Below are 72,089 nucleotides of genomic sequence, written 5' to 3'. Positions count from 1 at the left end.
AGTTCCAATGTGTCAACCTCCTACAACGTCAAGCCTGTTCTCAACATATTTTCTCACTGATCTTGCCAAGTTAGATTGAGGCTTGTGTCTTGGATTTGGGAGTACAACCCTTGCTTAATCGCCTTGCAAGCTATTTCTTGTTTTCTTTTAAGCGCCTCAATTGCCTCCTCCTCTTCAAAGAGTGTGATATCTAAGATTGTGTTGAGGAAGGCATGTTGTTGGGCTTTTAGACTCTGGCATGAGTGGTGCCTGCCCTGCTTTCTACTAGTATTCTGCTTCCTTTTGCAATGGCCAAGTGACTCGCTAGGTCCTTCACTTCCTTCTCACTCTTGGCCTCCCATTTCTTTGCCTTCTTTTTCATCTCTCCCAAGCCCTCACTTTTCCTTTGTGATAGGGTCACTATCATTGGCTCTTGCCCCTTCCATTTCTATGCGATTTCTTCTTTTTCTTCTATCAGGTGCTTGATCTCTCTCTCTAATCTTGCTTGTTCCTCTCTTTCCCTTTGCACTCTATACTCCGCTTCTTCCCTCTCTCTTTATCATTCCTCTTATTCTTGCGTTCTTTTTGTCTCTAGTGCAGTGAACTCTTCCATGTCCTCTTGGAGTTTTCTCGTCTGCATTTTGAGCTTCGCCTACTATAGAACAAGGAGTTTGTACTCTCTTCGCATTCCGACGAGCTCCTAGTTCTCTTCTTCTAGTCTCTTTCACCATTGTTCCTCCTCATCTTCCTTGGCCCTTAGCTCCACTTTTAGTGTCTAGATTTCTTTTTGTAGCATGGCCACTTGGCATGTTTTTTCTACTTGGAAGGCATCTAACATTTCTCTTTTGGTTTCCAGCTTTGTCATCACAACTCTCTTCTCCTCTTTTACTCTTTCCAATTGATCATAAAGCTCCTTGACATGCTCGTTCCCTAATTAGCAAGCTACTGTAGCCCCATGGTAGTAGTAACCTTGATTCTTGGTCACTTGGACCCCTATTGAGATTCGGCATTCGCACACTGATCTTTTCATTCCTGTCACTGGAGTCCCTGCACTAGAGTTAGGTGTTGCGGAATGTGCTTTATTGACCAAGAACTGCACCCACGCCATGAGGTTACTGGTGTCAACCCTTATTGGGGTGCTTGGCATTGTTGCAATGGTTGGGATGGCCAGAAAGATGGTGGGTGGGATCACATGGAGTGTGGCCTTTCCTTTTCCCTCTAGAATAGGTGGAGGTAGGTCTTCTGGTGCTTGGCCATTTGTTCACGACATGTCTTGCCTTGGTGGGCTCATTGCTGCCAACACCTCATACCTACACTACTGCTCAATGGACATGTGCACAGCTTGTGCCAAGTCCTCTTCTTCTTTTTTTCTCAACTCTTCGTCCTCTTCTTCCCCCTTCTTTTGCCGTTCTTCCTATGCCCTTTTTGATTCTTATGTTAGTTTCTGCAATTCAGCCTTCTCTTTGTTTCTTCTCTCTTCTTTGGCTTTATTGGATTTTCTTTGTGCCTTTATTAGCTCTTCCTTCTCCTTTTTTGTCATTCTCTCTTCCTGCCTCTCTTGTGTTGTCTCTTTCTTGGATGTTTTTGGTTTTCTTTTTCTAGCCTGCTAGCCTTCTGGTGCTCCCTCCTCATCACTAAATGTTCTTTCACTTGATTGTTCTCGTTCTTGTCAGGGAGGTGACCTTCCAGGCGTTTCATCAGCTCCTTCTTTCTCATTCTGTATCTCCTTCACCTGCTTTGTGAATGAGGGTAATCAAGATTCCCCCATATTCGATGAACGAGGCTTTGGAAGATGGTTTCTTCCTCTTCGCTACCTTTGAAGCCGAGGACCACCACCTGCACTGGCTTGATACCCAGGGCTAGAGCCTTAATGGATTGATCAATAGTCTTTCGCACATAGCCATTCCAGTCTATTTCATCCAATGCATGAGCTGCCAAGCTCTCTAGCATGGGCACACTGATTCTGTGCATAAGGGAGTTGTACCGTTGGCTGGAGAAGAGGGAATGGATGACCTTTACCTGCATTTGGATTTCTTGATTGCGGATGTGTTGAATGCTTATGCAGTCATTTGTCAGGACTTGCTCCCTCCTCATGTTTAGCATGCCATATACATCCCTCTTTTGTCTCCTTTCCACCTTGGGTTCCAAACCCAGTGCCTTCTCCACCAAGGTCTTACTGAGTTGAATTTGAATTTGCTTCACTCCTCCCCTCCCCACAATCACCGTCCTACATTCCCTACCAGGATTATAGGTCCTCAAGAAGTCCACACACTTGGCATGGTTGGGTTCTTATTCAAACTTTTTGATGTATTTAGCTAGATTGCATTGCTTCACGACCCTTTTGGCAGCCTCCTCCTTAGCCACCACCTCTGTGATGTTATGGATGCTTCGAAACTTCAGTTGGTTGTAAGCACGGTTTTCGAGAAAGATGCCATGCTTTGCTCTTTCCTCGTCCGTGAATGGAATACGGTGGGAACAATCCTATTAAGCTACCATCTTCAACTCATGTCATACAACCATGGTTCACCATTAGCGATTTTAAGACACTTCCTTGTTGGAAGATAAACAGGAGTTGATCATGCTTTTATGGAAAGAAGACATACTTAAGCATAAAAAGATATTTGTATGAGCAGTTCTTAATAATTTCCCAAATTTTTATGACATTCTTCCTTAATGAAGAGTTGATTTTAATCTATTTTGGCATTGATTGAGGTTTTAGTTTTTCCTTGCGTGTTTCATTTCCTCTTACATGTTTGACTTCACCTCTTCATCCCTCTTGTTGATTTTGCTTTACTTCACCTTACTTCTATTTCACCTTTCCCCCTCCCTGCTAGGGAATGAGAAGAATCCTTCCTAGGATCTAGAGGTTGAAAGGTCAAGGGCCTTCAGTGCTTGTGTTTGGGGACTTTTACTTTTGCATGAGCCAAGTATAGAACTTGGGATTGTATTCTAATTGAGCAAAGTGGTCCATGTCGAAAGGACAAATACCAACTTGAGTGATGTATGTGAGAACATATGTGAGGAAGTCATCAGATTTACACGACTGGTGATGTGTAGCTCCTCCTCGGTCAAAATTTGATCTAGATATGGGTGGGTCAAGAGGTGTTCTTCTAGAGGTTGATTGCAAATGGTGGTCAACACCCTATAGGAGGTTGGAGCTACGTAAGTGGGGTCATACTCCGAGGTTTTGATAGCACATCTCTGCTTAGCATTAGTCATGATTTGACAGCCCTCAAATTCCCATTTTAAGGCAGAGAGCATACCATTTCCTCAAGAAAGAGAGTCAATTGTCAACAAGCTACTTTAATTCTTCGATCTCTTTGTCGGTGTGGCGTATGCAGTGCACTTGTCGTATGATGTGATAAGGCATCATTTTTGTGCTTGCTCACAAGAAATCTCGGTGGCGATTAACTCCTTGGCTATGTCAATAGCCTTAACAAATACGAATTTGGATTCTTTCCATGAGCAAGGTAGTGTATGCACCTCCTTTGCTAAAGGATCTTCCAAAAGGTCTAAGTCCAAGTGGTCATAGCTTTTAGCAAGCGATCCAAAAGTGGCATCTAAGAATCTAAGGCAAGCAACGAAGTCATCCCCCGTGTCTTCAACGAAGTCCATGGCTAAGGTTAGAATTGATCTCCGCTCATAAGAGGGTCTAAGGCCTGCACAGGTGGCTGGGGCTTCAGCCATGGCCTAGGTCCTTTTTCCCATTGTCCTCCTATCTTCCTAGCTTCCTTTCTACTGCCCATCTATCTTTACAATTTGCACAGCTAATGCTCTTAAAATAAATCGTGGTACACCTTGTGCTCTTTTACGAAAGTATTGACTCGTGCTTTTTCTTGTGCGCCTCTCTCCTTGATTTAGGACTTTTGTGTGTTTCTTGTGTTTTCGATTTTTTCTTGGCACACCTTCGTTTTTCATTTCACTTTTTCCTTGGCCTTGTCTTCTGCTTTATATTTTCTAGATTTTTTACCTTGTTCGTATAAGGGTTAACATTAACCCCCCTCTAGACGAGTGCTAGTCCCATGGCACTCACCGTCGTAGGTTGTAGGCTTTGGCATGCACCGAAGATGTGAGTGGAAGGGATTGATGTGGTTTGCCTTGGAGGAGTTTTGGTGGTGGTGCTGATGAAGGTGGTTGGTGGCACTTTGTGGCCTGATTGGTTGGTGATAGGGTTCTTGAAGTTGGTGATAGGGCTTGTTTTTGTTGGGAGTTGTAGTCATGGGTTGGCATATATATTGATGTTTTGGGGATTTTGCGGGCTTCCAGGATGATAAAGGATAAGAAGTCAGAGTTGAATGTTGATGAAGATGTCACAACTCTATAGAAACAGAATTTGTATCCTTTTTCATTAATTTGTCTATATAATGATTTATTAAATTTATTTCCTTTGCACTAATTAGATATAAAGAAAAGTGCATTGGAGCTGGCCACTGATGAGTGGTCACAGGTTATGGTGGACCCATGCGGTGGGTAAGAGAAAAGATAGTTCACACTTTCACCTATATGGCCCGATTGGGCGCCTGTGACTAGAACTCACACATATCAGGGTTAGACTCGCACACAGAAAGGATTGATGCCTTGAAGTGTGGGCTAGATCCACCAGAACAAACAGTTACAATCAACAAGATGGCATGATCATGAAATGCTTGTATAATGTGCATGTGTGGGCTAAAAGCTTGAAATGCACATTTCTTTGCATAGGAAAGTCACATGAAGATTCGGATACCATTTTTGCGATGTACACGGAAAAAACTTTCATATGACACCCATATTGGGGGGATCCCTAAATTTTAGGAGATCCCTAGATTTTAGGAGGTCCCTAAATTTTGGGAGCCTCGAATTAGCCTAAAAATGATAGTCCTAAAAAATAGGGATGTCATTCTAAAAATAGTAAGTTCCGTACTCTGACTGTGCTTACTCAATTTGGTTGTTTCTATTCTTGACAGTATTCAACCCAAAAAGGAAGGCCATAGAGAAGAGACAAGTGTCAAGACACTTGTCACACAAGTTTCCAAGTATCCCACCACTTGTCACATCAAGATCTTGAACATTTGGAAGAATTGAAGACCAAGCCACCATAGCCATTTTAATTCAAGCTTCTTCTTTCACTTCAAGCTCTTGCTTCTTCTCAATCAACTGAAGCATTTGTTACTCAGATCTATGGCCCAGCATCAAATCAAGGAGGGGAAGAACCTGGAAAGATTGAAGAAGGATCGACGACCCCGAACAAAGAAGATTCAAGCTCAACATCAACACAGACATAGTCTCTGCATAGTGTTTTTTCACACTGTCATTACTTGTGTCTCTTGACACATTGTAATCCGCTCTTCCACTGATAAATCTCAAAATTCTGAAGTTGATTTTCTATTGTTCTCGTAAGTCTAACATGGGCAAAGACTCTCCAACTGCTCGGTTCAAAGGAGTCGGGTTTCACACCTTGCAGACCCGCATCAAACTCATCCTGATGAAGAAGGGCCTCTGGGCCATTACCACTGGAAAAGAAAAGAAGCCTCGTGATTCGGATCTTGCTGTAACTTGGCAAAAGAATGATGATAAGGCCCAGGCCATTATCAAAATGGAGCTAGACGACAGCTATATCCACCATGTGGATAACTGTGAGACCTCACAGGATACATGGAAGAGACTTGACACCTTGTTCGGTGCACAGTCTAAATCATCAAAGTATGGTCTCCTGATTGAGTTTTTCAGGCTTGAAATGAAGTCCAGCACATCACTTGCCACACATCTAAATTACATGGAAGGACTTCTAACCCAACTTGCAGGAATCAACATTAAAATGGAAGAAGATGTTTGCATCGGTGTTCTACTTAAGAGTTTTCCTCCTGAATATAATAATGTATCAACAACTTTAATCAACATGCCAAATCCTGAACTTGTTGATATCTAGGCATCACTGTTAGAAGAGGAAAAGAAGCTAAAAACTAAGGAAGAACCAAGTACCTCTAGAGATGAGCATGCATTATATGTTGGCAACAGGTACAAAGGCAAGAAGGATCGGCTCTTCTGTGACTTCTGCAAAAGGACCGGACACACCGAGAAGTTCTGCCACGCAAGAAAGAGGTCCCAAAAGGCCTATCTAGTTGCAATCCAAGAAGAAGAAGAAGACCGCCAGGAGAAGGACAAACCTCATCAGTCCTTCTATTCAGATAGAATTTTTTAGTTTTGTGCTTCCTAGCCCTAATGTCTCGAACATAAACTTGTAAAACTCCTCAGTTATCCTTGTACTACAGCCTCTATACACTTTGTAAGGCCCATGCTACAGCCTATGGATGTCCATCATGTTTGTGGTACCCACACTTCACCTTTTCTGCAGCCTCTGGTGTTTTGCCATGTTTATGGTGCACTTTGCAGGTGTTGCTTTTACTAAAGCCTCTACACACTTTGTACTTTTGGTTGTGATTGAGGAGGGGTGTTGAGATATTTGCAATCACACCTACTTTAGTCCCTTTGTATAGGACAACTAGGCTAGGAAGATGCAATCCATTCTATGAAGAGAGACAAAATCCCATATGCACAGTGGATGTTAAGTGCTACCAAAGAACTCTATATAACGTTGTACTTGACTATCACTTTCATATGAGATGAATACAATATCATGATGTTTTCCTCTTTCAATTAGTGCCATTGTCATTGTCTGTCTAATACACAAGAATGTCTTTATGAGTTAAAGTCTCAATCTTGAAACCTAATTCACTTGTGTAACAGTTGTCTCTTCTTTGTCTATGTCATCATGAGTTTGGTCTCTACCTTCCAACCTCCATAGCTTTGCCATGCTCTAGATCTGCATCTTTGACAGTAAACTCAATGTGTTCAAGCATCAAATACAAGGAGAAATCCATTACTCAATGATGTGGACATTTTTTTGAGAATAAAAAAGAGATGTCCAACCCTTAGAATAATAAAAATTTGGAAAGTGAGGTTAGACCCTTGAAATCCATCACTACTCTCTCATTGCCTTGGTTATTCTAAAGGATATCACATATGGTGTTGTTGCAAAAAACCTTGAATGAGGCAACTAAGTTCATATGTCATTTGGTATATGAACAAGTAGACATTGAACACATGGAAGGATGCATAGTTGAGACTAAGTGGATTTTGCAATCATAGCTTCATACAACAAGAAGCTTATAAAGAAGAGTCTTCCTTCTATTTACTAACCCTCCTCACCATTCTAGATTTTCCTTGGATCCAATCCTAGCCTTTTAAAAACAAGCATCACCATTTACAAGAAACTCAACACTTGGAAACCCAATGCATCCAACCATGGCCATATTATTGTTCATATTAAATGTCAATGTGGTTAGTCACATTCATTCTACTCTCTGACATTCATCCAATTAAAATAAGCATGAAATTTTGCAATATCTAGAATGGGAAAGAACCACAATTGCACCACTATATAGATGCAAATAAAGATTTGCACTCCAATATATCATCAAGTATCTTGGTAGTAGGATCCAAGGGGAAGAACAAGAACATATTGTTAAGTTGATCACCATTCCAAGGGGAAGAATAAGAACATTCTAGTAAGTAGATCACCATTTCAAGGTGGAAGAAGAATAGAAAGAAGATACTAGAAAGTAGATCACCAATCCAAGGAAGATTACCTCCACCTCGACAATATAAAAGTGTATGAGACTTGCATTTGATCTTGAACAAATTTCACTCACACTTTCTTGTTTGCAAGTCACATGACAAGCCAAAGGAGGGGTGTCAAGCTAAAATGTTTGATCTAAAGATCTCATGCTTTTTTTTGGCCTTTTGAGAAGTATATATTTCTTTAAATGTATTTTATTCAGCTTATTTCTTGCTTAGTTAGTCTACATAAGTTAACTATATTGCTATATACATCACATCCAATGAAAGAATCATTCTACAATTGAATTTGGACTAAAGTCTAGATCTAGAATCTAGATTACAAAGGACTTAACACTTTGTTGTATGATGAATTTAAGTGGTGCAAGCCAAAAATAGATCTTAACTACTACCGCCCTATCATATGCATACATCTACACAATGTCTAATTACCTCACTCTACCATGAAGATATGTATATATGAAAGCTATACATGTAGCATCAAACGAACATAACATAAGTCATGTAGTTACATTTTAGATTGTGATTGTCCAAACAAGTGTATATCCCTTAAAATATTCACTTGTAATCAAAGAACCCAATGTGTAAGGATTTAGCATTTCTCCAATAAGAATGTAAGCGTACATGGTTCACCTTTGATCTAGAAGGGATAGGAAATATTGGGGTTACACCTTCATTTAGATAGTATACTTAGGTGCACTTATAAGTGTTCCTAGTCAAGACTTGCACTTACAGTCACACATTCACTTAAATAATGTAATTAAGGTGTAAGTAGGGTGTGCTTACAAGTATTCCTAGTCAAGACTTGCACCACATTTTTAATAGAATATAAGTAATCATAATGCAAATTTGACTTACTCTAGATCAGTTAAGTATATGTCAACAATGCACCATGTGGTACCAAATAGGCATGACATTTGTCATGTAACTAAAAGCTAGTAAATGAGTTATCCCTAAACACTTTGCAATATTCTTGAGAACTTAAAATTGAGTGAAACCTGTTGAAATCACTCGAGAATAGGAAAGTTCGAACTTAAAGACACACCTTTATTTTTTTTTATTGATCCTAAATAACTACAATGAAATCTTCCTTTTTTTTTCAATATGTAGCTACAATTACTCTATTCCAAGTTCTATTTGGTCTCTCTACAATTCATATTGTGCTTAACACAACTTTATACTTGTCATAAATATGTGAGAGAAGACAATCGGTTTTATTGGGAACACTTTCAACTTTTCTATTCACAACTAAAGTGCCATTTATTGCTATTTCAACTATTTCATGCTATCTTAGTTTGATAAAGATAAAGATGCCTAAAGGAAAAAACCATTGATTGTGTGTCCTATTGACTTTCCAAATTTACCAAAAGCAATTGTTTTGAAAATGTCAAATTTTATCCTCCAAGCATGGATGGAGTTCCCCTTCATCTCAATCATAGCATGATCTAAATTGCATTTGAAGAATTATATTGTCAATTATATATGTGTATTTGAGAGACTTTCTAGACTTATCAATAAAGTTTGATAAAGTTGTGTAAAAGCTAAAAGTATTAATTTTGTTATCCAAAGACTTTCCAAACATACCACGCAATTGTAGTAAAGATGCCTACAAACCATCCTCCAACCATGAATGGAGTTGAATCAAATTTTTTATAGATCTTTGTTGAGTTTATACAAGCAATTTGATGAGTCAAAGGAGTGCGCATATGTTGCTTGTGGTTAATACCATAGGAGAGAATTTGGGAATCTCCCAAGTTCCACTTTCAAAAAATGAACCAAGTGGCTAAATCTTAACCCCATATTTGAGAGCGGGACTTGGAGGGATTGCTTATATAGTATCTAGGTAAATTTTCACCTTCAAGTAAGGGGATAAGATTCGACCATGTGTCAAAATATTAATCACATTAGGAATTCCCAAGCTTTATGAAAATTTTTAACTTCTTGAATATGTCGTTGGTTGCAAAAATTGCAGGACTACGAATTCTTGCAAGTTTTCCTGCAAAAAATTAGACCCTTACAGTCCATCATATAATCCTAGCATTTTTTGCAAACATGAAACTCATTAATTGTTGAAATCTCTTGAAAATACTTTGCAGGCAAAAAACATTAACATTTCTTAATACAAAAATTATAATATACTTCTACTACTAGCACCTAGCTCATCAACATGAATAACATCAACAACCATTCCTATTGTGATATGAATTGCATAAATATCCACTGTAGGTACTTGCATCTCCCATTTGTTCTAACTTCAATGAGTCGTCAAACACTTTAGAAGTATAAGTATAAATCAAAACATCAAAAACCTCATCATTTGATGCATACAAATCCTCGATAATAACATCCTCACTTGGAATATAAGAAAATGCTAACCGAGTATGTAATTAAGCAATTTCATTTTCCTTTTGCAAAACAACTTCCTCAAAGCATTAATAACCTCTAAACAATGAGAAACTTGCAAATCCCTTACATTATTCATTCAAGGAAACTCTTGTTGCATCAAAGTTCTCTCTTCTTAAATTACAACAAAACCACACAACTAACTGAGTTCTATAATTCTTCACACTCAGCTAATTCCTGTAGAGGAAATGTACTGCCAATCATGTAACCCCACAATTCTTACAAAGGAATATTGACTTATTCTTTCGATTGAACAATGCAATGACCTAAAATAGTATCGTGCATCCTGGAAACATGGGTATCGTGAACAAACACATTCAAAACTGGTGCATTCTACACTACAGGCTATGGCCCTTCAAGTGCTTGCAAAGCCTCTTCATTGAAATCCAACTTAGTAGTTGCATTATCTTTCTCAAACGCAATAAGAGAACCATGAAAATCATACATAACATCTTCATTGAGAAAATCATAATCATCAAGCTTGTCATCCATGACAATAGCATCTTCTTGAATGCATAACTTATCCTCTTGATCACCTAATCGATCATCTTCCTTGTTGACAACTTCAATCTTTCTTTCATCTCAAGTAAAGTTGGTTGGAGAATGATTATGACAATTTACAAGTTACCAAAATATGAAAAACACCTTCAAGTTTTCAATGCAAGGCATGTGATGTTCCACTCTCCTGTTGATAAGCTCCTTTATTAGGTTTACAACACTCGAGGATCGTTGGCTTCTTTAGCTCTTGTCCTCTTGCTCCCTTTACCTCAGTCTTCAACAAGACCATGGGTAAAGAGCACCAATCATCATCCTCATCACTTGAACTTGAATCCAAATCTAAATAGCAAATAGTGTGAAAGTTGAGTCCAATCGTCTAATACATGTCACTAAGTCATATCCTGTGTTCATGGCCAAAACATCTTCATATATTTCCTTGATCTTTTAAACTGCTCTAGGCAATCTCCCAAAATTCTCAACACTTGAGCAAGACTTGACTTTCTTGCCTTCACAATTATCATGCCATTCATAAGCATGATGAAGAATATTCTCAAAAGAAATCAACTTTCCCCATGCTTTATCAATCTTGGAACTTGAATCATTATTTGCTTACTAAAGAAAACTTCTTGCAGATACCATTGACCTTCTTGCATAAATCAACCATGCAAAAATACTTACATGATTTCCCTCTTCACAAGGCACATATACATAAGGATGACATTTTGAGGTATGTCCATCCTCAAACAAAACTTTGCACCTTTTTGTCTTCTTGGATTTTCCCATTCTAATTAACTCAAAGGTTACATAAACCTCAATGCTTTCTATGCTTTCAAAAACAAATTTGCTTCCATATGCACTCTTCCAAAACATATTGATGTGTGATTACATTAAAAACCATGCATAGAAGGCATGATTTTGAAGAAAACTAAGGTACAAGCTTCAAATACTTGTAAAGAAGTATGATTCTTATCCTTGTCTCCTTTTCAAGTTGCCCGCTCAGCATTTCTCTTCACACTCCAAGGATCACTAAGTTAGATCTTCGACACTGCGAGGGTGCTTCCTTTTGTCCTTGTAGCAGTAGTATGTTCCTTCTATCACAAAGTGAGCTACGTTATCAACAATTGGGCATCGTCAGCTAGAAAGCACATTATTTTTTTAGCAATAATAGCATCACAAGGCATAGGGTATGCACGCTACTTTTCTACACCTTTCTCTTTCTCTTGTTTCCAGATCTTCCTTCTATATCTTATTCTTCATCTTCATGGTTAGATGCCATTGTCAATCTTCCACCTTTGATCCTCTAAGTTCTTTTATGTAAGCATGAGTCACCACTTATTTTTCTTCTTACTTCAGGAGAGCACACTTCTCATTTTTTCGTGTTGCTTTACTAAGAAAGCACTTGTTGCAATATCAGTAATCTTGTGCATCTCATGGAAAATGATCTGCTACCATAGCAACCCTTATGTGTTGCCTTTCTTATTGGTTCTTAAAATAAGCTATCATTGGCACTTTGAACACTATGGCACGAGGGCTTCTAGTTGAATTTGAACAAGTTTATCGCTACAATTTGTCACAGATATTCTTTTGATCTACCATTCCTTGGGCTTTGAAAAGCAAAGAACTACTGCTATAGGAACAACTCCTAATCGTGCTAGACAAACAAGAATCTTCGTTGTTCAAAATTCTTAAACAAGGAAAGCAAAATGCCCAAGGCAAACATGTTTCTTTAAGCTATCCATCAAACCAATCCAACATTCCATTCCTTCCATTGCACCAATATGGGCTCTCTGTAGAGTATGCAAAAGGTACTACTTCCTTTTCTCCACCACTCCTACAAGGGCACTTACATTTTAAAAAATTTCTATGGATAATCTATCATGTTTCTCATCCAAGGTTATGGCTTCTCCCACTTCTCCTCCTCCATTCAACAGTGATTGCTGTTATTGTTGCCTTGCCCACAATTCTTTCAATTCTGTGGAATCCATGCTTCAAGATTTGCACGAAACTGAAATATTTACCGTGAAACAAGGTCATTTTTGCTTGAATTTTAAACTAGAGGTATAGGGAAGCATAGGCAAGATTGCCAAAGTGTCACAACCGTAAGTGTATATAGAATGCATAATAAGACAGCATTGCTATTGTAGGTATTGCAACAAACTCTCTATTGCATGAGAAAATGAACATAGAAAGCAAGAATAACATTGAAGAACGTGAGAAAGAGACTACTTAATCATTTATGATAACATTAGAGAGACAATGAGCAAAGAATATTGTAAAAACAAGGCAAGAAATAGAGTGCAAACTATCAAAGCTTGATACTATCATGAAAACTTATCATCTCATATAGCAGAATCAACAAGAACAAAAAGGATTTTGCCTTCCAGGTGACGCCTACTACTGTAACTACATCAACCACCACTGATCATGACTTTTAATGTCCATTTACATAACAAGGCCAAATGAACTATAGATGACTAAGGTAAAACATAATTCTAATGACATATATGAACATGATGTCAAATCCTAGGCTAACAATCCCTTACCCCAATTCATTTTAGGGTTATGTATTGTTTTGAATCTTCTCTTTTATTACCTTAAATAGTAGAGTGTAAGCTTCCTCTTACTCCTCTATTGTACCTCATTACTTGCCCTGCTCATCATAATAGTGTGCATTTCTTCGAGAAACTTTCCTAACCAACTAGTACTATGCAATTATCATCCACATGCATCAAAAGGATTTTTAAAACAATCCTTCGTAGACACGGTAGAATTTTAACATCAATTGAACTTGGAATTGATATGTCATAAGAAATAAGAGAACATTCTGGCATCTTTAGATATAAAAACAAGTGGAAAGTGATTAAAGGAGCATCTTGAAATATTAAGATTGTAGGAGGGAGCTAATTACCATGATGAGACACATGGAACCTATCGAAGTGAGTTGAATGAATTGCATTCAAATGACTAATATAAGTGAAGGCTTCTCACATTTGCCAACCATGAGTGTCCCAAATCAACCCTATGTATACTAAGACATTATAGTATGTGTAACTAAACTCCAATGTGAGGTAGATGAAGCATAAGCTTCCCTTAATGTAGTGTATGAAGCCCAAGACATGCTAGATGAACAACTTGAGGTTGACCAACCACAACAAAAGATATCGCTTAATCCTTGTTGGATGATCATTGAAGGGAAATGAGTATGTATCAACTTGGAAGCATCTTTGAAAAGCTATAAAAGGATAGTCAGAGTCTAGCTTCAAAAAGCCATCAGCTAAAACTTGGTGATTGCTTGTTATGAACCTTCATAAAAGGATAGTTGGAGTCTAGCTTCAAAAAGCCATCAGCTAAAACTTGGTGATTAGCAGGAACAACCCTCGTGCTAGTTAACCGAACATCACTTCTGAATTGGCCATTACAAACATCGGTGGTCCACTCAATATGGCAAACCAATTCAATCAATTGCTTGTTATGAACCTTTCTTAAAGAAGAGTTGGAATCTAGCTTCAAAAAGCCATCAGCTAAATGTGGTGATTAGCTGGAACTACCCTCATCAGCAATAGAACTCAGTGGACAGTAGGCGCAGCATCGAACAAATATCAGCAAGCACACTGATTTGGGAAATAGATCCTTAGAAGTCTTATCAACAACCTCAGCAATACAGCAAAGGGCCAAATACAACAAGGCGTTCAACCTTTGCATGCGTATCTGTAAGATTTATTATAATCGAGGTCCACCTTGATAGCTTTTTCAGGCAAGAGAAGCAGCACAAAGATTAGCTTCTTCAAGTGAATGCAAGCTCACTGGCAAGAGCTATATGATCGCTTCCCCACACCTGTTAAAAAGCATCACTTAAACTGTGATCAAAATCATAATGAATGGAGTTCTCAAAGTCAAGTCAAAAAAAGAAAACTAGTATCAACCATTACAGCACTAACCTTTGAGGGGAGGCCCTGTGTCATCAGCAGCATCTCCAAAGGTACTGGATCCAAGACTTTTACTGCCTTCAACCCATCAGACCGCCTAAAACATCACATCACTATACCAAAATCAGACAAGATCACATACTAACCAGAATGAAAGCACACTGTTAAATGATTCTCACACCAACGCATGACCTCTCTAGCAAGCGTAAGCTAGAGATGCAGCAGCAGTTAGAACAGCAGAAAGCTGAAAATCTGGGGAATAATCATGGTCATACCCCTTCGCTTGGATGAACTTAAAAGTGCACAGAACGAAAAGAGAACACTTCATGTGCAGTGAAGGCCAAAAAAAAGAGTATATGGGAAGAAGAAAGAGAGCACTTCATGCGCAGTGAAGGCCAAAACAACATGTATGGGAAGCAGATTCCTGTCTGTATGACACCATCAACAGCATCATTGAAAGCAGGTCTGCAAGACCTTATAAGTGGGTTTGGCGACTTTAGGAGCAGTGAGCACCTACAACCCTACAAGGATGCCTGCAATTTTGGGTCCATTGTCTGCAATAGATTTCAATCTTAACCATAGTTGATAGCATACGTCTCATACTTCCATACGTGCACAGGTATGAAAGTATGATTCAGACCTCTGGGCTGAATCATACATTGCCCTAATTTTCTTAAAAGACTAGAAAAATAAAAGAATGATAAGTTGAACCTTAATATGAATAGTAGACATTTCAAAAAAGCTTACACTTCGAAAAACAAGCATAAATGACATTGAGATTTCACGAGGGGACTGAATTTAGAGATTATAATCAGCCCACAAGGATCACAAAATGTCATGACTCATTGACTCAAAAATTATAATCAGCCCACTAAGATTGCAAAATGTCATGACTCATACTACATAGTACTCTAGACTCTATAGAGGCCACTCAAGAGATTGAAGACACAAGGGTCAAGACTCCAAATTGTAGACTTGCTACAGCATGTGCTACTCAAGTTGACTCATGAGTCATTTTCATCTCCAACATCCTCATCCTCCTCCTACTCGCCCTCACCCTCATCCTCATCCTCATCCTACGATACACTACAGGTACCAGCACTTGATGCACTTACTATCACAAGAGCTGAATTCTCATCATCTTCCTCTCTCATTTCTTGCAAAGCAAGCAGCCTTTCATCATCCTTTTCTTTGTTTAGCATTTTCAAGGTCACTTATATCTTCTCAAATCCTCTTTCTTTCAACTTGCTTATGAGACGCAAATTGGTGTGTATAAAAACAAGCTTCTTTGTATTATTTGGCTTAAGCTTGTTCCTTTTCTTCGTATGAATTGAGAGAAAAAGTGCTCCGATTTCTCTCACATGGTGAGGCACAAGTGCCTTGAGACAATATCCTAAGTGCCAAGAGCTGTAAATTTGGTGTCTCTGCCCCAAAAGTTTCCCACTACTTCACACCTTGATGCATCCTCTTCTCATCCTTTGCAATAGAACGCACAAATGCACCTAACTCAGACTCATACTTATGCAGGTATCACTTTCAGGATTCTTTGCTCTCCAAATAGGATGGAGCACAAAAGCAGCAGCATGCAATGGAGAGTGCATCATGTTCCATCAGTCTACACAAAGTGTGAAATCAGCCTTCCTTCCGTGGCTGAGTGGAAATTCATTGATTACAACTTAGTTACAACAGTAACATTTATTACAAAACTGAGAAATGCAAATTAACTTACAATCTTGGACAATGGACACCCTATTGGCCCCAAAACTGGCACCCCTTTTGGTATTTCTTTAACTTAATTGAAGAAAAAATTTATATACAATGGGATTCTCCCAATCCCTTTCGGTATTCCAACTCCCCTTGCTGTCCAAAATGACCCATAAGTCTTCAATCTGATTTGCCTCTTAATTTGGGCCATCAATTGGCCTTCACCCACTTTGATGGAGATGCAAAATATGTCACTAGGTGGTGATACTTTTGCAATTGCTTTCCTTATTTACTTATATAAATATTTTATTTTTATTTTCATTAGTTATTGCTTTTTACCCCCAAAGTTCTCTTAGATTAAGCTAAGATCTTTGCATGGCCAGAAGAGGCAACCATTGGGACAAATTGGACTAATGGTATATGCAAATCGAGTTTGTGCTATATATGCAAACCGAGTTTATGATGGTTTAAGAAATTCTTTTGAGCTTAACTTTCTATACAAAGCAAGAACTGTATTTTTTCATGTGACAAATGTACCAACCTGCACAACTTCTTCCAAAACAAGCTTCACCCAAGAAAGTTCCCTAATATTCTTGAATAGCAAATCAAGGCAATGGCATGTGCACCAAGTGTAAAAAATAGTTGGCCACTCTTGCTCAACCAAGTGACCAACACGAACACAATTGGCTGCATTAACCAGATTCCATGCACACTTAAACTACATTTTGAGACCCCACTTCAAAAATGGTACTCTTAAGAATTTCAAAGATATGCTCTCCCAACTTATACTCACCTCTTGTATCAACTGATTCCAAAAATGTGGAACCAAACATACATGAAACCATTGTGAAAAAATACCCTAACATAGAAACACAAATAACAATCGTACGACAAAGCACAGACTGATAAAAGAACACAGTTAGGGTTAGGGTAACTCAGAGACAAAGAACACAGAAAATAAATAAAGTGATATAGCTACTGAATATACAATGCTCACACAGCAAACACACTATGCAGTGAATGAATACTGAACCTCGAACTCCTGTATCTCAAGGATCAAGGCAGGGGTAATGAGCTGGAGAGTGTGTTATGAACGGATCTCGAATCGCAGCAAGGCAACCTCCAAATGTCGAACACCAGTAAACACAGTAGTGAGAAGCTGAATCTGATGCAGACGGCAATGAGGAGAGAGAATGTGCAGTAAATGCATGCTGAGGAGAGAGAAAACAGCCAAACGCAAGCAGCAAATGGTGGGCGACTGCTGAGGAGAGAGAAAAACTGCCAAACGCAACTGAGGACAACTGGGCGACAGCCTACAAGAGATGGCGGCAGCTGGAGGAGAGAGAAAGCTGTCAATACGACAGCTGCAACAGCAAATGCAGGTGTTGTGATGACGCGGCAAGCTATACGACAGCAGGTCGGTGCAAAAACAGCAATCGCCCGGCTGGAATCAGCTCCAAACTGCGTGAAGAAGGCTGGAAAAGGCGCCAACTGATGTAAACAGCAATGGACAGCTTCGATTGAGATGTCCTCTACGAACGAGGTGTGGCCAGCAAGCTGGAACACCTAAAATCTACAAAAACGAGATTAAGGGCTGAATGGAGAACAGCATACTTGTTTATAGAAAGTTTGGGCCCTCCCAAGTGGGTTTGTGCTTATAGGACACATACACTCTCTAGGATCGCGTTTCTTGTAAATAAACAAGGTTTCTTCACTAATTAAGCAAGTTTTGGGACTATTTAAGTAAAGCTAATGCATTTTTAGCTCAACACCCCCTCACATGCCCAACAATGGTGCCACAAGAAGGAAGGCCAACCAAGCCCGTTTTCTTTATTCTTTACCCCAAAGCGTCCCACCCCAAAGCAGCCAAAGTATCAGACAAAAGGTGCATGTTGGCTGCCCAATGGCCTACTAAGACTACAAAGGCAATGGTTATCTTACCAAGGGAGCCTAAGTGATCACCCCAGAGAGGATAGGGCATCAAACAAAGGGTGCACGGCCGCTATCCAATGGCCTACCAAGCCCTACAAAGGCAGATGGAATCAGCTATAGACTTCTCTCTCTTTCTCTTTTTTTTAAAGGGCTTTTTAGATTTGATAGATTTAGCATTAAGTGTAGGGTTCAAATCAGTTTTCGTCCTATTGAGTATCCATGCCCCAAACAGAAGAATGATAAATATGGTTAGACCCAAGACCTTCACAAAACAAGCATACTATCCCTACCATTACTAGGTGTCGGTGAAGAAGAATAAAGCTAAGGTGTGGATATAGCAAATATTTGGAGCAAGCAAGACAAGCAAAACAAGCAAGCAAGCTAAGGAAAAAAATTGGCCTTGGAGACTGTCATGGGCAATGCCACAAATATGGTGGATTCAGAGTCGACCACTCCAGAAGACCGAAAAGGAATAAATACACACAGATGCTTGTTTACATGAACAGAATGCCAATGCATGGGATAATGCAAAGGGAGATACAAGAGGTCATGCTCACGCAAAATGCAATGCAACAGTGCCACTTAGACAGTGCCCTCACAAGACAATTGTTCACTTGCCCGAGCGCCCTTTTACAATCATGTCATCCTGACAATGTGGATGAAGTTACAAATGTCCATAATATAATACAGAAGAATAAATGAATAAACGTCTAAAAGATTGTAAGTATCATCACTGTCACTAGCAAGAGTAGAAGCCACCCCCTCTCAAACTCGAAGGGAAAGCAAGAGAAAAGCACCCTCTCCCTATCAAGCTGAATAAGTAGGGGAGGATGTACCCAGACCAATCCGGGGTAACAGGTACAAAAGAACCGGCTGGTTGACCGCTTTGGTCAAATATCTGCAAAATTGTCGGATGAAGGTAGGGACCTTGAAGCTTGGGCCAACATTTCCAATTGCCTTCACCATGTCAAGAAAGTAAGAACTCCTCACCTTTTAATGAGGAATCTCCTCTTCATAAAAGAACTGACGAAGGGCAATTGATACCTCTTTCCTTGCTTGTATGTCCCAACTTTGAAACAAGGGATATTTCCTAGCATTAGCTTTGCACTTTTTAGGCATCATATCATGAGCATCACTAGTCTAAGAGGAACAAGCAACCACATTGACACTAGCACTTCTTGATGCATCTCCCAAATCACAAACCTTTGCATCCAATGCATCATGTGAACTTATCGGAGCACTTGCATACAATCTATGAATTGCATCTTTTACATCTTGGGCCTCACAAGACGAGGTAGCCACTGTAGACTATTTCTTGCTTAGCCATGAAATGTATGAACGACCCAAAAAGAAACATTGTCCCCTAGTAGACTACCTAGTATCTACATCACCAGTCCAATCTGCATCACAATAAGCCTATTAAGTGCAAGTCTCCCTCCTAGAAATAATAAAACATGTGACTGAGTACCTTGCAAATACCTAAAGATCCACTTAACAGCTTGCCAATGTATGATCCATGGGCTGTGCATATATCTGCTTAATTGAGATACTGCATATTGAATATTCGAACGTGTATTGCAAGTGTAAATGAGGCAGCCAACAGCTTGGCTGTAAATTGCAACATCATGCATCTCTTCACCATCATACATAGACAGTTTTAAGCCTAGCTCCATAGGAGTGCACAAAGGTTTACAATCTTCCATATTAAACCTGTGTAACAGCTTACCCACATTCTGTGACTATGACATGATGATACAATGCTAATTTTGGATGAACTGAATCCCCAAATAATAGTGTAAGCAACCCATAACCCGTCAATGGGTGTGGTACATTAGTACCTTAGGGATTATACTTTGATTTATTACTTTCACATAGTGAAGATGACCTTCCAACAACTCTATTTTCTCGTTGTTTATTTGTTCACTACATGTGTGTGTGCGCACGCGTGCATGCACATGCACATGCTGTTGGATCCTAACCTAACAGTAGTATCAAAGCCATACCTCTTTTCAGCCACCACTCAACTCACAAGCCACTACTGCCTCAACTGCCTTTGAGCCTCAGACTTGGCTACTACTACTCAAGATTCATCTAGCTATGCATTTACTCTAGTTCTACCTCTCAGCTCATGTGGCACCTTCAACTCTGCTTGGCTGCATGGAATCTCTTGACTGGCAAGTCACCTTGGCTTGCTCATCAATGGACTATTATCTACTTCATTTTGAATGCCACCTACAGCCACATCACCAATCTATGAAGTTGCCTACATGCTCCCGATTTGGCACTACTTTTGCCTATCATCTGCCTTCCCAACAGCCGCCTACATGCATGTCAACTAGTCTTCTACCTACTACATATGCTCGTATCTATCAAGCACTTGCCCCGACAATTGTCTGCATGTCACCCGGTCTTCTACTTACTATATGCGTCTTTTTCTACTACCCTTATTTGCACATTTGATGCCGATCAATACACTTCAATAAATAATGTTTTATCTTTTTCAGCCTTTAATCATCATTAGCCCATCTTCACACACAATACACACATTTCATAAAACTTCACAAACATCATCAATTTCTCTCCTAATTTGACCTAAAATTTAAGACTCTTTCACCAAATTATCAAAGTTTTTCTAACTTTTTGGAAATTTTCAATTTGGAGCTAAAGATTGTACAATTTAGTCATACACAACAAGCATTGGCAGCCCAAAATGACTTGCTAAATATGTTTTGGGACTTAGACAAGTTGAATGGCACAAATTATCCAATGTGGATGCATATGACGAAGCATGCTTTGGTTGTCAAAAAACTTTGAACTTAACGTATCTGGTTCCAAGATTAGCCTCGCATGCCTTGTTACACAAAATGTTGCAAGCTCATCGAATTCATCCACCATCACAAGTGGATCTTCCCCTCCCGCTCCTATTCCACCACCCTCCGCTAATCAATTGAGAGAAGATGGGAGAGATGCCCAAGCACACGCTTTGATTGCACTCTCATGCAAGAGACAAGTTATTCTACATATTCAGTTGTGCACAACAGCTAAGGATGCATGGAAAAAACGCATTTGATATGTCGGTCTCGTTGTTCTTGCAAGAAGAGTTGTCTCACTGAAGGAGAGAGAGTGTGCAATGAAGTGCGAGATTGAGGCGTGAGCAGCAGAGTTGAGAGTTAGAGAGAGTGAATGCAGAGATAGGTATACCAGATTGTGATGTACACAAAGAACGAAAGAATGTATTTATATGTTAGGGTATAATAAGGGTGTGTTCACACCCGTATGACTATATACACGGAGACGAAGGGACTTTACACCCAACAACCTCCCACTTAAAGGCTTGAAGAGGTACCTTTAAGCTAACCAACTCCCACTAAACGAATGCAATGCTCGTGCTAAGCCTTTGCAAGACACTTAGTGAGAACATCTGCAAGGTTATCTTGGGTTTTGACCTTAGTCAGTGTGACAAGACCATCATCCAAGACCTATCGAATAAAGTGGTACCGAACATCTATGTGTTTGGTACGTGCATGGAACATGGCATTCTTAGCCAGACATACTACACTCTGGCTATCACAACCAAGCACTGGAATACATGAAGAAAGACCAAAATCCTTGACCAAACGGCCAAGCCAAATAGCTTCCTTAGAAGCTTCTATAGCTGAAATATATTCAGCTTTTGTAGTACTCAATGCCACAATTTTCTACAATCTTGAACACCAAGAGATAGCCCCACCAGCCAAAGTAAAAACATATCCACTGGTAGATTTCTTAGTGTCAAGATCTCTTGCCATATCCGAATCACAAAATCCCTGCAACTCTAGTATACCCTTTCCATAGCATATACACTTTTCTTGTATACCTTTCAAGTATCTGAAGATACATTTCACTGCTTCCCAATGTGGCTTGCCAAGGTTAGACATGAATCGACTAACAACTCCCACTGCATGAGCAATGTCAAGGCGAGTTGCAACCATGGCATACATCAAAGATCCACAAGCTGATGCATAAGGTATACCCTTCATGGCACTAGCAGCTGCATCATCATTAGAGCAATCAGCTTTCCTAAACTTTGTATGTGGCAGTAAAGGCACACCAAGGCTTAGCATGAGCCATATTAAACATGTCAAGTACTTTGCTAATGTACTTGTCCGTGAGAGAAGCAACAAACGCTACCCTTTGTCTCTTTTAATGCGAATGCCCAAAATGTGTTCAGCTGCCCCCGAATCTTTCATGGAGAAGGCTGAACTCAGCTGCCTTTTAAGAGCATTCAAAGTACTCTTATGCTGTCCTGCAATCAACATGTCATCCACATATAAAACAAGCACAATAAGGCTTCCATCATCAGCCTTTTTAGTATACAAGTAGTAATCTGCATGACTGCGTTTAAATCCATGGCTGAGCATAAAGGTATCAAATTTTTTATACCATTGCCTAAGGCCTTGTTTCAACCCATATAAGCTGCATTTCAGCTTACAAACCAAATGCTCTTTTCTTGGAATAGCAAATCCTTCTGGCTACTTCATTTACAACTCTTCATCCAAGTCACCATGAAGAAAAACAGTCTTCACATCCATCTGATCCAACTCTAAATCCAAGGATGCAGTGAGAGCAAACAAAACAGGAAGCGTAGTCATCTTCACCACTGGTGAAAAGACCTCCTAGAGGTCTATGCCTTCCTTCTGTGTAAAGCCCTTAGCACCAGTCGTGCCTTGTACTTGGGCTTCCCATCAGTACATTTCACTTTGTAAACCCATTTATTAGGAATAGCTTTCCTATCCTTGGGCAAAGATACAAGCTCCCATATGTTATTTGCATATAGATACTTCATCTCTTCCTACATAGCAAGCTCCCACTTTCTCTTATTTTCACATGACCGTGCCTCTTTAAATGTCAAAGGCTCACCCTCATCAGTCAACAAAATGCAATCCAAAGATGCCTGAAACCTCTGTGGCTGCCTTCTGACACGTGTAGACCTTACCCAATGATCTATATTATCAGGCAGTGGACCTACATCCTGAGAAATGTGCACACCATCACCAAGTGGCTGATTTTCAGCATTTTCTTGCTGCTGTAATCTGTTTTCAGCATGTCCTTCTAGCTGTCCTGTTTCATCCTATGCATCTACTTGCTGTCCATGATCTTATGGCTGTAGCACAATAGGTTGCTGCTCATTTTCAGCATCAAAAGGGACAGAACTTTCAGCTAATGGCTGCCGAATGGCTGGCTGTTCATGTTGAAATTTGACCTTCTTTTTGTCAAGATCACCATGTGTAGCATTTTTCAGCAACTTTGCCTCATTAAATACTATGTCTCGATTGCGTACTATCTTCCTGCCCTGAGGAAGCCAAACTCTATAACCCATCTCTCCCTCATCTCCATATCCCATGAAGATGCCCTTGATGGATTTCATGCCTAGTTTGGTCCTCTGTTCTACAGGTACATGCACAAAGGCATCACAACCAAAGACACGCAGATGATTATATGAAGCAAGTTTGCCAGACCACACCTCTTCAGGAATGCCATTTTCCAATACATGATTGGGAGAGCGATTGCATACATGGACTGCAGTTTTAAGAGCCTCTCCCCAAAACTACTACGGGAGATTAGCTGTGGACAGCACGCATCTGACTCTCTCACAAAAAGTGTGCAATTATATCTTTCAGCCACACCATTTGATGCAGGATTATAAGGGGTTGTCAACTCCCTCTTAATGCCATGTATCTCACAAAACTTGTTAAATTCATTTGAGACATACTCACCCCTATTATCTATTCTTATGGTTTTCAACTTAAGCCCTTTCTGTGTGGTAACAAAAGCATGAAACTTTTTAAAAGCATCCAACAATTCCTTTTTGCTCTTAAGTACATACACCCATGACTTTCTACTGAAATCATCAATGAAAGTAACAAAGTACCATGCACACCCATACGAATTAACAAGCATAGTGCACACATCAGAGTGTATTAAGTCAAGAGCATTAGACTTCTTAACGACACTAGAGTAATAAGGACCTCTTGATTTCAAAGAGGGGCTTAGTGTCACTGCCGCTAGAAGCGTTTGCAACCATTTTTCAGCAATACACCAGAAATTCAATGCTGCAATTTATGATAGCAAAAATGAGCTGAATATTCAGCTGATTTCAACCCAAATTTTCAGCAAATAATAGCAAGATTCAGTCCAAGTACATGTACCGCAGTAGAACGAATGACTTTCAGCAGTATGACTGCAATTTCAGCATACATTAAATGAATACATCACTGCCAGGTAACTCCCACTTCAGCAATATCACCAAAAATACATCTGCAACAATCCCAGATCTGCAAATGATCACTAAGACTGCTGCAACATGAATAATCAGCAATACATCAACTCAATGGGAGCTATCCAACATGTGTACCGCATACATATGTGCTCGTATCAACTTCCGATACACAAAACACCAAGAAATCTCTGCAATTTCTCCAAAATCGTACAAGCAGGAGAGAAAAAATGTTCAAATCACTCTGCTTAAGGCAACAAGATTGCTTCAACAATATTCCCAAAGTGCATTTCACGCATAATCCACAGATTTCAGCAAATGCCCAAAAATTTCACTATAAAATCTGTCCCAATTGCATTAATACATGTTCCCGAGAGTATAAAACGGGAAAATTTAGCAAAATTTCACAAAATTTTGCAAAAGCCCCAAAATTTCCAGGTCCAAGTGTGCACGAATGTCAACCAATCTGACTCAGCTGAACAAAATTTCTCCAATACAGCAAAAGCCCCAAATTTTATGGGTCCAATGTTGAGAGATTTTGCTCAAAGGAGTAAAATTATGTCTAATTTGGCAAAATCTCCAAATTAATTGAGGTCACCACACACGATGTCTGCAATTTCTGACTTGAAAATCACTAACGGGCGTAAACAAGGTCAAATCTAGGAAAAGTCCCAAATTTCGGGCTCGATTATGCACAGAATTTACAACTAAGCTTTCACACGTAAATCCCTGGTAAAAAGAAAGGGTAATTTTGAAATTGAAGGAATTTCTCTTTTATTCCTTACGTAAATGACGAGGGAGCAAGGGTCCGATGACCTCACGTGATTAACGTGACGCCAATCGTTGGTTCCCCACCTGGTCGCATGACTGATGCGACGCATGTCGCTGATTCCCCGCTTGGTCGTTGCATGCCCGTTGCCACACTAGTTCCCCCTGTTGGACCTGTCCCGTTGCAAACGTCGCTTGAACGCTAGTGAGCTGATCAGCTGTTGGTCACGACTTGTCTGCGTGTTGCCTGGACTGAGGGCCCGACTATCCTCTTGTCAACCTACTGTCGCCAAGCTCTTGTCACGTCTTCTGCCTACCATCAGCCAATCTAATCTTAGGAAGTGTGCACAACCTGTGCTCTAATACCAATTTGAAGGGAAGAGAGTGCGAAATGAAGTGCGAGATTGAGGCGCGAGCAACAAAGTTGAGAGTTAGAAAGAGTGAACGCAGAGATAGGTGTACCAGATTGTGGTGGTACACAAAGAATAAATGAATGTATTTATATATTAGGGTACAATAAGAGTGTGTTCATACCCGTATGACTATATACACAGAGACGAAGGAACTTTACACCCAACACACACGAGTGTATCACTCCAACAAGACTATGGAAAATCAAGCACTTGCAACCAATCATAGAAACAAAGGAAAATCATGATAATCATCAAACTCAAATGGTAAAGGCAAATCAATCTCTTCTACAAACTCTAATCATGGCAACAATCAAACTCAAAGAGTAAAGGCATTTATCAAACTTTGCTATGAACTCCCCCAACACAAAGGATAAGGGCGTCAACAAGGATGGATGCAATTATTATTGGAAAAATAGACATACCATTGAGGAAAGTAGAAAGAGGATTGCTAATGAAAAAAGGAAGCAATCGGATATCACTATTGCTGAAAATTCAAGAAGTTTTAATGATGATAAAGCACATTTGGTACTTGAAAAGGTTTTGCATGTGCCTAGCATAAAGAGAAAATTGTTTTTAGTTTCAATTGCATGTGTTGATTTTGTAATTGAATTCCACATGGATCAATGTAGTATCTATGACTATAGTGAGGGGGATACCCTTGTTACCACTCGCACATTGTACGATGTACATGTATCAACTTGATGGATATAAGAGGAGAGCATCGAAGGATGCATTGCATACTGATGCTACTATTATGGATAACAATGAGTCGTGGCATGCTTAGTTTGGTCACCTCAACTATGATAGTTTACTGCCCTTGAGAATTAAATATATGATGCTCGATCTTCCTCCTTTAAAAGCACCTACACAAAATGTAGGTAACAGTTGAATTCTTGGCAAAATGCATTGTTCTTCGTTTCCGAAAAAGAAATGTATGTCATGATCAAAAATTATAACTTGTGCATAGTGATATTTGTGCATCCATACGTGTTAAATTCATCAAATGATACTTGTATTTTGTGACCTTCATTGATGACATGGCATGTCTATGAAGATATACTAGGGTTTGCATTGAGGAAACACAGCATGTACAACCAAAACAAAAACAGAAAGACTCGAATAGAGACGAGAGCAAAAGTCAAACCCTAAACACAAAACACAAAACGCAAAAACTCAAATGTCACGAGGATGTGAAATTTTGAGATACTTTAATCTTATTGATAACATTTGTTGTATTAATCAAATGTGCAAGGTTATTTAGCACATGTGATGCACATGGCAGTTATTTCATAGTAACAAGCCAAGGACCTCAAGGATGCAATGGGTGTCAAAGACAAAAGTTGTGATAAGTTATACCGGCTGGGCTTTGGGGGTCGATTGGTGTCAATTTTAACCTTGGGACAGTTATTTGAACAAAAAGTGTCGGTGTCTAAGGGTCAACAGATGTTGGGAACCACTCCAGGTTGCAAATGGCCTAGCCAATTTAATTATGGATGGACACATTTAATTTTGGGCAAAGTCAAAAGGGCTGAAATTAATTTTCAAGATTATCTAATTTTGAAAATTAATTAAGTGGCTGGATAATGCTGAAAAATGGGTTTAGAAGACTGCCACTTGGCAAAAATACCCATGCAAACTAAGAAAACGTTTTTGGGGGCTGGATCTAAGCCATTCAAGCAATTTACAAATTGGGAGAGAGAGAGAGAGAGAGAGAGAGAGAGAGCTGTTGGTCCATTTTCTAATCAAAGAACAATAATTTGCTGCAAAAGACAACCATCTGGAGGCTGGAGCAGACAGCAGGCTGGAGCAGACAGCAGGTAGAATTTAGGATTTTCTCTTGAAGAAAATCAGATGTCTCTCTCATCTTGACTTTCTCTCACCTTCTCCAATCCATTCTCAAGAGATCTCAACATTTCTCAACCATTTTGAGCATACATCAATCCAATTTGGTGGATAGCAAATAGATCTTTGCTGTGAACCCTAAATTTCTGCAAAAATTAGGGTTTGATAGTCACCTCAGGACCTATGCCAATTAGTGAAGGCATTGTATACTGAATTCGACACCTGAAATTTGTGTAATTGTCAGGAAATTCAGATGCCAACCCATTCATTGTAATTTGGGGTAGCATTTGTCTATTTCAAGGTTCCATTTGTGCAAGTCCTGGGTGAAAAATCAAGAGGCAATTGGCCCGAATTGGTTGCTAATTGTTGCTACAACAAAGAGGCTTTTGGAACAACACAAGAGATTGTAAATCTGAGCTTGTAATCATTCCATTAGCAATCAAGTTAAAGAAATACTCAAAGGGGCACCAGTTTTGGAGCCAACAAGGTGTCCAATGTCTAAGATTATTAAGGTAATTTGTGCATTTTAAGTTACGTTCATTTGCTGATTACTAAAATTAAGTGCTTAATCAGGGAATTACTACCCTTTCAAAGAAGGAAGGCTGGTTTCACAAAACTCAAACACAAAGACAAATACAGAGAGAAGAAACTTTGAAGTGAATTAATGTTATAAATGAATGGAAGAGTGTATAGAATGCCCAAGGGCAGAGCAATGCAGCATCGGAAAGTAACTTCCACTGAAGATGAATCCCAAGTGCAGTTACCACCACTCGAAGATGAGAGAGTGCTGAATAATGAAGGGCAGCAAGTTGGTCACCAAAACACAATAGTTGGATTCTCAAATCTAGACAATAGCGTACCACTAGAGAAAAGCTGAAAATTGATCACCCGAGGCACAGAACTGTCAAGCAATAACAGAAGAGGTGTTTATTGATATAGATGGCCTACTAGACACCAAAAAGACAAGTACTGCAATAGTCGGTCGGTGGGAGAGATGGCAACAGCTTGTCGCCTGGCACCAAATGCTGAAAACATAGGTTGATCAGGTGCTATGATAATGCAATAGATGGAGACCTTCAAACAACAAGGCGATGGCTGAAAACACGCCGTCTAGGGCTAGATAGTGATGGGCTCCAGCTAGTGATGGCTAGACAACAAATGGTAGGTGGCTGATGGTTGAAATTTGCATGGTAGAGTAAGAAACTTGCACAAAAGGATAAGGTTGAATAGTGGGCAGCTAGAGATCATCAAGAGATGATTACGCATCTCTAATATACTCCTCAAGGACTTCAATTTGGTTGTAAGCATGTAGATTTTCAAGAACGGAATCAAAATGCTGATTTGCAGTATATTTATAGATGTGGAAGGGTGTCCCAAATAATTAGGGTTTTTGAAGACCACTGAAACTCTCTCGAACCACACACCAAATTTGTATTTTTCAATAATTAAGCATGTTTTGGGGCTATTTAAAAATGCTAATCAACTATAAAGCGTGTTTTAGCTCAACACCCCCTCTCATGCCCAAAATTGAGCCGAAAAGGGAAGGTTTGCAATGTTTTACCCCAAAGCGTCCCACCCCAAAGCAGCCAAGGCATTATACAAAAGGTGCACATCAACTACCCAGTGGCCTACCAAGACTACAAAGCCGATGGTTACCTTACCAAGGGAGTCCAAGTAGTCATCCCAAAGAGGACAAGGCATCAGACAAAGGGTGCTCATTGGCTACCTAGTGACCTACCAAGCCCTACAAGGGTGGATGAAACCACATTGAACTTTTTTTTTTGTGGAAAGTTAAGTTTAGGAGTAGCAACCAATAAAGAGACAGTGACCTAGAAAAGGGAAGTAGAGATGGTACACTCAACACATCACAAAACAGTACAAGCTAATCCAACCAATCGAGGATGTCGATAACGAGGAAAAGGTGATGAAGTATCATGTGAAGAAGAATGGTAGTGTAATTTGCCGAGGGAAACAGCTTGGCATCCATCCAGTGGTGCTTTACACAATGGGATGTATAGTATGCTACATGCTCAAGAATGCTCATGCAACATGTGCCACTTGGAAAATGACTCTCGTGGAAAAATTGTTCACTTGTCTAAGCACCCTAGTACAAAGATAATGAACATGCAATGCATAGGGAAAGCTACAACAAGGGGAAAGGCCGATATCGAAGACAAGTGAAGAAAACTGTAGAATACCAAGAAGGTTAGGAACCCCCTCTCGACCTGGATGTTCATATCGAAGAAGAAAGAGATGTCAAAAGATGACGTACCAACGAGACAGTAGGGTTTGCGAGGAGGAACACGAAGTGAACTCGGCAAACATGGAGAAGAGAAGAGGAGAGAGAAGAAACTCTAATGAATGGAATAATGAAGTTCCGAATCATGGAGTGAATGTGATATAAGGGACCAAGGGTGCCGAACAAAAGGAAGATGATGAAGACAGCCACGAACCACAAACCGCAATGTCCTCCTGAAGGGGTATGAGGGTAGTGGAGAGGCTGGAGAGAAGAGGTGATGAACTGAATGAATCAGCCGGGGGGAATGAATGAGAGAGTAGCCTATAAATAGGCACAGTCAATCTAGAATGGCGCCCCCTTTTTAGGGCTGCAGACCCTAAACGCAAACGCAGAAAAGAAAAAACGCAAACTGCGGGTGAAGGGTCAAGGGTTTCTCAACAAGAGGAGCTAGAGGATATCAGCCTTCATGGGGTGTCAAGAACCATATAGATGAAGAGGATGAAGCATCCCTATTGGAAGAGCAAGGATGGAAATCACCACCATGATAGCATTAAGAAAGATGTTGCACGATTCGCCATGGCAGGGAAAGCTACAACAAGGGGAAAGGCCGATATCGAAGACAAGTGAAGAAAACTGTAGAATACCAAGAAGGTTAGGAACCCCCTCTCGACCTGGATGTTCATATTGAAGAAGAAAGAGATGTCAAAAGATGACGTACCAACGAGACAGTAGGGTTTGCGAGGAGGAACACGAAGTGAACTCGGCAAACATGGAGAAGAGAAGAGGAGAGAGAAGAAACTCTAATGAATGGAATAATGAAGTTCCGAATCATGGAGTGAATGTGATATAAGGGACCAAGGGTGCCGAACAAAAGGAAGATGATGAAGACAGCCACGAACCACAAACCGCAATGTCCTCCTGAAGGGGTATGAGGGTAGTGGAGAGGCTGGAGAGAAGAGGTGATGAACTGAATGAATCAGCCGGGGGGAATGAATGAGAGAGTAGCCTATAAATAGGCACAGTCAATCTAGAATGGCGCCCCCTTTTTGGGGCTGCAGACCCTAAACGCAAACGCAGAAAAGAAAAAACGCAAACTACGGGTGAAGGGTCAAGGGTTTCTCAACAAGAGGAGCTAGAGGATATCAGCCTTCATGGGGTGTCAAGAACCATATAGATGAAGAGGATGAAGCATCCCTATTGGAAGAGCAAGGATGGAAATCACCACCATGATAGCATTAAGAAAGATGTTGCACGATTCGCCATGGCAGGGAAAGCCTCCATGCTGATAGAAGAGTGAAACTCCAAGTAGATGAAACAATGAAAGGAACAATGTGCATTTCCTTTCTCTAGCTCAAAAAGGAATGGTGCAAGCCTGCATTTTAGCCCTACACGGACATACAAAACCCCGTAAAAGAGAGAAAATTTTGCAAGCACAAAAGTGAGTAGTGAGATACTCCTAAAACAAAACTGAAAATAAAAGAAAGCAAAGCTAAGTATGTGGAGGAATTCTTGTGGGCTTGATCATGCAACCTCACATAACACAAGAACTGACATTTAAACTCGTAGAAGGTCAACAATCTAGGTAAGGAGATAATGTGTTGGATAAAATGAAAGTATTTATTGGACAACTTGTTCAAGAAGAATATAACCTAATCACCGTTTGACTTGTGGAGCCAACAGCAAAAAACTCGACGAGTAACCGGTCCATATTCGGCCAACTTGACTTTCAGATCATCCCCATTCCTAGTGAAAAACTCGTGAAGCTCAAAATCAAGATTGATACGTCGAGTGCGATCTCGTGCTACATAGCATTCAATGAGATGACTCCAACGCTTAGATGCGAAAGAGGAAAATGCTATAATTGAGAGTGGAACTCAGAAAGCAACCCCTACATTGACTCGGCATTGGCTGTGGCATTGCGGACTCTTCATTGACAGATATGATCAGGGTGAGCCGATCGTTATCAACAATGAGGTTCCAAAGTCCTTGAGATTCATGCACTTGTTACTTGAAGTTCGACGAAGTAGTGAAATTCAAACCATTAAAACGAGTCTTATCCGTGAAGGTATTGTTGGTCATTGCAATAAGAGTGATAGTGTTAGGAGATGGAGAAGGTGTATAATGGGGATAGAGTGAACAAAGTGGATAGAAAGGTAGAGTATACACTGGGAGGTAATCACAAAGTGCCCACCATGCATACGAGAAATGTGCAAAATAGATCCAAATGTGGAAATGGGTGAACTCGAGAGGAGCATAGTAACCCGCCTAAGAGCCCATGGTGGAGGAATAGGGACACGAGAAGCAAAGGATGAAAAATCCTTGCCTAGGAGTGACCGAAATGATGTGGGAAGAAGAAGTCTTATCCATGAAGGCATTGTTGGTCATTGCAATAAGAGTGATAGTGCTAGAAGATGGAGAAGGTGTATAATGGGGATAGAGTGAACGGAGTGGATAGAAAGGTAGAGCATACGCTTAGGAAGTAATCCCGAAGTGCCCACCATGCATACAAGAAATGTACACAATAGATCCAAATGTGGAAATGGGTGAACTTGGGAGGAGCATAGTAACCCGCCTAAGAAGCCCATGGTGGGGGGTAGAGACACGAGAAGCAGAGGATGAAAAACCCCTACGCAGGAGTGACCGAAATAATGTGAAAAGAAGATCCATAAGCACTAGATGGATATCCCTGCGTCTGAAAGGTCATGCGGAGGGTTTGTGAGAATCCAAGGATAGTGAGAGGGATTCCAATCACAATCGTCCCAAAGCATAATGATGCAGTAAAGTAGGGGTATGTGAAAGGTACAATGTTAAAGGATGGCATTCCCCCTAACGATGCACCAAGAGGTGGAGTGAATGGAGGGTAGATAGATGGTGGAATGGAAAAAGAGAAAGTGTTAGGAGCGGAGAAGAAAGATCTAACCCCTAGTATACTTGGAGAAGAAGTGGAGTGTAATCCAAGATTTTCAAATGAAGATGAGAGTAGATCAAAATGTGAAGAAGAAAATGGTGGGATGTGATAGAGTTGAGAAGTGTAGTTTACTTGCTCAAATGAAACATATGATAGAGATATACATGATAAAGGATATCTGTTTCAAGAGCCTTCTCTATTAAAGTTAACATATTGAAAACCATCCAGGATCCTCCTTCAAGCCTACAACTTTCTTTTTTTCTTTCTTTCTTTCTTATTTCTCTCCCTCAACTCTCTCTCTCTCTCTCTCTCTCTCTCTCTCTCTCTCTCTCTTGTTAAATATAAGAGGGTTTTAACTCATTGTTACAACTCTATAGAAACAGAATTTGTATCTTTTTTCATTAATTTGTCTATATAATGATTTATTAAATTTGTTTCCTTTGCACTAATTATATATAAAGAAAAGTGCATTGGAGCTGGCCACTGATGAGTGGTCACAGGTTATGGTGGACCCACACGGTGGGTTAGAGAAAAGATAGTTCACACTTCCACCTATATGACCCGATTGGGCGCCTGTGACCAGAACTCACGCATATCAGGGTTAGACTCACACACAGAAAGGATTGATGCCTTGAAGTGTGGGCTAGATCCGCCAGAATAGACAGTTACAATCAACAAGATGACATGATCATGAAATGCTTGTACAATGTGCATGTGTGGGCTGAAAGCTTGAAATGCATATTTCTTTGCATAGGAAAGTCACATGAAAATTCTGATACCGTTTTTGCGATGTACACGGAAAAAGCTTTCATATGACACCCATATTGGGGGGTCCCTAAATTTTAGGAGCCTCGAATTAGCCTAAAAATGCTAGTCCTAAAAAATAGAGATGTCATTCTAAAAATAGTAAATTCTGTACCCTGACTATGCTTACTAAATTTGGTTGTTTCTATTCTTGACAGTATTCAGCCCAAAAAGGAAGGCCATAGAGAAGAGACAAGTGTCAAGACACTTGTCGCACAAGTTTCCAAGTGTCCCATACCACTGTAAACGCCCGAACAACGTAATATGCTTAACAATTATGATTTTCGCTTGTTTTCGAGATTTAATATAAAAGAGAATGAACACTTAAGATGAAAATGAAAATTACTCACAAAATTACAGCCATGAAAATGTAAAAGTAATGGAGACAAGATTGAGGATTGAAGATGGGCAAAAACCCCCCCCCCCCTCCCTCTCAGGAATGTATTTTTGCTCAACCCAAGTCCCTTAGGGAAGAGCTCAACCACAATCAACCTGAGAGTGAGGAGAAGTAATTCTCACTCTCACAAGATCATGCAAAGATATACAATGTGCATGTGTGGGCTGCAAGCTTGAAATGCACATTTCTTTGCATAGGAAAGTCACGTGAAGATTTTGATACTGTTTTTGCGATGTACACGGAAAAAGCTTTCATATGGCACCCATATTGGGGGGGGTCCCTAAATTTTAGGAGGTCCCTAAATTTTAGGAGCCTTGAATTAGCCTAAAAATGCTAGTCCTAAAAAATAGGGATATCATTCTAAAAATAGTAAATTCTGTACCCTGACTGTGCTTACTAAATTTAATTGTTTCTATTCTTGATAGTATTCAGCCCAAAAAGGAAGGCCATAGAGAAGAGACAAGTGTCAAGACACTTGTCACACAAGTTTCCAAGTGTCCCACCACTTGTCACATCTCATGACATGTGGCTGGACACTTGTCTTGTGCTACTCCACTTTTCCCTTTTGTACTAGCTCTTCCCTCTCCTATAAATAAGAGCTCGTTTTTCTTCATTCAGTATCATTTTTCTTTGCTGTAAACTCATGTACAGCACCCACAGATAGCCAGAAACTCGCCCCATCCATCCCCATCATCATCCCCCACTTCTCCATTATCAAATTCCTCCATATTCCCTCTTCTATCACTGCTGTTTTACAGGACAGCAAGCCTGTAAATTCATTACAGCACCTCCTTCTCGAGCTCTTTCTTCCATTTTAGCAACAAGAAGCAAGCCCTATCCATGTACTGCTGATCAACGATGGAGAAAGGCTAATTTCCCCTCTTTCTTCTCTCATACTGTAAAGAAATCAATTCTTATCATTGCATAATAGATAATGCATGTGTGTTTGTACATCTTTGCATGATCTTGTGAGAGTGAAAATTACTTCTCCTCACTCTCAGGTTGATTGTAACTGAGCTCTTCCCTAAGGGACTTGGATTGAGCAAAAATGTTGTTTTGCCCATCTTCAACCCTCAATCTTGTCTCCATTACTTTTACATTTTCATGGCTGTAATTTTGTGAGTAATTTTCATTTTCAGCTTTAAGTGTTCATTCTCTTTTATATTAAATTTCGAAAACAAGCGAATATCATAATTGTTAAGCATACTACGTTGTTCGGGGCGTTTACACTCATACGACTCAAAAGGGTTATACGAACCTAACACAAGGCCTGGCAGAGATAAAAGAGATAGATCGCCAAACATGTCAAATGTCATAATCCCTCCAAGATCAAAGAGATGTTAGTCTCACCAATAACAGAATAGTAGAATTCATCGAAGGAGTGTAAACCAAACTTTACGTGATGCGCAAGTACTTCTCAAACTCTTTATTTGTAAGATGACCAAAACTAGAAAAAAAAAATGGTAAAGGTGAAGATATTTCTACCTCCTCCTCAATTCCATAATGCCTTCTCAAAACCCCCAATGATGGAGAAGCCTGATGGGCATCATAAGATCCAAAGAAAAAGATGTCTGAGACATTATGAATCAGAATCAATTCACGTGTGAGCCTCACACAAAGACTAGCCTTCACAATCACCACAGGATACTCTTTAGAAGAGCACCAGCTCTAATACCATATGTAGATATGCTAGGGTTTGCACTGAGAACACATAGCATGTACAACCAAGACTGAAACACATACTCAGAGAGAGACAAGCAAAACTCAAACCCTAAATGCAAAACTCAAACACAAAGAAACACAAAGAGGAGAAACTTTGAAGTAAATGAATGCTATAAATGCATGGAAGAGTATACAAAATACCCAAGGACAGAGTAATGCAGCATTGGAGAGTGACGTCCACTGAATACGGATCCCAAGTGCAATTACCACCACTTGAAGATGGGAGAGTGCTGAATAATGAAGGGTAGCAAGCTGATCACCAAAACACAACAGTCAGAGCCTGAAATCTAGTAAATGCAACAATGTACCTCCAGAGGAAGACTAAAAACTGATCACCCGAGGCATAGAACTGTCAAGGAATAACAGGAGAGGTGTTTGCTGATGTGGACGGCCTACTAGACAACAAAAAGGCAAGTACTACAACAATCGACAAGTGGGAGAGATGGCAACAGCCTGTCGCCTAGCACCAAATGCTAAAAACGCAGGTTGATCAAGTGCTACAATGACGCAACAAATGGAGACCTTCAAAGAATAGGGCAATCGCTGAAATCAAACCGCTTAGGGCTGGATAGTGATAGGCTGCAATTAGTGATGGTTGGACAACAAATGATAGGTGGCTGATGGCCGAAATTTGCACAGTAGAGTGAGAAACCTGCACAAAAGGATAAGGCTGAATTGTGGGCAGCCTATCTATTTATAGATGTTAAAGGGTGCCCCAAAAAATTAGGGTTTGGGGGGACCATTGAAACTCTCACGAACCGCGCATCAATTTTGTGTTTTTCATTAATTAGGCATATTTTGGGGCTGTTTAAAATGCTAATCAGCTATAAAGAGTGTTTTAGCTCAATAATGGCATTGTTGGGTATCCACATTTGAGGCACAAATCAGAGGTATTTGCTTGCTTGAAAGCTTTCTTAGCCATGATCGAAATTTCCACTGATTGCACGCTGGTTACTCTCTGTACAGATGGAGGTAGGGAATACATGTCACATGAATTCAACACATTTATGGCTAAGAGAGGCAATACAAATCAATATGCTACTCCTTATACACCTCGACAAAACAGTGGCTGAAAGAAGAAATAGGACTCTTGTGGAGATGGCACATTATATGCTTACACACAATAAGCTGCCCGCATAACTTTGGCTTGATGCTAGCAGCTATCATGTGTGCAATGTATGTATTGAATCGCAGCCCCACAAAATCTTTGAGTGATTGTATCTCTTACGAGGCTTGGCATGGCATTAAGCCATTTGAGACTCTTATGTGTATTTTTGGTTGGCTAGCATATACACTAGTACCACAGCCAAAGAGAGACGAGATAAAGCTATTAAATGTGTTTTCATTGGTCACAATGCAGAAAGTAAGGGGCACCAAGTTGGGACTAATAAATGGTTGTGCCTCCAAGTATGAGCATTCTAGCTCTTGTGTCTGTAAACATTTTGTTTACTAATTTCCTGGTTTAAGTTGTTTGTGCTAAGCTAAAGTTGTAGTGTCCAGTCTGTCCTTCAGTTATCTAAAGACCAGTTTCATGGTTCTGCATGAATTTTATCATCAACCTGCTGAATCGATTTTATTATGTAAGCCTTTCCAACCATAACTGATTGGTCAAAAACTTCCCCTTCAGCCATCAATTAATCAACCTTCTGCAGGATGTTATCAGAATATCACCATCTTCCTCAAGGAAGCAGTCCTATAGTTGTCTTGAGTGCAAGAACAAGTTGCTGTTATTTGTAAATTGGAAAAGGATCCAGAGACCTCACCATCTGCTACAATGGGGTGAGCCCGTGGTGCAAGCACATTCTCTCAATTGTTGAAAGCAGTAATCAACTAAGAAAATCAGCAAAAGGGGCAATTCCATGGTTGCTTTGGTCACACATCACCAACTGTCTCAAGGGGCAAGCTTGTAGTCATCTCGAGTCCAAGTGCAAATTATTGAAAATTCAGCAATGTGGTTTTAATACACCAGGTACATCACTAACGTATGTTTGAGGGATAGAATATCTTTGGACTACATTGATTGCATGTTTGCATGCATCAAATGTTTCTTAGTCTCATTACAGGGTGCTTACATTTTCAAATAAGCTTGCTTCATCTACAGCTAGCTAGCCAAGTTCAAAAAGGAACATCAAAAACAAACTTGCTTACAATCTGCAAAGAACTGCTTCACACTGAAAATTCTCCTTACCAGATGTAATCTACAGTGCCTCGAAAATCTCTGTGATAAGCTGTTGCAAGCGGCTCCCCCCGGGCATCTCTAGTATCATCTCGACCCTATTCAACATAGGATATAAATCAATATTTTGCAATGAATGCTTCCATCTATCAAGCAAGCATCTAAAACTAGCAACAGCATTGCACCTTAATTTCAGGGTAGACGCTACGCAGATTAAACTTATGCTGCAAAACTTTGCAGTCAGTGTGTCCTGTTGCAACCTCCAGCTCCTCAAGTTTCCATCCGTGTGCTACTGCTGAAGTCTTACCAGGATCTTTAACCTTCACTGAGTTAACCCAGGGCATTCCCGGGCACAGCCAACACATTCCTCTACTGTCAGAAGATGTGACACTGAATTTAAAACAAACACAATTTCTATAGTTACCCAACTACTGACAATCTTCTACCTGACGCCTCATGAGAAGCAGCATCACAAACACTGGAGTCTTCATGCTGCTGGTTCACACCTTCATCACCAACATTTGTTCCCTTTGCAGCAAACCGAGCTCCCAAGGTTGTTTTCAACATATCCTGCAAACTTTGACTAGTTCCTGAGCTTGAGGTCCTGAAAAGGTAAGAAGTTTTCTTGAGTCATAGAATCCTAAAATATCAGTGAGCCAATCTAGTATCAGTCAAAAGACTTGTAAAATACTCGGTGCGTTCAGCATTTAAACTTTTAATCCAACCTTGGGGTGTTCTCATTGTTGCTAGGCATTGGTACCTGTCCAGAAATATAAGAGCGATCCATGCCTGCAACATCTAGCTGGAAAATATGCAGAGAGGAATTAACAAAATGCGTCAAAACTAAAGTTATGCCACTGATTTAGACATGTAGAATGACTACTTGCTCACCTCTCCTTTTTCAAGGAACTGATAAATAGCACTCTGATCACCGAAATACAGACAGGGAAAGATTTTAGAGGTATTCAATAAGAATTGGTACAACTTGGGGTTGAATCTACAAGACTGACAACTTTACTTACAGAAGGTGTAAAGTTGAAACAACCTCCAATAACAACAGGAGCATTACTCCATGAACTTGACAATTTATGTACATGATCCAGGAAAACCCGACACTGTAATAAAAATGTCTCTGTCATATTACCATTACAAATATCCAGAACACTGGTCTTTCTTGTAATGTGACAATATGTCAACCGAACAGAACTCTATGGTGCAAGGAAGAGAGAACACAGATTCACCAAAAAGACATGTTAGCCAAAAGGACCGCATCCCTACACTGAATGTTTGACCTCACAGCTGAATCAGATACCTGGCCAAGCTTTATATCACCACGCTTGGGATTGAAAAGAACATTGATGTTCCCAACTAACAGCCGTTTTTGACCTTGCCCTCCATTGCTGCAGAGAGCAGTTTAGGATTCTCAATACAACTACACCTTGACACAAAGAAAGAGATACTAATCATTCAATGAACCCCCCTAAAGAAATTGGTATGTTTGAACTAGCAAAAGAAACCATTAAATATACCTGGCCTTTGAAAAGCTTTCTCCTTTTGAAGCTTCTGGCATAATTGACTGGCAAAAACAAATCAGTAGCAAACATTGTGAATGGAATACACAAGCATCGAAGACTCTAAACCAAGCATAGTATACCTGGAGGACACATAGTTGTGCCACGTTGTTTGCCAGCCCAAACTTCAGAAATTCAATGCTCTCCTCATGTAGCAACTTAAACCTGAATCACATCCCAAGAAAAAATGTTACATAAGTGATGCAGGCGATAAGCCTTAAAAGAAGTTTCAAACAGCTTGTAAAGAGAACCAAAACCAAAAGTGTGAAAATACTTAATAGACTCCTTCCTCTTATGATACGCAATCACATTAATAGCCAGCTGAATGTCACAAGCTAAGATGTGCCTAAATGTCGGTCAGTTGCACAAGTGAATGTCAACTGCTGCCACAAAAGCTAACTCTAACAACCACAAGGAAGTTGTGCTTACGAGGGATTCCAATGATGCCCATGCATATTCTGCGCACTCCGATGTATTTCTGAAGAGGTTCTAATGACGACCACCTCTTGCAAGACAACTTCGGCAACATGAGAGAAGCGTCAGATGTTGTATGAGCCTCCCTTGACCATGCATGCAATTACCCTATATGGCCAACTCCAGGAGGTGAAGTTTGAGCCTAAGAATAACTATCCAGTCATTCTTGCTTCATGTTACATAGGTACAGGATCAGCTTCATCACATGCGGTCCACACTTCTAGAGGCTCATCTTGTGGGGATTGTACTTTACAAGCTCCCTCCAAAGTTCGATGGAGTCGCCAATGCTTCACAAGCCCAGACATAATTGATGCCAATGAGCTTGCACATATGTCCTCAATGTTGATTAAGCACGAGGTGTCTTTCCAATTACAAGACAGCTTTCATCTCGATATGGTGGCTCCAATGAGGCATTTGCAGTTTCAAAGAGGGGTGGCAGGAAGAAGAGGTCGAATAACCAATGCTATCACTATGGTAAGAAGAGACATTTGCACAAGGATTGTAAGGAGTTAGCAGTTTTGAGAAAGTAGAAGGAGAAGAAGCAACAACAGGATACAGACTCCTCCGCCAAGTCATCCTCAACCTCCAACTCCGACTGGAATCCTCCAACCAAAACGAAGGCCAAGCATGGAAGGGGTCATTTTCTTAAAACCGAGGGAAGGGCTTGGCTGCCCCTACTTCTACTACTTTCTAGTGCCGATGATACAATCATCTCTCGCAATTCTCCAGTACCAAAGACGAAGTGTAAGAGGGTGGTGAGGTGGGGCAAGTGAGCCTCATCTATACATATATACAAGTGCAAAGGATCCAGAGAGAGGCTTCTCTTCCGCATCCCGACTGAAGCCCGCCCGCAGGATTTGAAATCCTTAAAGTGGGATTGACATCTAAGTTCCTAATGGGTTGTCACTTGACAGAAAGGTGGGATTGCCTCCTAGTCTGAGTTCACAAGAGGGGACACTTTGGCAATCTGGCCAGGGGGTAGGGCATTCATCTTCACGTAAAGCATTTTCTGACAAGGTGGTCATGTATGGTATTACAATACATTGTTTGGCAAACATTAAGAGCTGCTATGATTCTTCTCTATTTTCAAGAGTTGGTATGATCGACATGACATCGTGTTCTCTCTGTGGCACCTTGGTGGTGTTTTGATCACCCACCACTTGGGTATCCATGGTCCTATTCTAGTAGTCTTTGTTGTATGGACTATGATGAGTCATTATCATTGCATCATTGTATTATATCATATCACCCATGATTCTCTAAGGGTGTTAGCAATCTAGTCAGCTCACGAGTGAGTATGGGCATGTGTAGTAGTGGGCCAGGCATTACTGTAGTTATTTTAGGCATTCTTAAGGTGTCATTATTATAGTGATTTTGGCATTTATGGCTGGCTCACCTGACCATATTTATGGCATATTTTTGGGCTATATATTCAAGCTTCCTCCTCCACAATCATTCATTCATCACTTGCAAATTCTAATGGAGGCCCTGTTAGAGAGAGGGAGCCAGTGCCAATGCCCACGTAGCCAATGACTCACTGTGTAATGGTTGAGAAGGCCAAGTAATGTACCATGTGTCAAAGTTGGGCTGGTTAGGGATATAAAAGAGACTTTGGGTGTGAACATGCCAAACTAAGGGGCCAGTTATTGAAATGCAGGGTTTCTGCTCTTCTAAGTGCCTCCAAGCATCTTTCCTCTCCCTAGTCGAGAAAAGCCAGTACAAATCACCTTTGCTGTCCCTGCTCAAGAAAAACCAGTACAATTTTGTTGTGCACAAAAAAATTCTGTTGACTGACCACATAGTGAATGCTCCTACATTGACCTCCCAAAAGACTACCCCATGACAACATCCCGTCAAAGCTATGAGTCTTGTCACACACTGCCACCACTAATGTTATGATTAGCTATCAACAGTTATTAGCCTTGTCACATTCCCAGGCTGCTTCCACAAAAGCTTCCCTTTTCTCAGCTACTTCAACCTTGGTCAATCTCCACTCCTAGCAGCCCTATTATGCTTAGCACCCTGTTTGCCTCATGCATTTCACCCCTCTTGTCCAATGCTTCTCACAGTGAAGCGAACTCATCTCCCTCCTCTAGCAGACTCTTGCTTCAACTTGCCACTCAGCTTGAACATCTTCCTCAGCCTACCAGAACCCCCATCTGTTTCTGAACATAACTCATGGACTTGGGTGAAAACTGTCCTTGAAATATGAGTTCCTTCTTTTGAAGATCAAAGAGAACTTTACCTGTCCTCTTTCCAAAACGTTGCACAACCATCTGGAGCTGCTCCTGTGCGAGCCTTCAAAGCAAAAGAAATCTTACTATTAATGTTTTAGCAAACAAGAACAACCCTTCAGAATGCTTTTGCAGAAACGTGGGTCACAATATCAAATTAGACTGACTCTACTAAAATACAAATATAGAGATTTTTATATCCACGAGTCAGTCAACAACACACCCATAAATGCTGAAACATAGTTATTGCTTTTCTCAGAACTAACAATTGAGGTTAGGACTATTGGGGTTAAGATGTAAAATCAAATGAAAAACAATGAGAAACACAACCTTCACAAAGATTGGAAATGTCAAACATGGATACAGAAGTCTCTGAAAAATTCTCCATATTCTCTTGGAATAATTAGCAGACAGCCATTAGAATACTTAATATATCAGAAGAGCACTTTGTCACTTGATAATACAACAGAAGATCTTCGCAAAACGTAACAAACTTAATAAAGAGAGCCATTAAAATACTTAGTCCAGCAGAAAAAGATCACATTGTCACTGGTAATGTACGTCCCAAATTTAAGTAACTATAGTCCCAAAACTTTCTATGAACCAAACCTTGAATAAGCCAGTATAACCCATCTGAGCCAAATCCTGCTGAATATCATAGAATCGATCAACTACCTGAGAGAGAAGAGTTAAACAGAAGCTCAGAAATACATAGACAATTCAACAATGCAAAGCAAATGTAAGTAGACAAAGTATTACCTGGAGACATATTATGTCAGGAGAGCACAATCCTAATTCAATCAATATCTTCTGCCTGCGGTTCTTCCAATCCAAATATATCGCAGGCACACAAGTATACAAGTTTCTTCTGAATGTGATGGTGTATGTAACAGCAAGGATGTTGTAAGAAGCAATGGTGAATCTTTCTGGAAAGCCATAAAATGTTTTAAACATTATAAGGTAACACCTTTTGGTTGAAACTATTTGCTTGTTGCCATTGAGGGCAACTACTACCATCCCATCCTCCTCCTTAAGTATTGCAACAAGAGATATAAGAGACACATAAATCACAAGAGCTTAATGCATTGGCTAGTTCGTTTTTGGAAAAAATCCATTTACACTGATCTTATACCGTTACATTGACACTTCTACGTCTTTCAAGCATATACAAACTTTGTACACCAATTTTTTTCATGTCATCTTAGGCTTCTTTATATATTGATATGAGATCATTCAAATCATCGGAATGAGCGGATTGACCTACAGTCAAAATTCCATATGTTTAAGAATGGTCATTTGGTTTTGGTATTTAATAATCTAATATCCTCCTGCCTGAAAAGTTTGTAACATTGGATGGTCCTTTTTCAAATAATTGGACGCGTGAATGATAGGTCTGTCTGGTTGGGGGCTTTGTTGGATGAAATTCTTCTCAAACCAGTGAATGGCTATCACCTCCAACCATACTATGGATCCCGACCTAAGCTTCTGTTCTGGCAGCTGACAAATGAAGCAGAGCAAGAAGAGAACTGGAACCTACTTCACTGTGTAGGATTGTGTGCAATTAATCGAGGACACAGCAGTCAATTTAATGCAAGTCCAAAAGTCTTCTTGTGGTAAAATTCATGATTGCATTTTGAAGCCATCTGTGCCTCTACCTGCAATGTGGTTAAAGAAGGCATCATTTCTTCCATGCTAATGCAGTGCTCATTCATCGGTTGCATCACATCAATCTATCTCCCTTCATTGTGTTGTGGTGTGTTCTCATATGTTGCATTCTTCTAGCACGCTTTGTGTTCTCGTTGTTTTCTGCCCATCTCTCTATATTTATTCCTTCCAGCTACCATTGCAACATATGCAAGAGTATCATGCGCTCCTGATGTGGCATATTTTCATTTTGATCCATCACACCTAAATATGCATAACGCCAAAATGCCATACCTCCACCACCCGGACTTCCCCTCTAGCACTAGAGAGTCACGAGGTTCGAAGGTACAGTAGGGTTGCAAGACTGATTCTATTGTTATCACAGCACCAGCCACAAGATCGAAATCTGTATCCAAATCTAAGGATGATGAAGAGTCGGTAGAAGCCTTGCCCTTGGTCTCCTTCAACTTCCACATACTACTAGCTTATTGCAATACTTCTAGAGACCCATCTTCTTAACACATAAGTCGCATTGCCCCTTCTTCGTCAAATCACCTCTCAAGTAGCAAGGGCTCGATCAAGAATGCCACGGGATTTCAATGGCGACCTCCCATGTAACCTAAGTGCAAACTCACACTGCAATAACATGGAGACCATGTGTTGGAAACTAACTAGAATCGATGACGTCCCAGCTTGTACGACATTCACCAAACTATCATATTGAGAAGGCAGCTTGGCAACATATAGAAGGCAGTCCCCACTATAAATAAATGCTTTAACATAATAAAAACACAAACAAGAACATTGTAAAAGCAACAGAACTCAAGGAGAAGAGAACTCAAAATGAAGAGTGAATGAATGATGAATCTATCAATCATAGTTGGCAGTGCATGAGAGAAAGAGAAAAGAACGAATGCGAGCATTCAATTTATCCCAATGCACCTGTACCTTCATTAACTCAGCTTTCTCACTTGAAGAAAGCTTGGAGGTATCACGAGCTGTAGGACAATCTACAGTCTCAGTCATAAGCTCCACCGAATCATAATACTCCAAGATAGCAAGCATCATTATGTAACATATGTGGTAATTTTCCCCATCAAGCTTTTGATTTGAAGAAAGAGTCAACAACACGAGGACCTTGTGGTCCATAATAGCCTAAAACTCTGTGTCAATTTCAACCAACACTGTAAATAGAATGACCGCACAAAAAACAAGGGTAGTCCCCCGCTAACTCCGCACACGGTGCCAATGCCTTCTAGCACTTCCTCCACTCGTCCTCAAAGAGTTTCACCAACCGCAAGTAATGAAAACTCAAAAACTGCAGCAAAAGGCTGTGAAAACACAGCCTTTCCTCCTTCATGGACAGCAAGGACCAGCAAAAAATAGCAGGTTTGCTCCTTCTCCGCACACAACATGTTCACCCTAGCCTCCAAAGACTAAAAACTCAAACTCTTGTCGCGAAGAATCCTCCTGATCAGGTCTGCCTACGATCAATTAGCCCTTCTATGCTACTCTAATACCATGTCCAAGTGCAGCAAATGCAGAAGCGTAACACAAGATTGAAAGAAAAGTGAACATGAGAGAAAGGGAGAGAGAAAAGAGACAGAAGAAAGCAGAAATCTACAGTCAATGAATGTTGAAATGAAGAGGGAAGATATACAGGGACTATAGATGTACCTCCTAGAGCCATATCTCTCTCACCAACGCTTAAAAAGAAAGTGAGGAGGGTAGGCTGCCAACCGAGCCTAAATAGGAGGAAATAATGCAATAAAATAATGCACTCAGCCAACAAAATTGGCCGACCTGGTCAAAAACCTGCCGACTACTGCACAAATGAATAAAATAATCGGCAATCAATCCTCCAGCTGCCACCTGGCATCATCCCCTGCCTGATAACTGCCATACGCTTCGGCTGCTAGAAATGCCCACAAGAATAATGAATAACGCCCTCTAAGAGGGCCTCCAAGAGTATTGACTACACAATGGTAACCTGAGAAACGCTAGTCCAAGGGATGACTAATCTCTAACATATTGGACAACCGACATGCACCCTTTGTTCGATGCTTTTCTTCCAGTTCCTTCTTGGTTCCAATTTTGGGTCCGAGAAGGAGTGTTGAGCTAAAAATACAACATAAAACTACTTAGCTCTTTAAAACAACCCCAAGACATATAATTTACCAAAAGTTTCACTAAACGATGCATGGTCGTACAGAGTTTCTATGTCCCCATGCAAAACCTTAATTTGGAAGGATCCTTCTACACCTATAAATAGACAAGCTACCGACCATTCAGCACGTCCTTGTCATGTAAATTTCAGCCATCAACCCTCTTCCACTAGTTATTGAACCCATAAAGATTGCTACTACATGGTCTACAACTGTCATCTAGCCTCCCATTGTTGTTGGTGATCAACTACTATCATCTTCAAGCACTCACATTACTGCGTTTACTAGTTCCAACCCCAGAGACTGCTACATTCTCGTTTCTAGCCTGCTGCCCTTTCACTTTCAACATTGGTATGATTTGCATTTGCATCTATAGCAGGTTTTTTTGTGTTTTTAGCACTTTTCTTCATCAGCTTATGCTCCAACTGGTGGTTACTACACTCAAGATCTATCTATGGTGGATGACATAGATCAACACCTCCCTCAACCCACTCCTTGGAGAGCCAATGTCTGTTGGACAACTCTGCCCTTGAGCATTATATATATTCTCTCATTCATTTACAGCATTGATTTATTCACTTCAGAGTTCTCTTTCTTCTCTATTTGTGTTTGCATTTTGCGTTTAGGGTTTACATTTATTGTGTTATTGTCTAAGTTAGTGTGTTTCAATCATGTTCATACATTATGTATTCTCTCTACATAAACCCTACCATACCTTCACACTATCAGCAGCACTAGTACTACTAGTAGATGAAGCAAAGATATCATCATCATCATCAATTTGAGAAGCCACTTGAGCTGAAGAAATATGAGTCTGATAGAGAGGTAAAAGCAGCTCCACATCAAAGTCCAACTTCTCTTGCTCTAGATTGCACATTGAGACCATGTCCGATGTGGAGGTGCAGGACAACTCCATGTTGTAGATGTCTATCCCCTCCTCTGAAATGGTAAAAATGTTATTTACCTTCTCTATATCGATATTTTCTACATTCAATAGCTTTGGCTCAAATATGTAAGCTGAATTTTGAAACAAACACAAGTTACAATGATAAATTACCAATCTCTCTAGCTAGGTAGTTTTCAACTTGTTTCTCTTCTTTGTGTGTAATAAAGCCTATACCCTTCAATTTCTCCCAGCAAGCCCACTACCAAAATCCTGTGAGAGAACACGAATAGCAATCCTTCTTAGCCAATAAGACTAGGAAGTATTAGCTGAATTCAAGACCTAAAATAAAGAACAAGAAAAAATTTGGCGTACTTACACACATTCATTGTTTACTATCAAAGTTGAAGCACAATTTCCATACTTCTCCCACTAAGACACAAACTGAAGCTATATCTCACACAACCCTACAATGGGGCGTGCAAATGAGAGTATGATTGTGAAACTTGAGAAGATTATCTTCAAGGAGTGTCATGATGGAAACATTTCTGTCAACCCACTTGTTGAAGTAAACTTGCAATCCAAAATGGAGTGAGTGATTTTACCAATGTGTTGCATCATCCCAATAAACTTCATCCATGACATTTCAAACAAATCTCAAAGCCTTTGGTGGATGTCTCTCAATCCATGCAACCCACTCCCTAGAGACAACCATCTTCATGAGGCCCTAACCGACTCTCACAAGCCTCTCCATAACAATGAACATGTAAGCAATCCGAGTGGCTAGTGACTTCAAAAGATCCAAATCATTGATTTATATAGCATGCAATCTGGGCCTCTTTGGTGACAAAGTTTACTATGCTCTCTTTTTCAAGAGTCGTTAATCCATCCAATCTTTTGCAAATCCTCCATGAGTAGATCCAAGCAATGAGATGCGCATCCCCATATAGAGCATGCATTCTAGGCCTCTTTGGTTGATAAACTTTACCATGCTTCTACCTTTCCTTCAAGAGGTCATTTATTCATCCAATATTTGGCAAATCCTCCATAAGTAGATCCAAGTAATAAACCATATATCAAGTCCACATGAGTTGTCATATGATTGTATTTGTATTTGTGTTAGAGTAATTCTTTAGTGGCAAGATTGAGCGCTCCCACCATCACGCCGCAAGCTGGCCCCCCGCCTCTATCTAATCCAATGCCGCGCCAGTCGTCCCCCCCCCCCCCCCGGCACTTGCGCCAGTCCCCTCCTTCTGCCCTGCGCCACCCCTGCGCCACACCTCCGCCCTGCGCCACAGTCCTCGCCCTCCCTCCTTGCCTCGTGCCTGCCTACGCCCTGCCCGCCCGCCCGCCGCCCTACACCTTGTCCACCGCCGCCCTGAGCCCCCCCCCCCCCAAAGCCTACCCGCCCTGCGGCCGCCTCCCCCCTGATCGCCCACTACCCCCCCACCCAACGCATGCCTCTTCCACCTTGAGGCCGGGCCAAGCAATCTTGCCACCTTTCGGAAAACAATAATCCCCCCCCTCCAGTCCCCCCTCTCCTCGCCATGGACTCCCCCCACATTTAGTTGTTCCCTCCCCCCTGCAGCAACTTCCCCCTTGTTAGCACAGCAACGTGTTTGGTAGGTTCCCAGCAGGGACCCGCAATGGAAACCCCTGGTCAAACGCTCGCGCATTCTACGAATGCCCCCAGTCAAACACCTTGCGCATCATCCTCTCTGAGGAACAACTCTTAGCCATCCGAGCCATAGAGTTGGAGCTGAAAGAAACAGCGATATTTGGTCAGGTCGTTGGGCACTCCCCATCGAGGGCCCAACTACGGGACTAGCTTTACTCCACAGTGCGCATTGGCACAACACAGATCGTGGAGGTAGTCCTCATGGGCCAAGGTATCTTCATGGTTTGACTCACCTCTGCGGACGCCATAGTTACCTGGAACGGGAAACGGGAACAGGGGGAACGTCCAAGGTGGGGGAACAGGAACGGGGGGAAACGGCACATGTCTTAAGTGCCCCAAATATGCCTTGCATGACCAAGTTGCCCCAAAGAATGTCCCTTTAATTGCCCCAATACCCCTCAATGCTCCAAATTAACCCGAATGTCCCAAAATTGACTCGATTACCCCCACAGCTCCAAATTGCTCTGAATTGCCCCAATTATTCTAGTTTCCCTTGAAATTAGACAATATAAATGGATGATTACCTTGGAATTGAGAATAGGCTGAAATTTGATTGTGATTTGCAAGAGTTCATAATGCATCAAATTTGAGCTTTGCATGGACTCCTAATTGGCTTGTGGGTTGTCTTGACACTTAGAATATTCAATGAGAGAGAGAGAGAGAGAGAGAGATTGGTGTGGCCTGGAACGGCCGTTCCAAACAGGGAACGGCAAGGAACGGCCCAAAGAACGACAAGGAGCATTCCGTGGCCGTTTCACCTCCTCCAAGGATCTGGAACACGTTAAACTGTTCCTACAGGCCGGAGCGGCCGTTCCCTATTTCTATGGCAGACGCAGCTCATGAGTTAGTGGAGCACCACAGACTACCTCACCTGAGATCCCACAGCCTCCACACCCGCAGCCTCCACACCCACCCCCCCCAACACCTCCCATGCCCCCCCTGACCCTGGCCCATAGCCCCCCCCCCCACACCCACCACGTACCTCCGACCATCCCACCATCCCCCGACCCTCTTCCCCCCCACCACCTCCCCTACTGAGTACCCCCCATGATCCGCATCCGGTTCAGGTGATCCCCCCCAGACCCACCCCCCCTCCTCCCACAAGAGGCGATGAGCCACACACGCCTATATCCTCCTCGCGCCAACAGTCTTCCCCCTCCCACACAACCACCAGCTCATCCACTCCTACCGCCCGTCACACTTTCTCAAGACATGCACAGCTATTGCCACAGGAGTTCTTCCAAAGTGGCAAATGGTCCTACCTGCGAGTTGCGGAGCGCAGAGAGTTCCCACTACCTCTAGAGGTGGAGATATTCGTGGTTCATAAGTCAAGGAGGGGCAAGGTCCATCTACTAGCACCACCAAATGGACCAAACTATGCTTTTTTCCTTCAATCCTCTCACTCAAAGGAGTGGACAACGACACAGATAGAGGGGGAGCTGAAGAGTCAGGTGGCAGACCACACCTCCCAATGGATGGGAGAGGAAGGACTAGCACTGTTTGCACAACAGTGGCCTGGTTGCATGATGGACATTAACTGGTGGGCTCGTGTCGAGGTCCCACACTTGAGCATTATCTTTCGAGCCCTTCCACAGTGGAGAGCTCCGCGGGATGTGATCGAGTAGCCCCTGGCATAGACGGCCCGTTTCTACCAATGTACAGAGTCACGACTCTTAGCATGGCTGATAGATGCATTGATAGTACCACCTGGAGCATCTATCACCCCTATGGTCCAACCGAGAGCCACCATGGGGGACTCGAGTTCATCGTCCAGACCAGCGGCAAAGCGTACTTGTATGCCCCATAGTTTTTCCTCCTCATCAGTTGCCTCCACACCGAACAGATGCATGTTCGGTCAGTCACAAGTTTCCCCATGAGCTTACACCTTGCATCCTAGAATGTAAATAGTCTCCACTACAGTGGGGCATGTGGTTCCAGGAAGTTGATTGTTCGGCAGGAGCTGCAGCCTGCCCTTGCCGGACGGATCAACATCTTACTCCTACAGGAGCATAAGCTCACTACCACCCAGGCCCAGCAGGTTGGAAAGGTACTCCCGAGCAGCTCGCACACTTACTAGGAGCACGCCATTGTTAGCAGAGTATTTGTCAGCTCATGTGTGAGTCTGAGCTTGATCTGGGCTGGGCATTTTTAATAGGTATTTTAGGTATTTTCTGGTGTGGCATTTTATGCCAATGGAGCATTTTATGCAACAGTCGGCCAGCATTAATGCTGTCCAACCAGCATTTTTGCTCCCCACTTTTTCAGCATATTTATACTCAATGACTCCTCCTCAGTCATCATCATCTTCACCATCTGCAGACTCTGTGGAGAGAGGAGCCAGTGCCAGTACCAGTGCCCACGCAGCCAGTCACTCACTGTTGTATGCGAGTGTCTCGTGTTCAAATATATGGATTCCATTTCCCGTGCATACATCTGAGTTCTCATCTGTATCGTGTTCTTTTCTTTTCTCTTTTTGTCTTGTGTTTCAGCAGTTTATTTCAGCACATGTTTATGCTTCCACCACTGCTCCACTTCTGACATGGTATCAGATTTCAGGATCTGTGCTCTTGCTGTGTTTTCTTGCTGATTTCAGGACTGTTTTGTACCCCTGCTGATCAGACAACTGCTGTCGCAGCCAGGCGACCTGTTTTGGGGCTATTTGCAGCCTGCGTTTTTTGCAGTTTTGTCATTGCCTGCTGCCTACGCACCCTCTGCTGCCTGCGTTTTTCATCAGCAGCTGCTGGCGACAGTTTTCTACCTGTTTTTCTCCAGTTTATAGCCTGCGTTTTGCTGATTCAGCGTCTCTGTGGCTGGGTGACTGTTAATTCAGGCCGTTTTTTCTGTTTTTGGCAGTTTTTGACCGATTTTTTGACTTTTTGCAGCAGATTTTGTCTTCTATTGATCAGATTTTGGTTTATATTGCATGTGAACTCTCATTTTCTGCAGTCTGTGCTTGTGTTTTGGCTGTGTTTCCTCTCTCACTTCCATCTCTTCTCTACTTCTCTTCTTATCCTCTCCATATGGCTCCTCCGTGCACTTCCACTGATGATAAGTTACATGGACCTGATTATCTCACATGGAGTGCTGTCATGAAAGCTTGGTTTGTGCAGAAGCGGTTATGGTACATCGTCTGTGGAGCTCTTCCTCGACCTCTCCGTCCTTTTCCTCTTCCTGAAGACTTTGATGAGGACAACCATGAGGAAGCGGTGCTCACATGGGACTCGGACGATGCCCGTGCTTACTCGGCGTTGCTTCGGTGTATTTCTAAAGCGGTCTTACCGGCGGTTACCTCCTGTAGGACATCTCCTGAAGTATGGCAGAAGTTGCAGCAGATGTACGAGGCACCTTCCACCATGCGGGCAGTCACACTTTATGGCCAGCTCCAGCAGATGAAGTTTGAGCCGAAAGATACTATTTAGTCTTTTCTTCTTCGTGTTACACAGGTACATGACCAACTTCGGCACATGCAATCTGCTCTTCCCGAGGCGCATCTCGTCGGGACGGTCCTCTACAAGCTCCCCCCAGAGTTTGATGGAGTGGCCAAGGCTTTGCGGGCGCAAACATCATCGTCTCCTGTCAGTTTTACACTTATGACCTCGATGCTTCTTGAGCATGAGACATCCTTGAGATTACAAGGGCGGCTTCCGGCACATTATGGCGGCGAGGCTTATGTCACTTCAGAGAGGGGTAACGGGAAGAAGAAGTCGAAGGCCCAGTGTTACCACTGTGGCAAGAAGGGACATTTGCGGAAGGACTGCAAGACGTTAGCGGCTTCCAAGAATGAGGAGCAGAAGACGAAGCGGGATGTTGACTCTACCAATGAGTCCTCTCCTTCATCAGACTCCGACTCAGATCCTACGACCAAGGTGAAGTCCAATGCACGGAAGGAATCCTCTTCTTCGGATCGCGGGAAGGGCTTGGTGGCCCCTTCCTCGGCTGCTTTCTAGTGGTGGTGATGAGGTCATCCCTCACGATTCTCTTGTGCCAGAGAGGGAGCGTGAGCGGGTATTCAGATGGGGCAGCTGCACCTCATCTATACTGTTATACAGGTGCACAGGTTCCAGAGAGGGACGTCCCTGACGCATCGACTTCCGTCTTGCGGAATCAAATCCTGGAGCTGGGATTGACATCTAGGTTCATGATGAGCTGGTTATCTGACAGAGAGCGGGAGGCTTTCGTCTGGAGCTCACATGAGGGGACACTTTGGCGGTCTGGCCAAAGGTGGGGAATCCATGGTCACCTATGTTCAGGGGCATTTTTGACAGGATGGTCTTGTATGCTACTATGAGATATTGGTGATGGACACACAGACATGCTATGATCTTCTCTATTTTCAGGTGTTTGGTACGATCGACATCGACATCAGGTTCTCTCCGAGGCACCTTGGTGGTGGCTTGATCACCCACTGCTTGGGTATCCATGGTTCTACTTGGCGGTTCTATGTTGTATAGTTTTTGATCCCTTTTTCATTGTACTATTGTATTGTATCAGATCACCCATGATCTGAGAGAGGGTGTTAGCAGAGTATTTGTCAGCTCATGTGTGAGTCTGAGCTTGATCTGGGCTGGGCATTTTTATTAGGTATTTTAGGTATTTTCTGGTGTGGCATTTTATGCACCAGTCGGCCAGCATTAATGCTGTCCGACCAGCATTATTGCTCCCCACTTTTTCAGCCTATTTATACTCAGTGACTCCTCCTTAGTCATCATCATCTTCACCATCTGCAAACTCTGTGGAGAGAGAAGCCAGTGCCAGTACCAGTGCCCACGCAGCCAGTGACTCACTGTTGTATGCGACTGTCTCGTGTTCAGATATATGGATTCCATTTCCCGTGCATGCATCTGAGTTCTCATCTGTATCGTGTTCTTTTCTTTTCTCTTTTTGTCTTGTGTTTCAGCAGTTTACTTCAGCACATGTTTATGCTTCCACCGCTGCTCCACTTCTGACAGCCATAGGTGCCCACAGCAGGAGTGGAGGTGTATGCACCTCTATTGGCCCGAGTCTTGCCGCTTGTGTATGAGACCATGGGACGCTAATGGTAGGGAGGGTTCTTTGGATCAGATTGGACATTGGGGACTTGTGCCTTGGAGTCCTCAATGTCTATGCCCCTACGAAGGTTAGGGCACGCAGCAGGTTCTGGGTGGAGATTGCGGATGGACTCCCAGAGGTAGACTCCTGGATCGTTGGAGGAGACTTCAACAACCTGGAGGCTTTGGAGGACCAACAGGGCAGAGGCAGAAACTACCAAGGCATGGCGGGAGAGGAGCAAGAGACATGGGAGGCCTTTGGAACGGTTGGACAGGTTTTATGTGGGAGAGTGGGAAGGCTCTCGTGGAGGCCAGATTGAGCAGTTGGCGAGCACCACGTTGTCCGATCATTATCCGTTTCTCCTGACACTTGATCCCCCAGTGTCTGCCCTAGACACATGATCCTGTCGCATCCTTGACTCGATCTATGGGAGGGAGGGGGAGGAGGTAACAAGACAAATAGAGTAGATTTGGACCAAGGAGTAGGGACAGGATTACAGGGGAGGTTGCAGAGGTCCTAGCTGAGTCGAGCAGAATCTGCCAAGCGGCAGCCATACACGCCAGATAGCAGAGCTAGGAGGAGGAGGAGAGAGCACTCCGGCGAGACCTCGCAGCCATGCAGAGATTATTACAGGAGGCACCAGGGGATCCCACCCTCCACGGACAGGAGGTGCACGCGTGAGCAGCCATTGCTGGCCTAGAGGACAAGCGTTCGGAGTTCTCTTTCTGCACCTCAACAGCCTTCTAGACGGGGAAGGGGGACACGATGTGCAGGGAGTTTTTTCCACGTACACCAGCCTCGCATCGCAGGAGAGCAGATACGCAGCCTCTTGGGATCAGTATGGGAGGACTCGTTCTAGCCCAGACGAGGTGATGGAGATTGCCACCGACTACTACAGGTGCCTTTTCCAGCAGGAAACAGCCTCAGCTAGAGGACAGTGATGTAGACAACAGGTTTGGGATCACATCCCGTCCCTCGTCACAGAGGAGATGGGGCGCTCCCTCCTAGCCCCCTTCACAGAGAACTAGAGGAGGCTTTCCATACACATCATGGGAAAAAATGCCCGGGAGAGGATGGCCTCTCTAAGGCCTTCTTCACTACCTACCGGGAAGTGGTGAAGGACCCCCTGTTGATGGCCTTCCAGGAGATTTTCACTTCAGGACAGATGCCAAGGAGTCTTTCGACAGGCCTTATCAGTCTTCTCCCCAAAGGGGGAGACCGGTTGGAGCTTTCCCAATGGAGACCGATCACCTTATTGTTAATGGCCTATAAGGCACTGGCAAAGATGATTGGTAGGCGACTACGCCCTGTGCTTCCAGAAATCATCCATGACACACAGGCAAGCTTTGTCCACGATAGGAGCATCCTAGACAATGTTTTCACCTTCTTTGAGGCAACAGAGTGGTCTCATCACAATGGGCAGAGACTGGCCGTACTACTCTTGGATTTCGAGAAAGCTTATGACAGGGTGGGTTGGGATTTCCTAGAGGGCACCATGGTGAGGTTGGGTTTCCCCCAGGTTTGGATTCGCAGGGTCTCCGCACTTTACAGATCGGCCACCAACAAGGTTCTTGTAGGTGGAAGGCGAGGGGAGGAGTTTCGGCTGGAGAGATCAGTCCGACAGGGCTGCCCCCTGGCCCCATACCTGTTTCTACTCTTTGCAAAGGTGATGTCTCACTTCCTCAGGTCACGTGTGAGCGGATTACGCGGCCTCCGACTTCCAGTGAGAGAGAAGTTTGAGTTGTTAGATTCAGAGTATGCAGATGACACTTCACTCTACATTGAGGACAATGAGTTGATGCTGGAGAGGGTGAGGCTGGCTCTTGACGTGTTCTATACCTAGGATTTAGATGGGTGAGCAAAGGGCAGACTGTCCGGTACCTAGGGTTCCAGGTGGGACTCGACATCACTCCTGCCCAGCAATTTCTCCCTATCCTTGATTCTATTCGAAGGAAGCTGACCTACTGGAGCACGGCTCGCCTCTCACTAGCCGGCCGAGCCCTGGTGGTCAACCAAGTCCTAGTGACGGCCTGGTACATCGCCTCGTGTTGGTGCTTCTCCTCATCTTGCGTAGTGCAACTTCGCCGCCTACTGCAGAATTTCCTTTGGTCAAGGTCAGATGGCTCCAAGGACTCCAAGGCCAAGGTGGCGTGGGCGACCATCGTACAGCATCGGTCAGAGGGAGGGCTTGGGATCATAGACCCAGAGTATCACAGTATGGCCCTCTTGGGCAAGCTAGTTGTCCACGGCCTCACACCAGGTGGGCAGACCTAGAAAGTCTTATTGCAGAAGGGTCTTCAAGATTGTAGACCGAGACTTGGCGGGGAGTGGAAGCCGTCCTTGAGATGGATCTTCATGTCAGCCCAGATCACCCCCCCAGATCACCTTTTCTACACAGCTTACTCTGCGTGTGGCAGGGCCTCTGTAAAGCCCTAATCCAGAGCCCCCCAGGCTGCCAAGAGGAGATAGATCGTCAACCGGTGATCTAAAACCTCCAGGTCAAATATCGGAAAGGGGTACAAATTGGCGAGCACCCCCACATCCAATGGGCTGGTTGGGAGGTCGGCTCGGCCTGTACCATCAGGACTTGGCGGAAGGTATACAGGATGGCGGGCGAGGAGGTGTTGCAACGCGTATCAGGCTGCCAGAGAGGAGTGGAGTTGAGGAGAAGGGAGATAGACGCAACGATACCACTGGAGTGGCTTGCTCCCCCGATACAAGAGTCGATTGAGCCCGGGGAGATATGGGCCGCTAGGTTTTCAGCAGCACGCATCCCCTTACAGGTGGCAGGTAGGGTGGGCGACGCCCCGCAGGGGATTTTCTTCACCGTTCAGGAGGGGGGGCATCTTGCCCTTAACAGAGGGCAGCAGAATGAGGAGATAGCTACCCTTTCGTGGAGGAGGATTCGAGTGGTGGGCCTCCAAGGAAAGACATGGCGATTGGACCCCTATGTTTTTTGAAGGGAGCTCGGGGAGTGGCGCCCTTGGATCTGGGAGAGCAGACCACTTGATGAGCTGGAGTGGGATCCAGGAGAGTGGCTATGGCCGGCCACTGCGGTCGCCGAGAAGCCACCGAGATTCCTGGAGTACACTACCAGGATTGGCAAACACGTACTGATGCAGGAGGATATGGATTGGGTGCCGTCACGTAGTAGGCATTGGGCGGAGCACAGCATCACAGAGCCTTTCCGACGAACTTTCTGGCGCGGCATATGGGATAGTTGGAGGCCGAGAAGGGTATCGTATTTTTTATGGCTGGTGACACATGGAGGCTTGGGAGTGGGAAGTTGGCTTGCCCAGATGTAAGAGGGAGGTTGTAAGCAGTCCACACAATAGCCTCTAGAAACCCCAAAGCATTGCCTTTGGCCATGTGAGGAGGCGCAGCTCGTGTGGAGAGGAGCGTGCCGCATCCTTCGCCGTATAGCACCCAACCTTGGATGTATCTCATGGGGAGCTTTCTACTGGCAAGCAATCAACCAGGGCCATCACCTTCTATATGAGACCTGGATGCAAGATACGATATTCATTGTCGAGGCAGGGTCGTGTGCAGTTGTCGGTTTGGAGGCTCTACCCATCCGCCAGGTACTGGAGCCCACAGCAGACCGCTCTAAGGTATGGGAGATCATAGGGAGTCTTACTGGATGGCATATCTAGAAGGCACGGTCGCGGTGTCAGGAGGCTTTTGGCGGAGAGAGACTTTCTGTGCATGCGACCTTAGCAGAGCTCTGGACCTCCATCATCCACTCCCTAAGCAGCCGATGGGATCAGGTGCAGGGCAAGTCCAGGGCTCATTAGGATCTCTGTTGTCAATTCATGCGCACTTGGGGCGGTCAGGACCTGTTCTTTGTGATGCAAACAGGCAGCCCCAAATGGCGATATACCCCTCCTCCATGGCTTCTTGCCCCTATCCCCCCCAAACCGCCTTGAGAGGCTTGTATACATGATGTAATTGTGACTTTGCATAAGCTCCAACTAGTCTTGAGCATGAGCACTCCATTGTAATCAGTTTTTTTGAGTAATATAATCAGCCACATTTTACTTGCAAAAAAAAAAAAATCAAGTCCACATGATCTTAGAGAAAACACTCTCTAACAAAGCACCCATAGCCACACAGTTACCGGCATCATTAGTGGCTACTTGCACTATATCTTTTGTATCAATCTCCAAAATGGCAACCCTAATGTGCCTACAAATGTAATCATCTGTAATCATTGTCCATATTTCTGATGCATCAATGGCGCTGAAAGATATGGTCCCTTTAAGGTTTGCATAAGGACACTAAGATAATATACACATTTCTCTTTCTCACATCTATCCATCCATCTTATTTTTGCCGAGTTGCCTTCGAATATTGCACCTTCACCTCTATAGCTTGTTTCTCTCTAACAAGTTCACATCTACACATAGATTGAGGCCCTCTTGTGAAGATATGCTAGGGTTTACACTAAGGAAACACAAAAAATACGGCCAAGATTGAAACACAAAGATTTAAACAATGTCATACAAAACTCAAACCCTAAACGCAAAAAGCAAAACTCAAAACACACCAACATAAATAGAAAAAAGAGAGAACTCTCAAATGAATCAATGAATACTATAAACAAAGGAAAGATTTTACAAGAGGCTCAAGAGTAGAGCTGTCCGGCAAAACCGATGGCTCTAGTGGGAGCAAACTAAGAAAGGTGTCGATGTGTATCATCCATCAGAGACAGATCCGCCCGCCATTCAACCTCATCCTTTTGTCCAAGTTTCTCACTCTTACCATGCAGATTTCAACCCTCAACCACCTACCATCTACTGTCCAACCATCATCAACTGCAGCCCATCACTATCCAAACCTAGGCAACCTGTTTTCAGCCATCGCCTTGCTATTTGGAGGTCTCCATCTACTACTCCATCATAGCACCTAATCAGCCTTCGTTTTTTGCTGTCCAATAGACTGTCTACATCAGCAAACACCTCTCCTATTGTCGCCTCAATTCCTTGACACTCTGGTAATCAATGTTTGGTGTTTCGTGCACTCCAATTGGTGATCACCGCACTTGGGATCCATCTACGGTGGACGTCACTCTCCGATAGTGCATTGCTCTACCCCAGGGCATTTTGTGCAACCTTACATTCATTGACAACAAGATGAGGTATCCAACCAAAAACAAAATGGGAATCGGAAGGACATCTAAGCCCCAATTGATGAATGATTGTGGAATGAAAGGTTGCACTCACTAGGCTCCTATCTATAGAGGATCATGGTGCATTTGACCTACTGCCAAAAATAAGCGATATAATATAATGAATTTAACATTTTGTGCTTTTGGAGCTGGTTTATTGAGACTTAATTATGGGTTTACTAAAACCCTAATTTTACTGGCTCGACACTCCCTATCGAGCCCAAAAAGACTTGTGCCCAAAAGATAGGATAAAAATCAATTTCTATCCTATTTTTAATTCTTGAAAGGTCCCACCCCAAAGCAACTCTAGGGCTTTGGTCCAAGGGTGCACGTGAGTTGCCTGAATCTACCAAGATTATAAAGGTAATGGAGATCTTCTTTCAAATAACCCTATTGAAAGGGTTTTAATGATTTTGCAAGGCATGGTAGAGGTAACAAAGTATCTGATGAACAAAACAGTATTGGCAATTCATGTGGACGATGGATAAGGGTAATGATGAAGTAATACTAGGGGTATGTGTTGTGTGCTACCATAATACTCTACCATAGTGGACTGCCATATGAGATGCTGCAAATACGATGAATCCAAGGTCAACCACTCTTTGATGATTTGACGGTCAAAACATACCTACCATTTGAGCACCTTGGATGGACAAGTCCAAGATTTTGTAGAATCCAAGATATTATACATTTACAAACAAGCTATATTGTTGTAAATATCAACAACTCTTATTCATAGACCGCCAAGTTGAGCCAAGAATATTATAGACAACATCCCCATCTCTGTGCATCTTCCATGATTGCTTTTAACCTGCTGACTTCCAAACATCAAAACTCATTGTTTGCAATAGATCAGCCTAATATTTTGTTATTTTCCCATATCCCTTGGACCCATAGCATGCCCATGCATTGGAATCCATATTTTGAACCTACGTCTTTCAAAGTTCACTATTTTTTAGTCATTTTCTGCCTTTTTCAATCTAGATTTTGTTGTTTTCTAGTTGATTTTGGTAGCAAGTTTCATCCTCAAATACCCCTTATTAAGACCATAACATATGCACTAAAGGGATTGCATGAGAACTAGATGGTATTTACCAAACAAGGTAATGAAAGCACTAAGGGCCTACCTCGGAAAAGGGTTTGAGAGAAAAGAGGAGAGCAAACCTTGAAGGAGCCTAGAAAATAAAATGATAACAGTTAAAAGTAGAGAGAATTGATCTCAACAACCGGCCTGTAGAGCCACAAGATCGGGGAGAGAGAAGGGGAGAAGTGAAATCGCTCATCACACCTACATTATCTAGAGTGAGGAGGAAGGAAAAGCTTTTCCTCTTGCAAACACACACACACACAACATCACTAGTTACTTGTTACGTACTTTAATGACTTATATTCTTTTCATTTGTCTTCCTTTTTGTTGAGGCCCTGCATAGAGTGGCCTTACTAGGCAGCACCAACAAAACATGTTACAATCTATGCTTAGATTCCACACAGACAAGTGTGCAAAAAGATAAAACACTTCCATTTCTTTTGCTTCTAAGTCACCATTTCACAAATCGGTACTCAAAAGTGTGAAATTGCATCACAAGGTTTGAATGTTAGCCTCTATAGGTCTATCACAACAAGTTAGTATTGTCAGGATTTGTTTTTAAGATTGAGTGCATTGTATGATTTCTTAAACCATTGAACTATATTATACCTCAATCTGTCTAACTTGCCATGCATGAGTTTTCTACCTTTAAGGCGTTCATGTGTAACCTGTAGATTTAAGTGTCTGACTGCCACCTTATGTTTCCTAACAAACTCTATCCTTCCTGTGACAAGCTGCAAGCTCATTGAAACATATCTATTTAGCATCAGCAGCCCCAACCTAAGCATTTATTTACGGAATGTAAGAAAATTGCTGAGCAAGAAGTACCTCCAGTAATATCAGGTGCATCAGGGGCATGCATCCATGCTCGGTTGTGTTCTCGTGCAAGTTCCCAGACAGCATCCACTGTGGGTCCTGCTGGCTGAATTTTAGATAGATGTTCCTTGACTGAGGACAAAGGCCGTATCTCAACTACGGGCAAAGGCTTTTTCTTCTTTTCTTCCCATGCCTTGGTAAAAATGCTATCCTTCTCAACTGTACTTGATTCAGGTGCAGACTCAGAATCCCTCTTTGTAAGGAGCAAAGATTCCGAGACAGACTCTTCTTCCTCCAATGCTTCAGCTTTCCGTGGCGCAATGCCAAAAAGGGACTCAATTGATACCGGCTGGACTTGTGCCAGATCCTCCTGGAGAGATTCTGTCTCAGGAAGTCTACTGAGGGCCCTGGAGAAGCACGCGGTCTGCCAGGCACACCTATTGATTAGGTCTTATTCAATATAGGAAGGCAAAAGAACAAAAGCAAAAACAACAATTTTGTCAGGCACACCTGTGATTAGGCTTCATTCAATGGGAAGGCAAGAAAACAAACACAAAACAACTGCACGTGCGGAAAGTGATCATCGGACAGAAACCTTGGCCCTAAAAAAGCACTTAGTCTGCCAGGCACACACTGTGGCTAGATTTTATTAAACCGAAAGGCTTAAAAACGATGACTTTTTTGCTTGAGAGAAAAAATGGCCGTCAGACGAAAACCTTGGCCCTGCGTCGCCAGAGATGCGAAAAGGCAGAAGCAGATCGTGCAGGCGGCATCATCTTCCTCTTCGTCTCCTTCTTCTTCTTCCTCGTATTCGTCCTCCTTCGTGATCCTCTCTCTTCAAAAGCCTGGCTTTCGTTCTCCTTACGTCCATGCTTCCTCAGTCACTGTGCAGCAGCAATACCAACCCATACTGAACCCTAAACTCTCCATGCATTTCACAGCATGGGGCAGTAGTATAGTTGGTCCCTTTGGTCCCACCCTCCTACGAACTTTGCTACGACTTTGGTTAGAACCGTTAAGGCATCTGTGTGGGTTGCATACGAAGCCAAGTTGAATTCCGAAAGATTGTGTAGGTTGCACAAGAAGCCCCGTTCAATTCCTAGGGATGGATTGGTGGATAAGCTCGACCTCTATGGGGCACTCTAGGGTATCTTGTAACTTGTCAGAAATAGCATCGCATTATCCACACTTTGGTTAGAGCCAAGACACACCCAAGTCAATTAACTTGTGTGACTTGGCTTAGTCGACTTGGCAGCTCGTGTAGCTAAGACATTTGACTTGATTTCACTTTGTCTCCATTCAAAAAATGAACTTAGGAAGTGAATGGGGTACCCTCCAAAAAGGTGGGCACTCAAATAATAAGGCCAAGTGGTGATAACATGGTGTAAGGACACTAGTTGACAATCACATTTTCTCCCCTTTTGCACATTCTCTCTACTCGATTTGTGCAAGTTGTTAGTTCTAAAACATGCCAGAGTGCAATAAAACACAATTTCCAACATGATTAAATAATGCAACCTGATTGGTGGTTAGTCATCATAGATTTTTTCCAGAATACTTTTCCCTTCCCAATTGAAGTCGATCTACATTTTAAAGAGTTCCCATCAAAGTAGGATTTATGGGACGCACCTGGTTACCAAGTGTCACGGTTCCTTGACCTGCAGCTCCATCGGTTGAAGTAGGATTCACGCTTGATTGGACCTTACTTCGCTTGGGAGGCACTTCTTTACTCGCACAAGGACGATTTTCTTGCATGTTGACAAGTCCAGCGTGCAAGTCGAGGGACTTGGGTGTGTCTCCACTCTTAGTCACCTAAACTCTAGAGCATTCATAACATGTCACAAGTGGTCCATTGCACACAAGGACCCCTAGGGTGTTGTGGAATGATAGCACATAGTGATAATATAGTCCTTATGGCCCCGTCCCCTTTCTAGGGACTTGCTAAGACTATGGTTAGTCACCTAGACTCTAGATCATCCATAACGTATCACATGTGGTCCATTGCATCATGTTAGGCCACTATTACACATTGGATTACTCTCTTTATGAGCAAGATTTCATGACTAGTAAAGCGAACTTGTCACTATATTGCATTAAAACTTCTCTTCACTAGCAACCAATGTAAGCAACATCTTTTGTGCTAAACCACACACGCAATATTTATATAGCCAAAGCACATAACCACCCTCTTGACCATGTCAATAAATTGCATGCCAAGGCTGGTCAAGCAAGATTAGTAGCTTCTGCTCTATCCACATTTGGTGTGGCAATATGTAGTACCCTCATACTTTTGTGCACATGATATTCCTTTATGTTTAATAAGCTATCAAGGTACATATTTTGCCATTGTTATTACCAAGTGAGAAAACACCCACCACCAAATGCAAATATCATGACTATAGAAGGTAATAGATGGAAGTATGGTAGCCCTCTTTATTTTAAACCAAGAGCTACCATATATTATGCTTTGGAATGGAATGATGGCACTATCCCATTTTTGTTAATAACGGAAATATCGTTCATGTGTGTGGAGAGAAAAGACATGGAAGTTGGCACATCCTTATATAGTGCTTGTTTGGCAAGGAGGGGGGAATCGAATGGTTGATTGAAAACAAAGCACATGCTTTAGCATATTTTAGCTTTGATCAAACTCTCTCTCTCTCTCTCTCTCTCTCTCTCTCTCTCTCTCTCTCTCTCTCTCTCTCTCTCTCTCTCTCTCTCTCTCTCTGTGTGTGTGTGTGTGTGTGTGTGTGTGTGTGTGTGTGTGTAGAAGGCACGTTGTCGTGCCGCTACGCACACATTGTGTTAAAAAAATCTAGAATGCGGCTTCCTTTTAGATTTAGAGAACCAATGCCACTTTAGCATTAGTGTTAGTGTCTATGGTTCAAAATATTACATTTTTTTGGATAAGTTTTTAGCCAAATTTTTATATTCTAGATATTATCTCTTGTAAAAATCCATAAAACTATAGACAATTTCTAGATTAGGATGATATGTAAAAGAAAGCATGTAGCTTTCAACCAATTTGAAAGGATTTTATGTAAAAAGAGAGATTGACGAAATTGCGCGATGCGCAATCGTTGTTTTCAGGCAGTGAACAGCACTCCGAAGGGGGAGATGAAGAAGGAATGATCTGGCAAAATTCAGGCCAAGTGTGTTGGTATTTTATCCCCCCTTTCGGAGCAATGGAAGCATCAAATCAGCGATCTGAGCAACATAGAGGAATGTATTATTTTATACACGTTTTTGTCTATTAGAGTTATATCTTCTCATAATGCTGAAAGAAACTAACAGGCTTCATCTCCGTTAGTATTTTTCTTCATTTTCTATTTCTTTTTGGGAGTATTCTTCTACGTCTTTAACTTCTTCGAACCCCTTCTCTTCCGTCTGTAAAATATTACACAGCGCAGCAAACAGAATCTGAGAAAGAGATAGAGAGTACACAATAGATAAGAGGAGAATCAGTAAATTCTTTAACTCCAAACAACTGATACAAAGATGGCTCTGTCCACCCGTGCGCTTCTACTGTGTGAAGCTTAGATGGCGATCTAGACAGAAGATAGGTGAAGAGCTTAAGGCTAACTGGAACAACAACTCTGACTAGGTGAAAGATGAGTGAGTGATGGCTGCGAAGGGGTTTAGTTTTTATAGCCCGCGAAGGTCGTTAGGTCGGCCTGCTGATCGACCTACCATATGAGCCTCCACTAGTCGGCAAGGGAATATTCCAGGGAATATTCCCTTTACCATCGGGCCGGGTCGAGTTGCTACCAGCTTAACCACTCTATCTAACCCAAAGATTAGACCCACAACAGTCACCTTTTTGCCATCCGGTCACATAGACCTCATCTGATATACAAGTCATGACTCAACCAATGTCCGGGCTCACATTTGGCTTCTCCTCATAATGGGGGCCTTACAACTTTGAGCACCATGGATCATTGGTAGTACCTAATGAGGGTGGGGCATTGATCATATCTAACACCCCCCCTCAATGTCCACCCATAGGTGAACTATCTCCTTGGCCCAATGCCGAGTCTCTGAAGATGAACTTGAAGCAGATCCTTCGTAAGTGCTTTGGTGAAGATATCTGCTCCATTCTCCTCTGTTGGACAGTAGACCAGTTCTACTATCCCATCCTCCATCAAATCACGCACATAGTACTACTAGATCTCTATGTGTTTGGTGCGTGCATGAAACACTGGATTTTTGGGCATGGCGATGCAACTCTGATTGTCACATCTTAGCACAGTCGGTTCTTCATCCTGCACTCCCATATGCCATAGAATCCTTCTCAACCATACGGCTTCACATGCAGCAAAACAAGCTGCCTTGTACTCTACTTCGGTAGAAGACAATGCCACTGTTGGTTGCTTCTTACTAATCCAAGAGAAAATTCCTGAACCCAAAGAGAAACAATAACCAGAAACTGACTTCCTGGAATCAATGTCTCCTGCCCAATCTGAGTCACAGTTTTCCACAAGAGGAAGTTCCGAAACTGTATGTGATACCATAGTCAAGAGTTTGTGTTGATGTATCCTCGACGGATAACTTTGCATTCACCTCCATAGGTGTAGCTATCTCCTTACACTCGATCATGCCAAATGCCTTCAAGATCTCCCATGCATACTTCTTCTGAGAGATGAAGATCTTTCCTGGCTCCTGCCAGCAGACTTCAATCCCCAAACAATAGTGCAGCAAGCCTAAGTCTGTCATTTCAAACTCAGAACTCAAAGCCTTTCGAGTTTGGTTGATCATATCTTCATAGTCACCTATCTATCCGCTGGTACCATGCTCTGCGGGCTTGTTTCAGCCCATACAATGCCTTCTTCAACTTACACACTTTGTTCTCAGAATGGGGGGCCTCAAACCCTGGTGGCTGAGCCACGTACACCTCCTCCTTGAGGTCACCATTTAAGAATGCTGACTTAACATCCATTTGGTACACTGGCCACTTCTCGTGGGCAGCCACTGTAAGTACCATGCGAATAGTGGTCATTCTAGCAGTTGGGGCAAATGACTCTTGAAAATCAAACCCTTCAACTTGTGAAAATCCTTGGGCAACCAGTCTAGCTTTGTACTTTTCTAAGGTACCATCAACCTTGTACTTTACCTTCCAGATCCACTTGGTGCTAATAACCTTCCGCTTTGCTGGGCGATCCACTAGCTCCCAAGTGTCATTCTTCATTATGCCATCATACTCCGCCTGCATAGCAACCTTCCATGATGGATCTGCAAGTGCTTCTTCTAAGTCAATTGGCTCCTTTACTTCTCCCATAATCTCAACCATCAAGGCTATATTGACTATTTGAGCAGAAGCCCTCCTTTGCTCCTCTATTCTCTGAGACCTCCTTGGTCCATCTGCCTTCTCCTCAACAGATGCAGGCATAGGATTATTGTGGTCATAGAGCTGCTTCACCTAGCGCGGCAATGGCTTTTCCGGTGGGGTGATGTCAGGTTGGTGAACTTTTTCCTCATCATCTGAAGATGATGCTTCCTCCTCCTTAAGGATAGGGATAGCTCTCGGGACAGGTTCATAGTGGACTACTTCTTCACTTGATGATAAAGTGGAAGACCTTGCCTTCTCCTCCTCCACTGTATGTGGCTCCTCCTTGAACACCACATCACGGCTCGCGATGATCTTCTTTGCCTCTTAGTCATATAATTTGTAAGCCTTCTGCTCATCACTATAACCCAAGAAGATACATTTTCTGCTTTTTGGTTGTAACTTATTTATCTTCTCATCTGGAACATGTGCATGACATTCACATCCAAAAATTCTGAAATGTGAGACAGATGGTTTCTTACCAGTGTAAGCCTCATGAGGTGTTTTTCCCTTGAGAGCCTTTGTATAGCTCTGATTTAGAATGTAGACTGCAGTATTAACAGCTTCAGCCCAAAAATGGTTAGGCAATCCCTTGCCCTTTAGCATGCATCTTGCCATCTCCACAATGGTGCGATTCCTGCGTTCCACAATACCGTTCTGCTGAGGTGTGTGAGGCGTCGTCAATTGACGCTTGATCCCTTTGCTCTTGCAAAAGCCTTCAAACTCCTTTGAGTTGAACTCACCACCACCATCTGTTCTAAATTTCTTCACACTTTTCCTTGTTTCATTCTCAACAAGTTTTAGCCATTCTTTAAACTTACCAAAAGCTTGAGCCTTATCACGAAGGAAATACACCCACATCTTCCTATTGTAGTCGTTGACAATCAACATAAAATAAGAAGATCCCCCCAAGGCTTGTGTAGGCATCTTACCACACAAGTCAGCATGCACCAACTCTAGAGGAGCCTGTGCTCTATTCTTACTTTCTTATGGAAATGCCTTTCTCTGTTGCTTGCCCATCATACAAGCTTCACATGATTCCTTCAATTCAGTTATTGTAGGTAGGTGAGCAACCATACCTTGCTTTTGCATCTCCTTCAACACTGCAAATCCGATGTGTCCAAACCTTTCATGCCAAAGCTTACTTGTGCCCACTCCAGTGGTGGCTGTAAGAGCACTTAGCTCATACAGGTTGTTCCTTCTTTCTCCTTTGCCAACAATTGTGCCAGCACTATCAAGAATTTCTGCACCTGTCTTCTTGAACCTCACTTCATGACCAAGATCAGTTATGGCAGCAAAAACTGATAAGAGATTTCTCTTGATTTCGGGAAAATACAACACATTTGAAAGCTTTTTGACTTCACCATTTGCAGCAACAAAAGAAATAGTACATGTGCCCGCAGCAGGGCATTTAGCATCATTTCCAACCGTCACAGTGATGGATTCTTGTAGAGGCTGCATAGAACTGTATAGACCTTTCTTGTTGGTCATGTGACGGGAGGCCCCACTATCCAACACCCATGAGTCAGTGGTAGATTCTTCTTGCACCGAGGAGCACACTTCCTCAATGGTCGCCATGAATAATTCCAACTCTGCTTCAGCCGTATTGGCTGTCTCTTTCCTTTTACTTTTAAGGGTACCATTCTTTTCATCTGCCTTCTTGACACGACAATCTGCAATTGCATGTCCTTTCTTCTTGCAGTAGAAGCACTCTCTTTGAAACTTCTTCTTGCCGCCCTTCTTCTTTTTGTCACCATCATTTTTGGTGGAGGAAACACCTTTGCCTTTTGCATTGGCAGAGAATGCAGCATCTCCATTGTTGCTTCCTTCTCGGGCTTTCAGCCTCAACTCCTCCTCCATTAATAATGCACAAAACTCCTCAAAAGTAAAAGCTTGAGGTCTCACCTGAGTATTAAGGGTAGTTACTAGTCCATCAAACTTTTGTGGACAAATCCGAAGACACCTCCGAGCTAGCTCTTCGCTAGTCTTTTGTATCCTAGCGCCAGCCATCTGGTCGCACAGATTCTTAATCCGAGTGATGAATGCTTCAACCGTCTCTCCTTCAGCAAACTTCTCCGCGGCTAGTTGATTCTCCAAGTTTTGAATCCTTGTTTGGTTTCGTGTTTCATACTGACTCCTTAGTACATTCCAAGCCTCTGACGCTTTGGTTGTATGCTGAATCAAAGTCAGAACACTGTCAGAACAACTTGTAACTAAGGCACACAGTGCATCTGCATTCCTTCGTTTCCAAGCTCGTAGAAGATCTACATTCGGGGGAATCATCACACTAGGATTTTATGGGTCGGGGGTAGGCTGTGGTTCTACGTCAGTCCCAGCATAGTCTCCAGAAGCTCATAAGAATCAAGGATAGTTGTAATTTTGAACTTCCACAAGGTGTAGTTTGTACCATCTAACTTGCCTTCGCTGAAGGTTGATGGACGAATCCTCAGTGTTTGAATAGCCAGTACAGCAACACCACCTCCTGCACCGCTTCCTAATGCGCCAGAACCACTTTCGGAAGTCGACATAGTTTCTTTTTGCTGTCGAAGCCTTTGCCTCTTGCACACTCTCCGTTCTCTAGAGCCCCCTGGGCTCTGATACCATGTAAAATATTACACAGCGCAGCGAACAGAATCTGAGAAAGAGATAGAGAGTACACAATAGATAAGAGGAGAATCAGTAAATTCTTTAACTCCAAACAATTGATACAAAGATGGCTCTGTCCACCCGTGCGCTTCCACTGTGTGAAGCTTAGATGGCGATCTAGACAGAAGATAGGTGAAGAGCTTAAGGCTAGCTGGAACAACAACTCTGACTAGGTGAAAGATGAGTGAGTGATGGCTGCGAAGGGGTTTAGTTTTTATAGCCCGCGAAGGTCGTTAGGTCGGCCTGCTGACGACCTACCATATGAGCCTCCACTAGTCGGCTAGGGAATATTCCAGGGAATATTCCCTTTACCATCGGGCCGGGTCAAGTTGCTACCAGCTTAACCACTCTGTCTAACCCAAAGATTAGGCCCACAACAATCACCTTTTTGCCATCCGGTCACATAGACCTCATCTGATATACAAGTCAAGACTCAACCAATGTCCGGGCTCACATTTGGCTTCTCCTCATAATGGGGGCCTTACAACTTTGAGCACCATGGATCATTGGTAGCACCTAATGAGGGTGGGGCATTGATCATATCTAACACCATCTACTCCTCTCCCTGAATCTACCTTCACCCTACTGTATCTTGCCAACCCCTGTGGTGACCTTCAACCCTACGCACTACAACATTGGTGAACCCGACGTGAATGTCAGTGTAAGAGAACTCCAAGATAGGGGATTCTTCAGGAGATACTCTACAACAATTGGTGTGCATAATGCAGCAAACTCAACAATAACAAATCCAAATGTCACAACAACAACAACAATAAAGGCAAGATGAAGAGAAGATTGATTCCACAGCTATCAAGGCCCTAGAGGAAGTTGAGCGTGAATTAAAACAATTTAATGGTCAAAATGTCTCTGTTTTTATTCACCTGTATGTTGAGAAAATACGCTTATTTAATGTACCGCAACATGCATGGAGTCACTATTTTGCCAAACTAGCCAAGCATGGTCTTCAAGAAAGAATCCATGGTCTTTTTTAGCAAGATGCGGATTGGGCTGCATTCAAAAAAGCCCTACGCGAAGAATTCTTCTTAGAAGACTCTAGCCTAATGACGAAGAAAAGTTTCACAACTTGATGCTAAAGACCAACAAAGTATGGAAGGTCAGAAGATTGATATATTCCTTAAGGCTGCAGATCCCATTCTACAAGAGAAGCTTGCCAATCACCTAGAAGATGCTGCATCCGAATCAGGAGTCAAGACTGCATGAACAGATGTTACTAATGCAGTTAACATGATTGCTCGAAGAGAGCGGATGCAAATAAGATTGGGCTCTACTTCAACTTCAATAACTCCATTGATGGAGCTTGTTCCACCTTCAAAATCTCCTATTCCTTTGACTAATCCACTAACTCTACGCATGCAGGACGTAAAGCCTATTGGCTGTCCATTGCCTTCTTATGTGAAGGTATCACAGGTTGATTGTTTGCAAACAGAAGAGCAGAAGGTTGAGATGGCCAAGATTCCCTATGCATCTGTAGTGGGCAGTCTTATGTATGCCATGATAGCCACTCTAGCTTTGATCAAAGTCACACACACACACACACTCTCTGTGTGTGTGTGTGTGTGTGTGTGTGTGTAGATGGCTTTGTGTTGTGCTTCACACGTGCAATATGTGAGACTTAAGGAAAAATTTATTATTCCTTCAAGCGTCTCAAACCATGTGTATTGGTGGCTACCTCTACTCATTCTCTAACCAATCACACATCTATGCTTCCTATCCAAGAAGTGATAAATGCAAATCAATATCAAGGTGTAGTGAACAACAACTTATCTCTTCTTTGTAGTCTCACACCAAGGTTCGTTGCTGGCTCCACAATCCATGCATAGTTCCTTGGATCAATCCATGTACTCACCATCCACTTCCTATCCAATGTAGAGAGGAGAAGACAGAGAAAAAGAGCTTCATGACATGTTTCTCACTCACTCTCAACTTACCCTCATGTACACACCCTCAACTACACCTCTCACCATGAAGGGATGGATTAGAAGCAAGGAAAATGACACGAGCTTTACCCTACCAAGTTTCTCACTCTCACAATCATTCTCACTTTCTCCCTCTCCTTCACTCTCTCATAAGCAAAAGAGAAGCACAAAATAAGGAGACCCAAGTTTGCACGCACATGAATAGCTTACTCTACTCTTTTTCATCACTTATATACAAAGCTTATGGGCTTCCACCCCTCTTGGGCATCTTGCCCAAGAGACTTTATGGCCTAATGACTGCAGTCATGAGGCCATTATCCATAATTGTATGCTTTTCCTAAGGTCTACGAGCACTCCTAAGATGAAAATTTAAATAGAACGCTTGCTTCGACCTCAATGGCCTATATGAATTAACATAGTTTACACAAGAGAAGTCCAGCTCTCATGAGCAATCAACAACTACAAAAATTTTCTTTCGTGCCTTAACCAATCCAAGGCGATTCAAATATTAGTCTTCAATTATTCACATGTTCCCTCTTTCCCTTTTGATATTAGCATTTACCTCCCCACTAAACAAGTGCTAGTCCCATGGCACGCACTATCATAAGTAGAATGCTTTGACTTGCACCAAAGACATGGATGTTGGGGACATTGTTCTTGAAGGAGTTATTGTAGTCATTGATGAAAAATGATTGTTGGTACTCCGTAATTAACGGTTAAAAAAGTTGCTAATAGCTTATCATTGCTGATGTTGTTACACTCGACTACATGGAAGAGATGTTTACGTGATGGGTCAAATTTTTCTACAATATTTGTTTCTAGAATGAAAGCCTCACATTCAATATCTCCCTAGGGGAAGTGCTAGTTTTCTTTTTATGCACATTATATATTTTGTTGGGTTGGGAGATGGGTTGAGCTCCAAGTAACCTTGGAGTGTTGTCCCACACTCGAGGACCCAAATTGTGTGTAGGTTATTATGTTATTCTTATGTGCATGCACATGTGTACTTAGGCATTACTTACCTAGAAAATAGCTAGACTAGTTCTTCATAATCATGTAGTTGATGAAGCAAGGGAACTTAGTGAACGTGGATTCAAAGAATTATCAGTGCTGAGGAAAGGGATGATTAGGGAAGATCATGGGGACATGCCATTAATAACTTGGGTAAAGCCTTGGTAAAGCTTGATCCTAGTAACTTGTGAAGAATAGGATCTCTAGTGATCTCAACTAAAGTGGGTGAAATAGAGAGAGAAAAGTGTAAGTAACTCACGGGGATAGTCTTACTATAGGTGATTTGAGCTTCGTAGGCATGTCTTGACCTTAATGTGCCCTAACCAAGTGTAGGGGAATTGGGAGGACAACTAAGGGGTTAAAGGGTGGAGTTGACTGACCAAATCTACCAAGTGCACCTAACTCAAGGACCCCTGATTGTAGTGCACTAATCATGCACATATATTTCTTTATTTTTATTTTATCTTTCCTCATTTTTTTGGGAATAAATCTATGCGCACCATAATATAAGGATTTATGCCTTACAAAAGTGATTGGAAAATATAAGAGATTGAAAGATTGAACATGATAATAAATTTGGCGCTTGATATTGTTAATGCACTAAAGTGTATACATCGAGTATTGAACCGAACCTCGATGCAAAAGCAAATGTTGCTGATGAAAAAAAACAATGAAGGATGAGGATCGAAAGTTTTGGAGGAGCCATTATACATTCTTTTAGGAAAGTAGAGAACTTGAGATAATGGTCAAGGTGGCCTCAATGTCAATGATCTTCTTGTATGCTCTCGAGGTTAGTAGAGGCTCTAGACATCTTTGTTTCTTCAGCATTTCCATACTTTGT

At 42.2% G+C, this 72,089-nt stretch overlaps 1 protein-coding gene across 4 annotated transcripts; it reads right to left on the bottom strand.

The window, feature by feature from the left end:
• Nucleotides 1-13,769: 13,769 nt before the first annotated feature.
• Nucleotides 13,770-61,379, bottom strand: LOC148030168 (carbon catabolite repressor protein 4 homolog 5-like). 4 transcript variants are annotated; one of them, XM_087686438.1, is made up of 16 exons: nt 61,048-61,374; nt 60,344-60,755; nt 42,623-42,789; nt 42,473-42,538; nt 41,875-41,927; nt 39,239-39,320; nt 39,114-39,160; nt 38,897-38,984; nt 38,607-38,699; nt 38,476-38,508; nt 38,310-38,386; nt 38,031-38,188; nt 37,770-37,909; nt 37,597-37,682; nt 14,436-14,520; nt 13,770-14,332 (listed from the first exon to the last, which is right to left on the bottom strand). In XM_087686438.1, exons 1-16 carry the CDS (start codon nt 61,105-61,107, stop codon nt 14,282-14,284), a joined length of 1,698 nt encoding a protein of 565 aa, XP_087542564.1. In that variant the 5' UTR covers nt 61,108-61,374; the 3' UTR covers nt 13,770-14,281. The 4 variants fall into 4 exon arrangements, with proteins under 4 accessions (XP_087542564.1, XP_087542565.1, XP_087542567.1 ...); XM_087686439.1 differs by lacking the exon at nt 13,770-14,332 and having other exon boundaries at nt 14,461-14,536; nt 61,048-61,376; XM_087686441.1 differs by lacking the exons at nt 13,770-14,332; nt 14,436-14,520; nt 37,597-37,682 and having other exon boundaries at nt 37,825-37,953; nt 61,048-61,379.
• Between the last annotated feature and the right edge of the window lie 10,710 nt (nt 61,380-72,089).

This window comes from Lygodium microphyllum, chromosome 10, assembly GCF_053477565.2.
Source record: "Lygodium microphyllum isolate KBCC chromosome 10, Lygodium_microphyllum_v1.1.10, whole genome shotgun sequence".
Taxonomy (NCBI): Eukaryota; Viridiplantae; Streptophyta; class Polypodiopsida; order Schizaeales; family Lygodiaceae; genus Lygodium; species Lygodium microphyllum.
This window is presented reverse-complemented; position numbering and strand designations above follow the sequence as displayed.

Excerpts from the sequence above, each read along its gene's own strand:
- LOC148030168 (XM_087686438.1), bottom strand. The coding sequence starts at position 61,107 with ATGATGCCGCCTGCACGATCTGCTTCTGCCTTTTCGCATCTCTGGCGA. Across the intron at positions 41,928-42,472 it reads GTTATACTGGCTTATTCAAG|GCTCGCACAGGAGCAGCTCC; the intron begins GTTTGGTTCATA and ends TTTGCTTTGAAG. Across the intron at positions 39,161-39,238 it reads CACAACTATGTGTCCTCCAG|TCAATTATGCCAGAAGCTTC; the intron begins GTATACTATGCT and ends TGTTTTTGCCAG.